Source organism: Moschus berezovskii, chromosome 9 (genome assembly GCF_049115385.1).
Source record: "Moschus berezovskii isolate FMDL1 chromosome 9, NW_MosBer_1.0, whole genome shotgun sequence".
In the NCBI taxonomy this organism is placed as follows: domain Eukaryota; kingdom Metazoa; phylum Chordata; class Mammalia; order Artiodactyla; family Moschidae; genus Moschus; species Moschus berezovskii.
Window position 1 is genome coordinate 109,216,736 of NC_142468.1, and position 72,089 is coordinate 109,288,824.

At 40.6% G+C, this 72,089-nt stretch overlaps 1 protein-coding gene across 2 annotated transcripts; it reads right to left on the reverse strand.

Moving 5' to 3' along the window:
- Window positions 1–22,162: 22,162 nt before the first annotated feature.
- NREP (neuronal regeneration related protein) lies at window positions 22,163–54,894 on the reverse strand. 2 transcript variants are annotated; one of them, XM_088840140.1, is made up of 5 exons: window positions 54,623–54,894; window positions 54,394–54,435; window positions 53,031–53,099; window positions 29,236–29,313; window positions 22,163–23,910 (listed from the first exon to the last, which is right to left on the reverse strand). In XM_088840140.1, the coding sequence occupies exons 3-5, from the start codon at window positions 53,031–53,033 to the stop codon at window positions 23,785–23,787; spliced, it is 207 nt and encodes a 68-aa protein (XP_088696266.1). In that variant the 5' UTR covers window positions 53,034–53,099; window positions 54,394–54,435; window positions 54,623–54,894; the 3' UTR covers window positions 22,163–23,784. The 2 variants fall into 2 exon arrangements, with proteins under 2 accessions (XP_088696266.1, XP_088696267.1); XM_088840141.1 differs by having other exon boundaries at window positions 54,794–54,875.
- Between the last annotated feature and the right edge of the window lie 17,195 nt (window positions 54,895–72,089).

Genomic DNA, 72,089 nt, shown 5'->3' on the forward strand with positions numbered 1-72,089 from the left:
GACTGATTTCCTTTAGGATGGACTGGTTGGATCTCCTTGCAGTCCAAGGGACTCTCAAGAGTCTTCTCCAACACCACAGTTCAAAAGCATCAATTCTTCAGTGCTCAGCTTTCTTTATAGTCCAACTCTCACATCCATACATGACTACTGGGAAAACCGTAGCCCTTGACTAGACAGACTTTATCAGCAAAGTCATGTCTCTGCTTTTTAATATGCTGTCTAGGTTTGAACTTTACTTCTAAGGAGTAAGTGTCTTAATTTCATGGCTGCAGTCACCATCTGCAGTGATTTTGGAGCCCCCAAAAATAAAATCAGCCAGTTTCCACTGTTTCCCCATCTATTTGCCATGAAGTGATGGGACCAGATGTCATGATCTTAGTTTTCTGAATGTTGAGCTTTAAGCCAACTTTTTCACTCTCTTCTTTCACTTTTATCAGGAGGCTCTTTAGTTCCTCTTCACTTTCTGCCATAAGGGTGGTGTCATCTGCATATCTGAGGTTATCAATATTTCTCCTGGCAATCTTGATTCCGGCTTGTGCTTCATCCAGCCCAGCATTTCTCATGATGTACTCTGCATAGAAGTTAAATAAGCAGGGTGACAATATATAGCCTTGACATACTCCTTTTCTTATTTGGAACCAGTCTGTTGTTCCATGTCCAGTTCTAACTTTGTTTCCTGACCTGCATACAGGTTTCTCAAGAGGCAGGTCATGTGGTCTGGTATTCCCATCTCTTTAAGAATTTTCCATGTCGGAATGTTGACGTACTATTTGCTTTACCGTCTACTTCAAAGTTCCTCAGAGTTCTCTGAATTTTACTTTCTAGAACAAATATTCTTGGCATAAGCATAAAGGATGCCCATGCAGATATTTTTAATGGCAGCAGAAAGCAAGTCTGGATGTTCAGGTTGAGAGCAAGCTGTCTTTTAGCAATGAACAATTAATGGCTACGTAGTAATAAGTTTGGTTGGCACAGGCTTATTTCTTCAATTCACTGATACATAACAACCACCACAATGTACTGAAAAATGATCTTGTTTCTATTGAGTGGTCTCCCTTTGCTCTTGTTCTTATGCTACAACTTATCTGGCATTGCCCCAAGTTCACCTGCAGTTTCATTGATTGAGGATGACATCTAAGGAGACCGATTTGATTCACCAAAGCATAAAGCTAGATGGGACCAAAAGAAATGGTTCAGTTTAATCTGCCAGGAAAATTCCAGTGCAACAAAACCATCAACGTTTTCCAGGGCAGAAAGGCAGTGTTTCTGGTATATTTCACTGTCCCAAGGACTTTCCTGTGTCAAATCACTCCCCTGTTGTAGTGTCTGAATTTGAATGAACTCTGTATTACTGAATCCTCTGCCCCATATCTAGTCTAAGGAAGAGGCCTGATATCCCAACAATTTGCAAGCAAATACACAGACTGAATTCTGAATGGTGACCCTGGATTCCCCTTGAAATTTTGATTTCCAGTGTTAGTCACAGCTACAGCTGGAAGACTACTTAGCCTACAGCTGATTCAGGAATTCTTGCCTAATGGATGATGACTCGTATGGTGAGTCCCTTGAAATCTGAAAATTAATTTTGGTCAAAATGCAAATTTCCAGGGGGAACCCTCTGCAACTGTTTGAAACCCGGTTATTTTTCTCATGATATGCTACAATTTTGCTGGTTGCTTATTTTAGGCTATTTGCATATGACTTTGCTATACTTTTGCATAGATGAGCAAAGCATAGAGTGTCCTCATCCTTCTGTGGTCTCCCATTGTGCTTTCTTTCCCTCAGTCTCCAGCAAGGACCCATGTCTTCGAGAAGACCATTCACCCAACAGTGCCCTCTGCCTCTCATCAACAACTTAGCAGCACAACTTAGGTTCCCTGATTTCTAGCTCAGGGTTCTTGATACTATACCAAGTGACTCACAAGGGTTACTCCAGTGTCCCACCCATCCCACAGGGCCACTCAAGCCTCCAGACTACACAAGTCAGCTGTCTGCATGCCAACCAAATAAGGTCTGAGGATGTGAGCTTTGCAGCCAAAAAAACCTGAAGATACTCGCTACTCTTCTTTCCCTGCCTCAAAAATTGTCCATTCCCCTCACCAGCCAGCCCCTGGAGCAGCTAAAGGACGTGACGTGGCTTTGCACAGTCATTCTATAGGGAACAAAGGAATAGAAATTACAGTTCATGTTACTAGTCTCCTCAAATTCTTTCCGTGTTTCCCTGCAGAAGGTCACAATCCTTGGCTTGTTATTAGAGGCATCCTTTAGCCTGCCCTGAACCTCCCTGCTTCCTCTCTACCCAGCAGCTCCTTACCCTGGCTCTTCTTGTCAGTGATGGATTCTTGCTGTTTGCTATCCCATTCCCCTTGGTAGAGCGTCCCTCCCACACCCTTCACTTAACTCTAGCTGAGATGCCAGACACATATTATTTTTCCTAGGCCTTGCCATGGAGGATCCCCTCCACCTCCTCTCTAAGGCCATTTAAGCACTCCCTGCTCACAGATCATGTAAGGTCAGGTATTGTTTTCTGTGTCTCCCAGGCTCTCCTTTCTTAGTGGCTCCCATGCTTTTTAATATCTATCGGACACACCTGATACCGCCTCGCCTCTGTGCCTTTTGCCCATGCTGCTCTCTTGCTGAGAATTCCATTTCTCATTTCTATCAGAATCCTAGCTATACATCAAAGTCAGTTGAAATACTATCTTCCATTTAACTGTCCCTAATCCTCTGCATGAAAGTGTCATGGTGACAAATTACCCCAAACTAAAACAACACCAATTTATACCTTTATAATCCTGGGAGGCAGAAGTCTGAAATGGCTTTCACTGGGCTACCATTAAACAATTGGCAGGCCTGTGTTCCTTCTGCAGGTTCTAGAGGCAGTTTCCTTGGCTATCCCAGCTTCTGGAAGCCACCCACACTCTTTCCATCTTCAAAGGCAGCAGGCATGTATCTTTAAATCTCTCTCCGCTTCTGCCATCACACCACTCCTCACTGTCCCTCTGGTCTGCCTCTTATAAGAATTCTGTGATTACTCTGGGTTCATATGAATATTCCCAAAAACCTCATCTCAAGATCTTTAATCATGTCTGCAAAGTCCTTTATACCATGTAAAGTAACATATTCACAGGTTCTGGAGATTTCCCTAAAAGAGAATCTGTCTTTTTCATTTCTATAACTTTATAACATTGTGTTTGAGTATATATAATTCGGGATTCATCTAAGACTGTATCCTTAGGGCAGGGTAATAGCTTTTATTTAAAATTCAGGTAAAACTTTATTTTTGGATACTGGTATTTGAATTTCATATTATTTTCACATGTCACAAAATATTATTTTTTTCTTTTTCTTTTTGTATTAAAGTACTGTCGATATATTAGTTAAAGGTGTACAATATAGTGATCCAACATTTATATACATTATAATCTGATCACCATGATAAGCTTAGTAAACAGCTTTCACCACACAAAGTTACTCCATCTGTGTTGACTATAGTACATACAGTACATTATGTACATACTGTACATTACCACCTCCATGACGTTGCTGGAAGTTTGTGTGTTTTAATCCCCTTTGCTTATTGTGCACAATCCACAACCCCCTCCTGTCTGGCAATCACTAGCTTGTTCTCTGTATCTGTGAGTCTGCTTCTATTTTAATATGTTTGTTGGTTTATATTCCACATATGAGTGAAATCATACAGTATTTATCTTTCTCTGTCTAACTTATTTCACTTAGCACAATTCCTTCTAGACCCATCCATGTTGTCACAAAAGGCAAGATTTCATTCTTTTGTATGCCTGAGTAATGTTCCATTATGTGTTTCTGCTGACAATTTCATCTCTTTTAACAGTCTAACCTCTCTTCTTCACTGCAGTGTCCACATACAGGCACAAAGATAATTTACATTAATATGATTCTTATGGAAATATCTGTAGCAATGAATAATTGGAAACAACTTAAAAGTGTATCAATATAGTAGTTGAATTATGCTACAGTAAAAAAGAATATTAAGCAGACATTCAAAACAAGAGGGAGATGCATAAACAAGCGTGGAAAATATTCACAATGTGTTGTTTTTTTTTTTTAAAAAAGCAAGTTTTATGCAGTACATTTAAAACAATTTGGATTTTGAAAACAAATTATATGTGTGTAGTAGGTTATATATGCAAACAGAAGGATCTGGAAGATAGGTTATTACTTGCCTATGTGATTTTGGGACATTTTCACCCTCTCTGAACATCTGAACTTGATTTTACAGTTATGTTTTGCTTTCATGATTAGAAGAAAGGAGAGAAACCTGTTCTGAAAATACAGCAACAGATATTATGTGACTTCTGGAAACAAGGGAGGTCAATAATGGGCATTTGCTAAGAGGCCAAAACATAAGACATTCTTCTTTCAGAGGAAACTGAAAGCTAAGGAAATCCTGCCCCATAATTATTGTTTTAGAAACTAACTGCTTTACATTTACTTTCTTTTCCACAAAATGACAGCAGTCACAGAAAAATGTTTCTCAATGATGTTAAGATGTCACGATTCCACAGTTGTCTACATCTGACTCTTCTGCAGTGTGACAGTAAGCTTAAGGAAACCTCCCAGAATTCCCAGGTTGAGAAGTGAGAAAAAAACCCACCTTTTTGTTATTAAATTGGATACAGGCTTACATGCAATATTAACAAACGAATATTTTTAAGTAGGTTTAATCAGACCATTCATGGTGTAAATTTCTATTCATATAGTCCATTTGTTTCCTTAAATCTCTGTGTCTCTCTATATATTTTTCTTCTATACTCCAGAATCTAATCAATTTAGAATTCTTTACACGTGATAATTCTTTGAATTGAGTTTGGCCACCAAAACAGCAGGATACTATCAAACTTATTTTTGTATGTATGATTCCATATGTTTAAAAGTCAGCATGCAAATATATGCAACAATTCTAAAATTAAAAAAAAAAAACCTCCCTGAACTTAATACCAGGCCTTATGGGTGGTTCCAGGTGTCTTGAAATTGGGTGGCTTGTGTGTGGGGGTGGGTGGTAGATGGTGAACACCAACCTCATTCTCTTCCTTAAAGTTGCTGAAAATGAGATCTTACAGGAAACCAAGGAAATACATTCAGTAATGCTCAACAAAGATTTTCTAATTGACAGATTTTGTAGATGCTTTTTAAATGAACATAATTCCACTTGGTTTCATCAACATTACTGCCGCTGTTAACCCTGGAATGAGAACCACAAGATGAGACCTCTATATTCTGTCTAGTACCATGATTCCTCTATTACAGGATAATAAATCCAATTATGTTTATTCAAAATTTCCATTTAACTCCACAGTATTCAAAACACTGCTATTATATTTTCTGAGTCTCATTTCCATTATTGGCAATCTTCTCTGCATACAATGTCTTCTGCTATGATGAGGCTAAAATTTACCTTGCAAAATTCTTTGCTTAGTGTCATAATAAGAGTTACAAATTTACAAAAACTTGGTGCTATTTATTTCTACTTAGAATCACCTGCTTCTCTCTAAAATCAAAGAACTCTAATAAGCAGTCAGTGTACTAAGGAAAATCAGTGTGCTTCCTTGCAAACACAAGGGAAAAAAAGAATGAAGGCAGGAATTCAAGTGGTGGGTTTTAAGGTATAATGGATAAGAGAATTCGAAGAGGTTTGGACTTCACGACCAAGATAGTCACGATAATGTGATCACTGACCTAGAGCCAGACATCTTGGAATGTGAAGTCAAGTGGGCCTTAGAAAGCATCACTACGAACAAAGCTAGTGGTGGTGATGGAATTCCAGTTGAGCTATTTCAAGTCTTGAAAGATGATGCTGTGAAAGTGCTGCACTCAATATGCCAGCAGATTTGGAAAACTCAGCAGTGGCCACAGGACTGGAAGAGGTCAGTCTTCATTCCAATCCCAAAGAAAGGCAATGCCAAAGAATGCTCAAACTACCGCACAATTGCACTCATCTCACACGCTAGTAAAGTCATGCTCAAAATTCTCCAAGCCAGGCTTCAGCAGTATGTAAACCGTGAACTCCCAGATGTTCAAGCAGGTTTTAGAAAAGGCAGAGGCACCAGAGATCAAATTGCCAACATCCGCTGGATCATGGAGAAAGCAAGAGAGTTTCAGAAAAACATCTATTTCTGCTTCATTGACTATGCCAAAGCCTTTGACTGTGTGGATCACAATAAACTGTGGAACATTCTGAAAGAGATGGGAATCCCAGACCACCTGACCTGCCTCTTGAGAAACCTGTATGCAGGTCAGGAAGCAACAGTTAGAACCGGTCATGGAACAACAGACTGGTTCCAAATAGGAAAAGGAGTGCGTCAAGGTTGTATATTGTCACCTTGCTTATTTAACTTATATGCAGAGTACATCATGAGGAATGCTGGGCTGGAAGAAGCACAAGCTGGAATCAAGATTGCTGGGAGAAATATCAATAACCTCAGATATGCAGATGACACTACCCTTATGGCAGAAAGTGAAGAGGAACTCAAAAGCCTCTTGATGAAAGTGAAAGAGGAGAGTGAAAAGGTTGGCTTGAAGCTCAACATTCAGAAAACAAAGATCATGGCATCTGGTCCCATCACTTCATGGGAAATAGATGGAAAAACAGTGGAAACAGTGTCAGACTTTGTTTTTTTGGGCTCCAAAATCACTGCAGATGCTGATTGCAGCCATGAAATTAAAAGACGCTTGCTCCTTGGAAGGAAAGTTATGACCAACCTTGATAGTATATTAAAAAGCAGAGACATTACTTTGCCGACCAAGGTCCGTCTAGTCAAGGTAATGGTTTTTCCCGTGGTCATGTATGGATGTGAGAGTTGGGCTGTGAAGAAAGCTGATCGCCGAAGAATCGATGCTTTTGAACTGTGGTGTTGGAGAAGACTCTTGAGAGTCCCTTATACTGCAAGGAGATCCAACCAGTCCATTCTAAAGGAGATCAATCCTGGATGTTCATTGGAGGGACTGATGCTAAAGCTGAAACTCCAATACTTTGGCCACCTCATGAGACGAGTTGACTCACTGGAAAAGACTCTGATGCTGGGAAAGGTTGGGGGCGGGAGGAGAAGGGGACGACGGAGAATGAGATGGCTGGATGGCATCACCGACTCTGTGGACATGAGTTTGAGTGTACTCCGGGAGTTGGTGATGGACAGGGAGGCCTGGCGTGCTGTGATTCATGGGGTCGCGGAGAGTCGGACACGACTGAGCGACTGAACTGAACTGAACTGAACTGAACTTGGACTGCTGCAGGTATCTTCCCCGCTCTAGGAAGGCTCAAGCTTGCAGAGTACCACCCATACTGCTACTTTCCAATCCCCAGCCTCCCACTGCCTGCCCACACCCTCTCCTCCCCACCATGCCCACTCACCTTCTTACCACCTATCTGCATACTCACCTATAAAGGCGAGCTGACATAAAATTCAGGGCGTGAATAAACATGTTGTGGGGACAAAATCTCACTCATTTTTAATTTCTTGGCACATTCTGAGACGTAAAGTAACCTTCCCCAGGATGGAACACAAATGTGCCCTGTTCATCCCAGGCAGTGGATCAAGTATTATGTTTCTGAGGATGAAAACTGCCTTATTGGGAAAGTAAAGATAGTTTTTTGTAGTTGAAGATGTGGGCTCACGTTTAATTCGTAAGAGTCAAGTCTCTTACTGATTGGGCCATTAAAGCCTTTTGTGAGAGAAAATAAAGAAATTTGAGCTTTTGGATAAAGCAGAAATTGGAGTGAAGTGAGGGAGGTTGAGAAGAAGGGGACGAAGGGAGCATGGAGCCCTGAGCCAGGAGGATGTTCTACTATGGCCAGGATGGACCAGGAAAGGGACCAAGGAAAAGCCCTCCTGAAGAGGTTATCATAGGCATGTTAGCAAATATTTTTCCCAGCTGGAAGAAGAGATTTTCAAGATAGGTGGTTGGCCAGGGAATTTAGAGTCACACATCTCAGAATGGTAGTCACAGATGCCCATACAAACTGGGGATTTGGAAAGGGTTATCATGCATGTTCTGTGACAGTGTTTTCCATAAGATAAAATGCATTTCTATTATGAATGTTATTCTAAACTGGAAAGAATGGATAGTGAGTGTAGACAGTGGCAGGGCAGGGCTTGGGTGTGGAGAGGGGTAGGTAGCAGTTGGGGGAAAGGGTCAGGCTTTTGGGAATCCCAGAAAATAAGAACACAAAGAGAGCGGTAGAAGCAACAAAGTTATTAACAACCTTAAATACACAAAGATCACTTTGCCAAAGTACAATTCAGATAAAAACTGGACAAGTTATTTTTAAGTATTCAAGACAACTAGAGTCATTGACCCAGAGCCTATTTTTCACATCTTTATGCTGGAATTCATTTTGGTATGGTTTTATTTAAAAAAATATATACCTATTTTGTTTATGCTTGTTTTTTCAGACCTGGAAAATTTACATTCGTGGATAAAAGAAAGTTGATGATAAGGTCAGTGATTCATCACAGATAATTATTAAGAAACTAACCTCGGAGACCAAGGACAGAGCTGGAGGATTCAGTGGGGGAGGGGTGATACAGAGGGAGGGAAGGACCTAAGTATTTAAAAGGGAGACTATGGTAAATGCTGAAGATTGGTCCATTTAACGTCTTTCTGAGGGGATTTTTCTGAGCACATGATGAGGCAGGAGGCAAACGTTTAGAGCCAATCTGTGTCATTAGGAAGTCATGCCAAGATATGGTTTCCTTTTACGGCGGTGATTACCCTACAGGTAGATGAGGGTGCTTTAGACCTAGCGAGGCTAGACTTAGGCAAGCCGCTTGACAGAGTCTAAGTTCTGTCCTCGTAGTCAAGTCAGGGAAAAAGCAGCAGCAGTGGCAAAAGCTAATCCTTAGACTAGTGCTGAAACAGTTGCTTAAGAGTAGCCTAGGAAGCTTTAAGGTCTGAGATGCCTGTGCCACTGCCCTTTAGGCCCTGGAGTGGATTCCAGAAGTCAGGTTTTGGTAAGCTCCCCAGATGACACCCATGAGCAGACAGGCATGACGTCTCTGAAGGAACTGACTGACAGACCAAAGACAAGCTGAAGAGGGATGTCCCAAGGTTCCACGCATGTTCCATTCCAGTCAACACTCTCATCAATATCTCCGATAAGAATGAGAAGTTTATCACATTCAAGGATGACATGAAACTGGACAAGATGGCAGAGTTAGCATCCAAAACAATTTCAGCCCAAGTTTGACAAGATAAAAACCTAAGATTAGGTTAAAATAAGATTGTCAGTAAAATTTTCATATCACCTACAACTTCAAGTCACAGGGGAGACCTACAAAATTCATTTTATTATTTGTAATTTTAGAAAGTCGGTGAAAAATAATGCAGGGATCTGTCCTGGTCAGAGGTCTTTCAGCCTGGGCAGAAAGATGATTATGTGTAGATAGATGTTGGGGACAAAGAATCAATCATGTGCTCAATTTGGCACATGAATGGAGAGTTAACAGATTTCTATGAGCAGACTCAGGGAAAAAGACATAATGTGTGTGCCTTGAATCCAAAAATGTAGATACATGGCACATCACTCTTAAAGTTATGGAATCAAGTATTAAAAAGGTGTACTGCATCTCATCAATGCCCTGATTAAACACTCTAGTTATTAGTTAACTAGGATGGTACTTGCCCTCCTTAAAAGCTAAGCGTCTTACAGTCTCAGAATTGAAAACTGAGTAGAGAAATATCTTAGAAAATTAAAACCCAATAATACTAATATTTTTGCATCAAGAAAACTTAAAATTCAATATTTTACATACTTATGTTTGGGAATTGCATTTGAATGACAGCTTTGTAACTTCAATGTAAATTGTCTTAAGTAATAGATTCAGATGTCTGGTTTGCAGTGGAATTCCTACTAACTATATAATACATCTCAACACTTAACTCATGGTTCATGATATTTATAAACTCAATTTATTAGATTTATATGAAATACTTAGTAGTTGGAAAGTCTGCCAATAAGGCAATCAAATTAAATGGAAATAAAATATATTAAATTTATATATGCAATGTAAAATATGTGAAAGTATTTAATTAACTAGTTTTACATGGATCAAATATTGCTCAAAGGTCATTAGAGTAACTGCTAAAACTGCTAGGCACAACTTGAATAACAAGGATTTATAAACTGAATTTAGAATCTGAGGAAGAATGAGATTATTAAAAAGTAGTGACTTTAATAAAGTGAATATCAATCTTTGAAAATAAAATCAACACCTGAATAGTCTTTTATACATAGACAAGCTAGCCTTGTGTGAACCAAAATCTCACATCTGCTTATCCAAAGTCGGGATGGCCCAGCAGCAAGTGTGAAAATGATGAAGGCTGGAGGCTGAGTCCTTGCAGCTCCACTGGTCTCAGGACGCTGAGTGTGCTGAGAGTGGCTGCAGCCTTGGGACTGAGCAGAGAGGTCCGTGTTCAGAGGGGGAGCGCTTCACTTCCCTCCACTCCACACGGGTCAGGTCTCCTGGCACATCCTCCTCACTCTTGGAAACCTATCTCTAGAACCAATTGTTGCTGGCTGTCCCGAGCTGTTTTATCACTCACTGAGGTTCTTTTTAGTTTGTTTTTGTAGATAATGAAGATGCTTTGGCAGATAATAGAAATGGGTGAGATTAGTTGTGTCCCTACAAAGTCACTACTAAGTCATAATGAAAGCAGGTCTCCAAACAAATTCTTCCTCGTGTCTATCAGATGTCTAATAAGCAAATATCTATCAGTAAATAAGCACAAAACAGTTCATACAATCTATCCTTTTATGTCATCTGACCATACTTTTCAAGGAGAAGTTTCTAGAGGCAGATTGAACAACATTTTAGTGGCAGAAATCTATACTTCTTATGGAGGAGCTGGCTTCCAACACTGACAGGCCGTTTATGAAGGCATGGGCTCAGACCCGTGAGGCAGCTTAGCAGAAACTAAAAAAAGCCTGGGCTCAAATATTGGCTGTCCCCATTCACCAACTTGGGAATTTTACATAATCTCTTCTGCCTTCCATTTCTTCATCTATAAGACAGGGATAACTAAAAAAAAAAAACAACTACCTATTTTTAAGGTTGCTGTGGGAACTAAAGGCAATAGTGAATATAACGTACATAGTGTCAAATAGCCAGCACTCATTAAATATCAACTATTATTGTCATTGTTCTGTGTAATTACAGAGAGAGAACTAGAGTTTATGGGTAAGAATAAGAAAATAGTCAATTCAGAAAAAGAATTTTCTGGCAATTATAGTATTATAAAAATAGATGAAGCTATCTTTTGCTGAAATAAATTCCTGTCAAGGTCAGTATTCCAGATGAAACTGTCTGTGGACTTATCAAAGGTTTATCTAAGGTTTCAGAGGCGATTCCTGCTGAGGGTGGAAGGTTAGATACAGAGAGGTCTCTGTCCTTCTCTCCAGCACACAGATTCTGTAACATTGGCCCCTTTTCGTTTCTCGTAGGTGTAATTTAGACCTGATTATCCACGGGTGGTCACAGAAGGGTTCTCTAGCCTTGCAGTTTTACAGATTGAGAAGCTTGGTCTGGAAAAATCACTTTTTCTTCATTTTTAACTCTGTCCTTTAAAGAAACGTGGTGAAACGTTCTTCTGCTGCACCTTTACTCCTGCTGCAAGCAGTGTAATTTCCTGCTTTCACGTTTCTTTCAGGCGCACCGAACAGCCACCAGTCTGACATTTCCCATTCTCCACTTCACAACAGCAGTCACACACACCCTCAAACAACCCTCATTCTCTATTTGTTTTAGAAGATACAATAGGACCTTGTTTCTGGGATTAAAGTTGTGCCCTGGGCCACTTCTCTACCTTTCTGCCATTTGTATTTCTAAGCCATTTGATTCTTGCATGATTTTTGTATATTTACCCACCCCTGGGCCCCTTCTTTCCTCTGAGAAAGACTACAACCAGCTCTTTATTTAGGAAGTTCCTGCTCTAATGCCTCTATCTGTACAGACATCACTTCCTGACTTCTCCCAGGCTTAAATCGTGTATGGTCCCCATCTCTGACCTTGTCAGGTTACATCTGCTCATTCTCCCCATTTCTTGGTTATCAGTTCAGTCACTCAGTAGTGTGGGACTCTTTGCGACCCCATGGACTGCAGCACGCCAGGCCTCTCTGTCCATCACTGACTCCTGGAGTTTACATTTCCCCTCAGAATTCCCCTAACACCCAAATCTGTTACTTTTACTCCACATTTTAAAAAATTACAATAAATTTTTAACCAGCTCATGTTTCCTGTGCCCATTGCTTCATGCATGAAGAGTCAGAGGCATCCCTTGATTCTTGATGAGTAGACTAATCATAAAATAATACAAATGATTTATAAACATTTAAAAATGTTCATCCTCCCTAATATGAAAAAATATATTCCTATCCCTAATATGATCCTAATATGAAAAAATATAGAGGCAATGAAGTACTATTTTACTCTTACAAAATGAGTTGGTAGGAAACCAGGCAAATACTGCAAATCTGGTGAGTATACCCTAGGACAGGCATCTGTGCCTACCCTGTTGATACGAGTGTAACTTGATACCAGCTTTTGAGAAAGCAGTTTGGCAAAATATCATAAGGAAACACAACCATATATACTTTGCGGGGCAAAGAGGTTCATCACAGCATTATTCAGAGTGTGAAAAATAAGGTAATTGATAAGAAAGTTTGCTGTAACTGAATATTTTGCAGCCATTCAATCTTTTTTTTCCTCTATTTTTTAAAGTAAACTTTTTATTTTGAGATCATTGTATACTCACATGCAGTTGTAAGAACTAATGCAGAGGGATTTTATGTTTTCCAGGTGATAATACCTTGCAAAACTGTATCGCAATCAGAATGCTGACACTGAGACAGTTAAGATGCAGAAGGTTTCCATCGCTATAAGGATCCTTCACGTTGTGCTTTTAATCACTTGATCATCCCCATGCCCTCTTTTTAGCCCCTTATCTGTTATCTCTTTGTCCATTTTTTGCCATTTCAAAAAAGTTACATAAATAGAATCATAAGTTTTGGGGATTGGCTTTTTTCCACTCAGCCTAATTCTCTGGAGATTCATCCATGCTGTTGCATTTATCAAAAATTCATTTCTTTTTATTCCATGAGTAGTATTCCATGATATGGGTATACACAGTTTGTTTAACCAGCCCTTTGAAAAGCACCTGGGTTGTTTTCACTTTGAGGGAATAATGAATCAAGCTGCCGTAAACATTCAGGCTTAGGTGTTTACATGAACACAACTTTGCATTTCTCAAGAGATGTGCAATTGCTGGGTCATACGTTAGTTGCATGTTTAATATTTCAGGAAACTGCCAAACTGTTTTCCACGGGGACTAAACCTTTTCACCCTCCAGCAATGTATGAGTGATGCGGTTTTCCTCACCCCCATCAGCATTTGGTGTTGGCACTATCCTTATTTTAGTTATTCTGATAGGTGTATAGTGGTATCCCACTGTGGTGTTCATTTGTATTTCTCTAGTGGCTAATGATGTTAAATAATCTTCAAATCTTATTTGACATTTGTATATTCTCTATGTTGAAATTCTTTTCATGCCTTTTGCCATTTTCTATTTGGATAGCTTGGGTTTTTACTATTGTATTTTTAAAAACTGAGATATAAGTAATATATCATAAAACTCATCCTTTTAAGATGTACAATTTAGTAGTTTTAAGTATATTCAGAAGATTGTATAACCATGTCACTTTATGTAATTCCAGAACATATGTAATCACCCATATTTATTAGCAATCATTTTCCATTCTCTCCTTCCTCACCCCTGGCAACTTCTAATCTACTTTCTATTTCTCTGCATTTGACTAAATAGGCAATAGGGATATTTAATACAAATAAAATCATATAATATATGACTTTATGTGACTGATTTGGGTATTAGGTGTTCAGGGTTCATCCATATTGTAGATATGTTGGTGTTTCATTGCTTTTTTAATCGCTGTACAGTACTAAATTGTATGGATATATCACATTTTGCTTGGCTAGTCATCAACTTATGGACATTTATTTCTATTTTCTGGTGAATATGAATAATGCTGCCATGTACATTTATTTTGTGTACACATATTTTCAATTCTTTGGCTATACACCTAGATGTAGGATTGATGAGTAACATGCAGGTTCTACATTTAACACTGTGTTACATTCCCAACAGCCACTTATGAGCATGTAGGAAATAACAAAGATTAAGGAAGAGGCTCTGCCATCTCAGACAAGCTATTTCACTGTGGGCAACTAATTATCCCTGAGCCGAGCTAATGATTCTGACCTCGCATCGCATCGTTGCAGAGGAGCCACATGTGAAGTGATATAAGTGACAGTCACTCAAGTGTCCTACACAGACAATGAGCAAGCGGCTATTTTTCACACTGTTCCCAGGAGCTGCTGCCACACTTTTTAAATGTCCCTCAGAGCTAGTCCTCCTCCACAAGAACACACATCAAATGCTCTCTCATTATCACATCTGACAAAGCAGATCCTAGCTGTTAATGACAAATTAGAGTATACCAGTTACCCTTTTCTGTAAGAAAGAGGTGCCCCTCAGCTCTGCAGGGAACACTTGTTTTCGGAAGTTAGCTTTGAGATTTGGAGGAGTGAGCTGGGAGGTGGTTTCCACAGAGGCCTGAGGAAGTACCCTTGCTTGCTCCCCTCTCCCACATATCCAGAATCTTTGGCACAAACAGCTCAGGGAGAGGAGGGAACAGGAGGAGGTCTACGGCTTCTGAGAAAAGATGTGATGTCTCCTGTCTTCTCAGGGGCCCTGAGAGAGGCACTGGTGCGGAGCCTAAGGAGACTTGGGAACAGGGCACATGGGGCCCTGCAGCAGTTATTAGGTCAGTACTGGGGCCCCCAGTGCATGAGCTGAGCCACGTCACAGGTCACCCTGATGGCCAGCGTGTACACAGTGTGTCCTGACGGAAGCCTCCACCCTTGAACCTTCCCAGACCATGGCTACCATTTTTCAAAAGGAGCTGGGTCGGCCACAGACAAGGGTCCTTGTAAGAGGGCAATAGGGGTGGTGAAAGCTCCAGAAAACAGATCCCAAGGAAACTGGCTAAAGGAACGGAGGCAGTTCTGCCTGGAAGAGCAAAAAGCAGAGGAACAGGACACAAAAGGCTGTTGTGCAGAAAGAAAAAGCCCACTTAGTCTCTGTAGCGCTGAGAACTCAGCTAGGACCAAAGGGTGGGTGGAAAGTAAAAGTGTTAGGCTCAAGAAGGTTCCAACTAGTAATTAAAGCTGCCCAACTTGAAGGAGTCACAAATTAATGCATTCTTAAAATGCTCTATTCCATGAGGCTTTCACATAGCCACATGGGTCTCTCAGTGAAATAGCTAAGCTGTCTGTTGATGGCACTGTGGACTGTGAGAGGGAATAGATTAATTGCGTATTGCCTCTATGGAGCTATGCTCAGAGGTAAGCCTAATGGACACATTCACAATAAAAGAAAAGAAGACCCTACTTTTCTACTCTAATGTTCTATGGGCTTTTCTCCAGGGCTGCTGGGGTCCCAAGGACTCAAGGGTCGGAAGCCTGCTCTACAATCCCACTTCTCACTGACCCAGGTCCCCCTCTCCTGTGACCACTGACATGGCTGGACAGAGATATACCGAAGTGTTTAAAAGACTCTGGAAGAAAAGGATTATCACTAAAGAGATTTGACCTTGAGAATCAAATGAATGAAGTAAAGGCTCTAAGAATAATTACCGACTTAATGAATTTGCAGCCCAGGAAGACTAATCCCTGAGACCTTCTTCCTGTCTTCCTGTGCAGTCAGGGGCTCGGGGGACCAAGTAGTCTCCATCTTTCTTTCCTTTCCCCATCAAAATTCATTCCTGTTGTGTTCCCTGGGAGTCTTGTTCCCTGAAACGCACTAAGTTCATGGCCAGCAAACTTCAAGGCTTCTCCATGCAGAATAATGGGAGAATTCAGGCATTATGGTTGGGTGAGATGTATTTCTGGCCAAAAGTGAGTTCCTCAAAGCACAGGATACAGGTGGTTATCTAGTTCAGAGATGCTGAAATATTTTCGTTCTGAAAAAAGAGAGACTCTTGGGAGTTCCCTGGTGGCCTAGTTGTTAGGAACTGGTGCTTTCACTGGAGAGGCCTGAGTTCAATCCCCTGTCAGGAAACCATCCCACATGCTGTGCAGGGTGGCCAAAATGCAAAAAAATTAAAATTAAAAATTTGGAAAAGAGAATCTTAATAGAGTATTTCCATCATGCGATTTCTAAGTTAACAATAAAGTTTTTCATCCTAAGTTTAAATACTTTCAAAGGTTATAATTTGAAACATTTCTAACATAAAAGTTGAATTTCTTTCATGAATGTGTGCAATCAAGTCTAAACACTGTGGCAACTGATAATCCATAATTTCATTTTTAAAAACAATTTTTTAACTTGCAGAAATTTGATGTTTTTTTCATGAACTTAGAATTTTATTCCAGTACCAACACTTGTAATTAATAAGATTTTTTATAAGACTTTATTGATCATCCTATCACATTTATCTGCAGTAAAAAAAGTATCTAAATTTAAAAACTTTTATGTTCTGTGACCATAAAACTGTAAGCATTAAAACAAGCTGGTTGCATGAATTAGCACTATTAGTAATTCACTACTAACTAAAACTACATTAATATATTAATTTATTATTAAACACAAAAGTTTAAGTTAGAATGAAAATACACCTTAATAAGATGATGAATTTTTTCAATTAGTTCAAGCATCTGTAGATGAATATTACTTAATGCTAAAATGAGACACAGGTTCTCATCAATTCTATTTCTTTTGTATGTTTTTAAGCTGTAAACTGTAGGAACTGAAAATGTTTTATGATAGTAATGTAATTTAACTCTTTGAACTCCTTCCATGTTATATGCCAAAATTCATATGATGATCTACTATTAAAACATATTTTTAATCTTCTTTCACCTGTCAACTTGATTAGGTCCTTCTGCATTTTTTTAATAAGCAACGAATTGGAAAGCACCCTGACTTGCAAATGGATTTGTTCTCATCATTAAAATCTAATTCACTTTCTCAATTTCTGGGAAGAAAGATCTTGGCTAAGATTTATCAAATGATTGTTAATTATGTTAGTTATCAAATGATTGTTAATTATGTTAGTGTTAATTAGGTAACACTTTGACCTAAACCCACCTTTTAAAATCCCATGTCTTCAGAAATGAAAGGAATAATAGATAGATATTAATTTCATTACACTTTTGCCAAAACAATGCTTTTTTAAAAATATTTTTACCATATTTCTTGGCTTAACCATATTATCAATACCTTAGAGTTGCAGATTTAGCCCATTAACAGAACTTGTCCATCACAAACATCATTGGCAGAGCCAGTCTTCACTGTCAAACCTATTAGTCAAATCAGATACACTCTCTGTAGAAAAAAACTTTGAATTCATTTTTCAATTCAGATAGTTATTTTGAGGATTATTATAAAAAATGAATGAGAATTAAAAGTCTATATTGTGAAACTGACCACTGAAACCAATCATAATTAAAATGATATGAACCCAATTAATTATTCCATGTTTAAATAAGTTATAAAAACCAAATTATCCATACACTTTCTTCAATCAAGTAAGAAGAATGACGAAAGGCATGACATGTCTCTTGTAAAACTTAATGAGGCTATTGAATGCTGCTGACTGACTCTGGAGGACAAATAAGAACTTGTGAAAAAACGGGAAGCGCCACAAATAATAGAAGGGTTTTAGGCTTCTAATCAGTCTAGCAGCACACTAAAATTTTTGATGATGTTATGAAAAAGATATTAAACATTTTTTAAGATAGGATGTGATGAGAATTGAATTGACTATAAGTGAAACAAATTATATATATATATATATATATATATATATAATTGAGACAAGTATTTTATGCTATGGTTTGATACCACAGGTTTTGACAGTTTTATTAACCAATGCACATCAAGTCTGAAAGAGACCATATGAAAATGTTTTAATCCTTGAATTTTATCCATTTTATCTTGTAAAAATTGAGTATTTTCAAAAGGCATCCTGATTACATTTAAAATAAACAGCAATGCAAATTTATACTACTGTAGCTGTTCTAGGCTACTTTCTTCCCAGGTAAGAAATATCCTAGGGATGAGTATGGAGACAAGTGAGGAAAGAATGCTTAGAATCACATGAATTTTGGGTATTCACAAAGCCATTTTGGGTATTCAGTGTTTCCTACTCACTTTCTCTTTGCTTCCCCCTCTTAGGACTCTCCCTTAAGGGCAAGGCATTTTTTGACAAGAGTCAGGAGGAGAAAGCATTAAATAAAAATTGTCATTATTTCCATCACTGCATTTTACCAGTTATCTGAATTCTGAGATCCCATGAATCCAAACACCTCATTTCTGTGTTTTCTAATCTGTCACTTTGAATGTGTGTATAAGAAGGGAAAGCCCGAAGCAAATGGATTTATGATTAATCATTAAAGGAACCTTCCTCTTTGCCGCATCTGCAGTTTTTGTGTCATATTAAGGGCAATGTATTATATTAACAATTGCGATGCATGAGACCTATATCTTTTTTAAAATAATGTAGAGAGGACAATTATAAACATAGGCTCATTCTCAGCAGAACAATCTTAGGAAAGAGTCTTACTCTTGCTTCAGTAAGAGTCCAGAGGATCTAGAAATGAGTTTCCTTAAAACTATCTATGAGCATAGATTCCTGGGAAAGACCTTACATGCCCTGAGGTACACATACCGTGGTTTGAAGAGCAGGCATTTTTCAGACCTATATGTAGTCTAACCTGACCCAGTCCAAGGTGATTTAGCCTGGGACTCTCAGTCACTGGGGGAGGGTAACTCAAAAGTTGAGAAGAGGGCCTGGAGCAGCAGAGGGAACTGCAGCAGCCCTGTCTGGGGATCAGTAACAAGAAGCCTTTGTTTCCAGTCTGTCCTTCACAACTATCAAACAAAGAGCTTAGAAGGTCCTCTGACCATTTTGGGGTGAAAATAAGCACATCAGGATCTCTGAAATGAGAAGACTCCTTTTGCAAACTCACGTGCCAGCAGAGTGGGGCAGGGGAGGAAAATGACCAAAGCAGACAGGATATGAGACGATAAGCAGGGTGAGGATGCACGTGTGAGGGGCCCAGCCTCATCAGAAATGCAGGCTGCTACTCAGCTCTCATTTTTCAAGGGAAGCCCCAAACCTGAATTTTCATGTGAAATCTTCCAATTTGTAAGTGGTGGAAATTAAATCAACATTTTTATAAAACACATTTTGTAGGCAAAACAAGTCTGCAGGTCACATCCAGTCCCTGGTTTTTGGTTAGCAATCTCTGCCCAAAGTCCACAGGGTAATATTTTTACCACTAGAGAGAGAACAAACCACAGTCTTTCATCAGAGTTTGGGTCTCCTGCTCTATGGATAGTGTTCCAGTTTCTTAGCTCCACTTCAGCAGTTTATTCAGCTCGGTTCATTCACTCAGTTGCATCTGACTCTTTGGGACCCCATGGACTGCAGCACGCCAGGCTTCCCTGTCCATCACCAACTCCTGGAGATAATTGAAACTCGTCCATCAAGTCAGTGATGCCATCCAACCATCTCACCCTCTGTCGTTCCCTACTTCTCCTGCCTTCATTCTTTCCCAGCATCAGGGTCTTTTCCAATGAGTCAGTTCTTCCCATCAGGTTGGCCAAAGTATTGGAGTTTCAGTTTCAGCATCAGTCCTTCCAATGAATATTCAGGACTGATTTCCTGTAGGATGGACTGGTTGGATCTCCTTGCAGTCCAAGGGACTCTCAAGAGACTTCTCCAACACAACAGTTCAAAAGCATCAATTCTTCGGTTCTCAGCTTTCTTTTTAGCCCAACTCTCACATCCATATATGACCACTGGAAAAACCATAGCTTTATTAACCCTGAACAAGTTGTAGCTGATTTTCACAACATGGATCCTGCAAATTTACGTTGAAATGCATGGTCAATTAGTGTTTCAAGCTTCATAGGGAACAAGGGAGTTGTCATCATCAAACCCAAGCCATTGAGTTGGATGGAACTTTAAACATCATTTATTCTAGCATCCCTGTTTTGATAGCTTCCGATAACATTTTCTAAATATTCCTTTCAGAGTCAATAGCACTTGGGTTAAGAAACAGTATTATAATTCCTGGATGTTCTCCTCTTCTGCCTTCAGTCTCTGGAGATTCAAGGATTGCAAAACTTCTTCAATCAAAGAAATAACTATGAGTTTACTATCAGCTGTTCTCACTTTCAGCCCCCAGCCTACAATTACCATAAGGCTTTAACTTCAGATGGTGCGCTGGTTTTCAAATGTGTCCACAAATTTTTTTATATGCCTCCCTTCAGGAGGTAGAGCTTAATTCCCTCTCCGTGACTGTGAGCTATACTTAGTGACTTGCTTCTAATGAATAGAGTATAATGGATGATGGTGACTTCTGAGAACAGGTCACAGGCATTATGGCTCGCTCCCAGCTCTCTCTTAAATTACTCACTGTGGGGAAAGCCAGAGGTCATGAGCACACTTGAGTGGCCCTGTGGAGAAGCCCCATGCGTGGGAGAACTGAATTCTCCTGCCAACAACCATGTGAGCAAGCCACACTGGGAGCTGATTCTCCAGCCCTGGTTAAGCCTTCAGATAATTGCAGCCTGCTGACCTCTTGACCGCAAACCCAGAAGAAATGCTATGCCATAGCCACTAGCTCAGCTGCTCCTGACCCGTGACCAACGGAATCCAGGAGACAATAAACTTCTGTTGTTTCAAGGTGTCAAGTGTGGTTGTTAAGTTACGTGGCAAAAGATAAACATAGAGGGGCATAAAGCAACCCAGACTACCATCCCCCTGGCCTGGCCTCGTCACGTTTTCTGTTCTGAGTTTAACAAGAGTAAGAAGGCAAGATGTAACCCCTCACAGCTGTGCTAACACAAGTGATGGGACCCTCCTGAGTGAGGAAAATGGTAACATCACAAGATGAAAGGTAATTGTATTTGAAGAGCATTTCTCTTACATTTAGAAGTACTAACCTCCGGTGGGATTATCAAAACAGTCTACCCCCATTTAAAAATTTTCTTCCAAGTTGAGCAAATTCTGATTATCTGGTAGGCAGTTGAGATTTTCTCTGGTAGGCAATTCTGCCCTAAAGCTCCTTTCTCTTAATAAGATTAAACGTTAAGATAAAATAAGAATCTTAACCAAAATCTGAGATATGCATAAATTTCAAAAGCATTTAAATTCCCCAATTTAAAAGTCCCTCCTGACACAAACAGAGGTGTCAAGGACCAAGATTCCCCAGACAGCATCTGATCCCCTTTCTCCAAAGCCTAAACTCCCAGCTTGGGGCAATGCTACCTTTGGCTCCTCTCCTGTCTCTCTCTGGCTCTTAGAGATCTGCTCCTTAGCCCCTGTTCTGGTGAAACCCAAATTACTAAACCCTACCGGTCAATTTAACAACTTGTATTAATATGTAAACCCAACTGAAGTTTCACTGATAATAGATGAGGAGGGACCAGCTGGCATTTCTCATACACAGGGAGAGAATAAATTCCCTGAATCGTTTGGTTTCAGCATCCCAGGACAGCTCCAGAAGGTTCTGGTGATGTTTATCTAATCATTTGCTAGATTATAGGTAGCTGGGTACATGTGAATTCACGACTTAAAAATTCTATCTCAAAATTCTACCCACTTACAAGACTTTTCTTACACATTTATACACTTTTGTGTGTATGTGCAAATATTCCATGAAGAAGCAAGGTTGGGTATCTTTTGGTACCGGTGAAAAACACCACAGAGTAAGTCTTTATGGCAAGGGCAGAAAAGAATGTTTTGAGGTGTGAGGGAGTGCACTGAAAAACAAAAGTACAGAAATAAAAGGGTCTTGGTTTAATTCTCCTTTGTATCCATAGGCAGCTCTACAAATACCCATCTTAATGAGCTCTTGCCTAGGCCCTCATCTCATAAAACCCTCAGAAGGGAAAATGCATGAAAGGCAGAGCTGATTCTCTCTTTTTATATCTGCCTTTGGATCTGCTTTTGGGTCTCTGAGAGCACATGGCTTAACATGAGACAGTGAAAGTATTCAAAAGTCGGCCTTTCCAATGATGAGCCAAGCCATTTACCGTACAGCTTGCATATTTATTGAACAAATACTACTAAAATAGCTAAAATACATTGGGTACTTGTCGTGAGTGCATCAGTAAAGATCACATTGTTACAAAAAGCCTGCATATTCAGCAGTACACAACTGCAACTCTACGTAAATGCCACAGATGCAGAATACTGTTTTCTTGCTATATTTACACAGCGGATATACCTACTCTAACAAAGGAGGTAGGGGATAAATGCACAGGAAACTCAGGCCAATGGGGAGCGAGAAGAGAAGGAAGAAGTGCGGCGCATGCGTCAGTCGATGTGTAACAGTCAGAAGCAGAACAGTTCAGAACAAAGCCTGCCCTGTCAAAGGAAGAGCTAAAGACAGTTATATAAAAATCAAGGTGGGCTTTCAGACTGGCTAACACAACAACATTCCATGAGTAGATGGTATTGTCTGATTGTATTTTTGTTTATCCATTTCATTGGGAGCAAGGACAAAAATGTAAAATCTACACCTTGCTTATCAGGACTGTTGAAAAAGAGTGCTCTGCCTTAAAAAAAAAATTTTTTTTTTTTTTTGATAAAGACATTTTCTTCAACCTAATTTTTGGGAAAGGTGTAACTTTCATGTTCCTACTGAGATACTAATTTTTTGGATTTCCCTCCCCCCCTGAGGGCATTTATAAAAAAAAGTTTGCCCCTTTTCCCCTGAATATTCTTTTAAATGAAAGAACCAAAAGAGACACCTAAAAACGCCTGTCAAATTATTGCTTTTCGTTCACTAAGTTAGGCAGGCGAGGCTACCGAAAGGAAGAGATTTGGTAAGGAAGTTACAGTTTTGTGATTGCTCCCGCTGCAGTGACTGCGTGCCTGGGAGTGCCAGCCCATGAGACAGGAGTCGCCTGCTCTGCGGGGGCACTCGCTCAGTCTACAACGCTGAAGAAGAAAGCCACAGTGAAGACACAAGGAGGACAAGTCAATCCAGTCTAGAGAACGACATTCAGGGAGACAGAGCACCAACACCTTCTTAGAACATGAAAATAAAAAATAACTCCATCAGAGCTACCTCGCCAAGGAGCATGTTGAAAGTCCAAAATAGCACCATTCATCAGTGTCTCAGGTCCTGTGGCAGCATCTCGGTCACTTACCACAAGGAAACAATGAGTTTCAAACTACTTCTATACATCAAAAGAGTACATGGATAAAATATAGAGATATACAGACAATTGATGAACATAAACTACTAGGCTTGTTACATCTAAATGAAAAAAAAAAAAAAAGGGGGACTCTCAGCCTCTGCAAGAAGCAGTCAGGAGCTGTGTGAGTGAAAAGGGAGAAGTGGACCGGTTGTGTGAGAGCAGAGGGAGTTTGAGTTGTGGAAGACATCGTCGTAGCAAACCAGGCCTGAAGGCCCACCTGTAAGGGTTGTAAACGTGGATTCACAGTGTGAAATTCTGAGCGTTTTCACTTGAGTCAGAATGATTAAAAACTGGTTTGATGATACCTATTTGTCCACTGTACAATCTCTAAAGCAAGGCTCAGAGTCCCATAGTTTCTTCTTATACTTGATGATTTACACAGAAAAAAATCCCATATATGATACCATGACCTCATCAATACCCATACACCATATGTAATACAAATGGAGGTGATTAAAAAGAGTGGAGGTAACTGGTTCCTGGGAAGTGGAGTTCATTGCTGCCAAGTGGAGTCAGGGAGGCAGCCCCGATCTCGCCATCCTTCTTGCGGTTCACTTCCTTGGGGACAGGAAGTCTTCCCTGAAGGGCACACAGACACACACAGAAAGAATCACACTGAGTCATGCTTTTAAAACCATTTGAACATTTTTGCTTCTTCCTCCTGACTTTTATCCTTGAACTCCCAACATTTTGCAGAGTTTACATATTAAACACAGTTCACCTGAATGTAAATATTAGGTCTGTGAGGGCATGAAGTCATTAAACACTAGCTGCCTTGGCTGCAGTAGAATCAAGTGCTTCTCTAAGGGCTGAGCCCAGCCACATGGGAGGCAGCGTTCCCCAAAGTCAGGTTTCTAAAGACAGTTTCTGGGATCAAATATGGCCTGACAGAAGACTGGGTGAGAAGTGTTCCTAGGAGTGTTAACGCTTTGTTTTTTTTTTTAAGAGTTGAATGGGTGTGGTGGAAAGGGATAATTGTTTTATAATACCTAGTAAAAATATTTAAAGCATATCACAACTGCAACAAATATAATTTATGAACATTTTATTCTAGAAGCAAGTGGCCCAGGCCCTACAGGCCTTACAGTGAGGACCAAAAGTAGGCACTAAAGACAGGGGAGTGTTTGGGGGGAAAACCATGTGGGCTGGGGGTGGGGAGGCAGCAGCTGCACAAGAGAGGAGACGAGAGGGAAACCAGGGCCAGAGAGTGGGAGACTCAGCTGCTGGGACTGACTGCGGCTCTTCTAGTCTATCCTCACAATCCTGATGAGTGAGGATTTGTGTATTTGACTAGGAGAATCCAAATACACTGTGACTGAGGACCCACTGAGCACCCACAGGGAGGAGAGCCCCACCACAGTCAAACAGCAGGAGGACAGGACAATGAGGCCCATCTGCCCAAGCAATGATACAAAATAAAGGTCTTATAAAACTAGATGCTATGCCCGACTCAGGAATGAGAACAGTGAACATATGACAAGAGTCTCTTTTAGCCTAACCATTAAGTACAGAAATTTTCTTGAAAAAAAAAAAAAAATCCATTATGGTTTTAAAAGATCTGTCGGGATTTTTTTTTGTTGTTTCCTTTTTGTTAAGGCCACATGTTCTAAAAGGATAGTTATAATAAGCCAATTTGACTGGATAAAGGTACTTGGGTTAAAGTGATAATCATGCTTTGTAATCTACAAATTACCATATTTGAATCGTTTTAAGAAACTCAACATTTAAAAAACTAAGAGCATGGCATTTGGTCCCATCACATCATGGCAAATAGATGAGGAAACAATGGAAACAGTGAGAGTCTTTATTTTGGGGGGCTCCAAAATCACTGCAGATGGTGACTGCAGTCATGACATTAAAAGACACTTGCTCTTTGGAAGAAAAGCTATGACCAATCTAGAGACAGCATATTAAAAAGCAGAGACTTTACTTTGCTGACAAAGTTTTGTCTAGTCAAAGCTATGGTTTTTCCAGTAGTCATGTATGGATGTGAGAGTTGGACCATAAAGAAAGCTGAGCACCAAAGAATTGATGCTTTTGAACTGTGGTGTTGGAAAAGACTCTTGAGAGTCCTTTGGATTGCAAGGAGAGCAAACCAGTCAATCCTAAAGGACATCAGTCCTGAATATTTATTGGAAGGACTGATTCTGAAGCTCCAATACTTTGCCACCTGATGAGAAGAACTGACTCATTGGAAAAGACCCTGATGCTGTGAAAGATTGAAGGCAGGAGAAGAAGGCGACAACAAAGGATGAGATGGTTGGATGGTATCACCAACTCAATGAGTTTGAGAAAGCTCCAGGAGTTGGTGATGGACAGGAAAGCCTGGCAAGGTGCAGTCCATGGGGTTGCAAAGGGTCGGACATGACTGAGCGACTGAACTGAACTGAAGAATCAGAAATCAGAGACATCCAAACAGCTTGAAACCAAATTGTTCAGTTCACTCAGCAACCCCAGAGTAAACTAAATTTAACAGATAAATCAGCTTTAAGAAGTTTTATTTACCATACAGAGTTCTCATATTAAACATGTTTTATCTAAATTTTTGTAAAAAAATCTCAGACTTTTAGAGCATGTAACATTTTCAGAATGTATATAAAATCCACTCAGTAAGTACTTTAATGCTCCCGTCTTAGTCTGTGACTTAGAGATTGTTTGATGCTGGGAGGGATTGGGGGCAGGAGGAGAAGGGGAAGACAGAGAATGAGATGGCTGGATTGCATCACGGACTCGATGGACATGAGTTTGGGTGAACTCCGGGAGTTGGTGATGGACAGGGAGGCCTGGTGTGCTGTGATTCATGGGGTTGCGGAGAGTCGGACACGACTGAGCGACTGAACTGAACTGAATTGGTATCATTAAATGCCAAAAGGGCCAACCAGAAAATTAAATTAAAATTTTATTCATCATTTACATGGCCTGAAGGATCCAGAAAAATATCCAAAAGCATTATATCGAGCAATTCCTTTCTTTTGTGAAAATAATTTCAATTTTGAAATTTTGGCATGCACTCCACTATTTAAAAAAGAAATCCATTGAAACCCGATGTCTTTAATGTTTGTTTCTCCTCTCAAATCAACCAGTTAGCATCACAGTTCAGGATATGACAAACAAGTTTTAGACAAATGAAGAATTAGACAATGCTAACTGTCATAGGCCTAGAAAAGGAAATCAAAAGTTCATAACATACTTCACTTAATATCATGGCTGGCCTGAAAACTGCCTACTCCAGACTTACTCCTAAGTGAATATACAGAACATCAGTTAGTCTTTATATGTCTCAGTCTTACACTCTCATATTTCCATGGGAAAAAAAAAACAAAATGGATGGGAACTGGGTGGGAGCTGTGTGGGATATGGGTAATTTGGAAAGAAGTTCTTCCAGGAAAAGAAAATTCAAAGGAGATCATTTCAGATTTGAATTTACCTTTTTTAGTATTTTTTTCTCTCTTTCAAGACCCCCAAATATTCATATGTGTCCTTCCTTCATTATTCACGTTGTGCATGCCTACTATGGACTGAACAGTCTATTAGATTTTAAGGCAAGAGAGACAAAAGCAGTCCCTCCAGCCTGCCCTAAAATTAACATGCTATATGGGAGCCACCCAAGTAACTGGAGGACAGCAAAGCAGTGGTGATAAACCTTGCAGGGAGTTCTGATATGAGACCCCCTAGGGAGCTTCTAGGGAGCTAAAGTTCTGTACATCCTTCCTTTGGAGGCTGGAATTCACTAGATTTCAGTCCCTACCCCCTATTCATTAAAAAAAAAGAGAGACAGAGAGAGAAAGAAAGAAAAAAGATATCTTTGCCCCCACCTTGAAGGAATTTCAAGCTTCTGCAACAAGAGAAGGAGGTATTTCAGAGAGGAAACAGGAAGATGCCTTATTTCCACAAGTTAGACCTTGGAAGAATTTTATACAAAAATTGTCCTATTTTCCTCCATCATCCCTCATATAATGGTCCCGACAGGACTGAGGAACTTGAATAAACCAAAAGGCTGGAGAAGGAGATACAGATACGTGTCCAGGGGCCCCCGGAGACTGTGCTCCTGGGTGGCTCTCCCTGCTGATGACTGTTAGTACATGAGTCCCCCAGTTACTCAATAATGTGTTTTGGGCTAAGTAAGCCAGGATTGTTTTTCTTATGATTATGCAAAGATGTACTTTTCCAGAAGGCAACAGCTAGAAAAAGGACAAATATATTATGCTTAAAATACTATTCATATATTTAGAGAGAAAGAACTCGAAATAACAGAAGACCTGAATTCCAGGATCCACCAGCCCCTGGAATATACCTCAATGCAGACAAGGCCTAGGACTCAGATGGCCTTTCAAGAGGAAAGGGAGGCACTGCTGACCTCACTGAGGAATTCGGCCAGTCTTGCTTGTCTGGATGATGCTACCAGTATCACAGAGAAGAACTCTGGACTCCTGAGTCGGGCAGGAACTAATGAAAGGGCTACACTCCCCCTCTTCCCTTCCGTGATCACATCTCACCCTCAGCTGCTCAGGGAATTATGCCCTGAGGTGGTCCAGCAAAGAAGGTCTAGACAACAGCAACCCTGGTGGTGCAGTGGTGGGGTGTGAATGTGTTTTAAATAAAGCTCCTGTATTTTAGCTCACTTCCACTCCAACACTGCAAGATCAGAAAAAGTCTAGCCCAGGCAGGGACCAAATCATTTAGTTCTCGTACTTTCTTGCCAATGATTTCTACCTTGACCTTCAGAAATTCTCTGAAAGATTAAAAGTGATTTAGGACTGTTTTCTTTCAGTGCAAACTGCCAGTTGACATAATCTCTTTAGCTAATGTCTGCCTGTCAGTAAAAGGTAGGAAATTGCTGAAACCATTAAGGGCAAGTAGGATAGTTTACCAAAGTTGAAATGACAGTAATAGTTGGGGAGTCCTCTCCATTGGTCAATTACACTTAAGAAATTTTTAAATGGAAATTGTATTTTCATTGGTCTCTATTTTTTTTAACTGCAGAATCAATAGGTCAGTGGTAAAAAATACAATCCTCCCTGCTTAAGGTCAAATTGAAATTTACCCTAAAAAGCAAAATTCAAAGGTATCTATAGTAAAAATTGGTAAATGTTTCTGTTGTTGTTGTTTTGAAATGCTGCTGAAATCTAAAATGTAAATTTTACAAATTTTCTTATGGCAGAGAATTGTCACACTGAAAATGTCTCAGCAATGAAAGCATGTTTATAGAAAATACTTTTGGGCCTAAAACTTAGAAGAAAAAATATAGCAGCTTTTTAATATTCTTTCTGTTTTGTTTTATGGGTAATTTTATCAGATAGTCTGGTATTATTACCGAAAAAATTATCATCATCTATAGTTTTAAGAGATATTTTAGTTAGATATATTCATATTTGGATTTATCTACATTGGAATGGAACAAACAAAAAAACCTGTAAAATGTATATCTGACAAATTGGTTCCACTATTCTCAAATGAAAATTTGCTTTGGACTTTGGGCATCAAGAAAGAAAGATAATATGAACTGTAAGAATCACAGGATATAAGGATATTCTTTTTCTTTTTTGTTCTGTTCTGTTCAGTCGCTCAGTCATATCCGACTCTTTGCGACCCCATGGACTGTAGCCTACCAGGCTTCTCCATCCATGGGATTCTCCAGGCAAGAATACTGGAGTGGGTTACCATTTCCTTCTCCAGGGGATCTTCCTGACCCAGGGATCGAACCCAGGTCTTCCGCATTGGAGGCAGACGCGTTAACCTCTGAGCCACCAGTTATTTCCAAGTGGATAATAGGTTATGGATTATGGTATCAGGTTAATGGATTATTATAGTAATGAGTATTAAAATGAGGAATAGCTGTTTTTGTTTCTATACTGGGAAAAAAAAAACAAAACACCTTAACAAAATGTCAGCTGGAGATCTTACCTTAGGAAGCCTTCCCTCCATTTCCTTGTCTGGAAATGGTTCTTGACAGACCCAGACAGAAAGCTCTGGGTAATAAACCTAGAGAGACATAAAAGCATACACATTCAGATTAAAAAGAGGAGCCACTCTGAAACCTCTTGGGATCATCTTAATGAGCTCAATTGTCCTCAGTGGTCACTTATTTCCCAACTGCAACCTAGAAAGCTGGGGAAGCCCATTCTCTCTTTCAGTCAGTGTGCATATTCTACACTCAGGAGAGTTTTAGGTCAGTGTCTTCCAAGACTAAGTTCAAGAGAGCAGAGATATCAATCAGTGTTATCTTTAGCATGCAAAGTGGTAGCGTCATGGCCTGACTGGCTAAGCAAACTAAGGCACAGGGGAGGCCCAATTTTCAAAGCAACCTGTGAACAGTATCCTTGCAGAACTCCATGTTTATGAGAAAAAAGTGTCATGGACTCGCCCAACACTGTTAAGGGTTATCCTGATTCATTTATTAGAAGGCTCAGTGATGCATAAAACATAGGGAGGAGAGGAAGCAGCAGCCTGCCTCCTCCCCAGAGCCACACGTCTGCCCAGCTGCTTGAAAGTATCAAGGGTCTGAGACAGGGACATGGCGAGGGATGGCAGCATGGTCATGAATGATTCAGAGAAGACTAGCTGATGAACGGGGGAGTGGCGCAGGGGTGGAGGAGATGGAGCGATTGAGTCCAACTTAGTAACTCTTTTTTTTCAATACTGAAAAGGGTTATTATCATAAGAAGGTTGCTGGCCAGCTGTTCTCTATCTCTGGTAAAGATAGGAGGAGGGGGATAAGGAAGGACTTTTACAAGTACAGATTTAGGTCAGCTGTAAGGAAGAACTTGGCATAAGAAATGTTAAATTACTGAAAGAATTTAGAGAGGAAAACTGTGAAATCCTCCTTAAGAAATTTAGAAACTGAATCCAATCACCATCTGTCAGGGCTAATTTACATTTGATACAGCCCTTCTTGAAGGGAGGGGAGAAAATTAGATGAGATCCCCTGCAGATCTGATTCTATAAATGCTGTAAATAAGCTTTACATTTAATAAATGACATTAAGAATCTCACTTCATTAATCAGTTATCAAATAGACTTATGTATCTTTTTTTGGTTTGTTTTTGAAAGCACTAAATGTGGTAGCCTAATCATTGGGCTCACTGCAACGATATCAATGTCCCAATGGCAATCCATCTGGTCTGAGGCATGAAATGTGGATGTGCAGGTTCTGTGGGACAGTCTAACAGAAACTATCTTTGCTCAACTCCAGTAGCATTTATGACACATGCCACTGAACAAAGCAATTTTGTGTACATTACCTAATTTATCCTGATTATAAGTTGTGAATAGGTCTTATCATTACAGAGAAAAGGAAACTGCAACTCAGAACGGTCACACAGTGTACAGGATAAAGCTCAAACTCAAGCCAGATTCCCAGTTCTAAAGCGGGAATTCAGTTATTGGCACCTTAAAGATGCCCTCAAATTATTCCAGAAAGCAAACTGCCTACAACCTCTCTTTCAAAATTACACCAGCCCACAGCCACCATACACATTTAGGTCTTAAATATTGGAAAGCTCATCCTGTAAGAACTGGGCTTGTTATCTGACTTTGGACTGGGCCTGCTTTCTGAGCCATGTGGTTCCCCCAATCTCAAACTCCTTCCTCCTGCTCAGCTTTCCCCTCCTCTGCTCAGCTCCTTCTAGTAAAATTCCACCATCTGCCTCATTTGTGACAAACAGCCACCACAACATTCTCTTTAACCAGGAATGGGTGAAGAAAACAAAACTGCAATCTTAGATACAGACGCTTTGCTTTGAGGCTTAAAAGAGAGTCACAGTACACAAAATCCCACTCTGGGAAATTTTAGGAGATCTCAGATTGGGATCCACTATAAGTTCACTTAATATAAACAGATAAAAGATGATGACATCTCTATATTACTGCTTTTAAAGGCATGCTTTAAGTATAATTAAAAACATGACAGGTATTAGCAAGAAAAAATATTTCACTGTAAACCAAAAATATTGATAAAAATACATATATAAGCTTAGTAGGCACATAGATGCAATGAAAAGCAAAATCAACTAAATGTTATATATGTGTTCTGCTTTTCTGTGATATACTATTTTAATAAAATGACACTACATTAGCATTTAACTTCTAGGTCCAAAGCATTAATGCTAAAGCAACCCAGGCTGGATCTGTAGGGAAAAATAGCTTGCCTCTTAGAAATTCTTATACTTAGTCACAATACTTATTATAATTTTTTCTAAGAACTTTCTTTTTTTAAAGAAAAACAGCCAATGATATTTGCCAATGAACTCAGGAACATGAGTATCTGTTATCAACTCATGAGTAAGGAAACTTCCTTCCATACCTCACATTTGCTCTTGTACAGCGTATCAATTTAGCTATAAAGTGACCAAAGGCATTTCTAATTTGGCATTTTGTTTTAGTGTGTGAATCATAAAGTAATCATCGTAGGTGTTAGGAAAGACAAATGTAATTTTGGCTTTGTGATAAATTCATATAGTCTTCAGAGTCAGAATTTTAACCCCAAAATGGCAGAGACAGAAGAATCTCATTTACATTATTAACACCTGCCTGGCTGGTCTCTTAAGAACTCAGAAAATCCCTGGACACAGAAACCTAAAGGGGAATAAACTTTTATTTTTTGGTTTTGGGAAAGGGTGGTAGATTATTAGAAATCCATGCTACCTACATAACAGCTTCATTCTTTCCTATACTTGTGGTGTTTTGAAGACAATAACATGAATGACTGTTTTGAGCATTCTTTGGCATTTCCTTTCTTTGGGATTGGAATGAAAACTGACATTTTCCAGTCTGGTGGCCACTACTGAGTTTTCCAAATTTGCTAGCATATTGAGTGCAGCACTTCCACAGCAATATCTTTTAGGATTTGAAATAGCTCAACTGGAATTCCATCATCTCCACTAGCTTTGTTCATAATGATGCTTCCTAAGGCCCACTTAATTTCACATTCCAGGATGTCTGGTCCTAGGTGAGTGATCACACCATCATGATTATCTAGGTCGAGAAGACCTTTTCTGTATGCTTCTTCTGTGTATTCTTGCCACCTCTTTGTAATATCTTCTACTTCTGTCAGCTCCATACCATTTTTGTTCATTATTGAGCCCATCTTTGCATGAAATGTTCCCTTGGTATCTCTAATTTTCTTGAAGAGATCTCTAGTCTTTCCCATTCTTTTGTTTCCCTCTATTTCTTTGCATTGATTGCTGAGGAAGGCTTTCTTACCTCTTCTTGCTATTCTATGGAACTCTGTATTCAAATGGGTATATCTTTCCTTTTCTCCTTTGCTCTTCGCTTCTTTTCACAGCTATTTGTAAGGCCTCCTCAGACAGCCATTTTGCTTTTTTGCATTTCTTTATCTCAGGAATGGTCTTGATCCCTGTCTCCTGTACAATGTCATGAAACTCTGTCTATAGTTCATCAGGTACTCTATCAAATCTAGTCCCTTAAATCTGTTTCCCACTTCCACAGTATAATCATAAGGGATTTGATTTAGGTCATACCTGAATGGTTTAGTGGTTTTCCCCACTTTCTTCAAGTTTAGTCTGAATTTGGCAATAAGGAGTTCATGATCTGAGCCACAGTCCACTCCCGGTCTTGTTTTTGCTGACTATATATATCTTTCGCTGCAAAAAATATAATCAATCTGATTTTGGTATTGGCCATCTGGTGATGTCCATGTGTAGAGTCTTATCTTCTGTTGTGGGAAGAAGGTGTTTGCTATGACCAGTGCGTTCTCTTGGCAAAGCTCTATTAGCCTTTGCCCTGCCTCATTCTGTGCTCCAAGGCCAAATTTGCCTGTTACTCCAGGTGTTTCTTGACTTCCTACTTTTGCATTTCAGTCTGCTATAATGAAAAGGACATCTTTTTTGGGTGTTAGTTCTAAAAGGTCTTGTAGGTCTTCATAGAACCGTTTGACTTTGGCTTCTTCAGCGTTACTGGTTGGGGCAATAGGCTTGGATTACTGTGATACCGAATAGTTTGCCTTGAAGATGAACAGAGATCATTCTGTCATTTTTGAGATTCCATCCAAGTACTCCATTTTGGACTCTTTTGTTGACCATGATGGCTACTCCATTTTTTCTATAGGATTCCTGCCCACAGTATTAGATATCATGGTCATCTGAGTTAAATTCACCCATTCCAGTCCATTTTAGTTCGCTGATTCCTAGATTTTCGATGTTCACTCTTGCCATCTCCTGTCTGACCACTTCCGATTTGCCTTGATTCATGGACCTAACATTCCAGGTTCCTATGCAATATTGCTCTTTACAGCATTGGACCTTGCTTCTATCACCAATAATTCCAATACTCTATCACCAATATCGTTCCAATTCCAAAGAAAGGAAATGCCAAAGAATGCTCAAACTACCACACAATTGCACTCATCTTACACGCTAGTAAAGTCATGCTCAAAATTCTGCAAGCCAGGCTTCAGCAATTCGTGAACCGTGAACTTCCAGATGCTCAAGCTGGTTTTAGAAAAGGCAGAGGAACCAGAGATCAAATTGCCAACATCTGCTGAATCATCAAAAAAACAAGAGCATTCAAGAAAAACATCTATTTCTGCTTTATTGACTATGCCAAAGCCTTTGACTGTGTGGATCACAATAAACTGTGGAAAATTCTGAAAGAGATGGGAATCCCAGACCACCTGACCTGCCTCTTGAGAAACCTGTATGCAGGTCAGGAAGCAACAGTTAGAACTGGACATGGAACAACAGACTGGTTCTAAATAGGAAAAGGACTACGTCAAGGCTATATATTGTCACCCTACTTATTTAACTTCTATGCAGAGTACATCATGAGGAACGCTGGGCTGGAAGAAGCACAAGCTGGAATCATTGCCGGGAGAAATATCAATAACCTCAGATATGCAGATGACACCACCCTTATGGCAGACAGTGAAAAAGAACTAAAGAGCCTCTTGATGAAAGTGAAAGAGGAGAGTGAAAAAGTTGCTTTAAAGCTCAACATTCAGAAAACAAAGATCATGGCATCTGGTCCCATCACTTCATTGCAAATAGATGGGGAAACAGTGGAAACAGTGGCTGACTTTATTTTGGGTGTCTCAAAATCACTGCAGATGGTGACTGCAGCCAGGAAATTAAAAGACGCTTGCTCCTTGGAAGGAAAGTTATGAGCAACCTAGACAGCATATTAAAAAGCAGAGACATTACTTTGCCAACAAAGGTCCATCTAGTCAAGGCTATGGTTTTTCCAGTACTCATGTATGGATGTGAGAGTTGGACTATAAAGAAAGCTGAGCACTGAAGAACTGATGCTTTTGAACTGTGGTGTTGGAGAAGACTCTTGAGAGTGCCTTGGACTGCAAGGAGATCCAACCATTCCATCCTAAAGGAGATCAGTCCTGAGTGTTCATTGGAAGGACTGATGCTGAAGCTGAAACTCCAATACTTTGACCACTTGATGCGAAGAGCTGACTCACTGGAAAAGACCCTGATGCTGGGAAAGATTGAGGGCAGGAGGAGAAGGGGACGACAGAGGATGAGATGGTTGGACAGCATCACTGACTCAATGGACATGAGTTTGAGTAAACTCTGGGAGTTGGTGATGGACAGCAAGGCCTGGCCTGCTGCGATTCATGGGATTGCAAAGAGTCGGACACGACTGAGTGACTGAACTGAATATGAATGACTTAAGAGAAAAAATATCAATGACAATCATTATCTTTATTATTAAATAACTCAGAATACCTCTGTCCATGCCGGCATTCACCAAGAGTGTGTGAGATACTTGTAGTGTGATGGACAGTTAGACTCTGGATACCACCAGAAGAGAAACAGAGTTCCTATCACCTAAGGGGTCAAATCGAGGGGCAGGGGAGGGAGACAGTGGGGTGATAGACCACCTAAAAGATTGTTTTAAAGATCATTTAAAGATCTAAAAGATCATTTAAATGTGGTATGGGCTGAATTGTTTTCCCCCTAATGCCCATATGTGAAGTCCTGACCCCTAATACTTCAAGTTGTATATAGAGATATTGTATATAAACAGGTAATTAAGTTAAAATAAGGTCATATGGGTGGACCCTAATCCATATGACTGGTGTATTTATAAGAGGAGGAAATTAGCACACACATACACACAGGGAAGACCACGTGAGGACACTTGGAGAAAGATGGCCATCTACAAGCCAAGGAGAGAGGCCTCAGAAGAAACCAACCCTGACTACAGACTTCAAGACTCCAGAACTGTGAAAAAATAAATTTATGTTGTTTAAGTCATCTAGTCTGTGGTACTTTGACAGCCCTAGGAAATGAATCAGTTTAATTCAGTTGCTCAGTGGTGTCCAATTCTTTGTGACCCCCTGGACTGCAGCATGCCAGACTTCCTGGTCCATCACCAACTCCTGGAGCTTGTTCAAACTCAAGTCCATCAAGTCGGTGATCCCATCCAACCATCTCATTCTCTGTCGTCCCCTTCTCCTTCTGCCTTCAATCTTTCCCAGCAGAAAGATTCAGTCTTTTCCAGTGAGTCAGTTCTTTGCATTAGGTGGCCAAATATCGGAGCTTCAGCTTCAGCATCAGTCCTTCCAATGAATATTCAGGACTGGTTTCCTTTAGGATTAACTGGCTTGATATCCTTGCAGTGCAAAGGACTTTCAAGAGTCTTCTCCAACACCACAGTTCAAAAGCATCAATTCTTCAACACTCAGCTTTCTTGATGGTCCAGCTCTCACATCCATAGTTGACTACTGGAAAAACCATAAGTTTGACTAGAAACGAATACAGTGTGCTTTAGGTGCAATTTTTTTAAAAGTATAGGTTATGTCAAATGTAATAGTTGTTGGAATATCTATCAATAGATTTAAAAACAAACAAAAGCAACATTTAGCCAGACATCCAGTAGTGCTGTCAACAGAGGCACTGAGGGTGGCAGTGAGCAGATCTGCAAGGGTATGCAAAGGCTGCCAGATGCAAGCCCAGGAAGACGGAAGGCTGAGGGGCTTTCAAGTGCTGGTAACAAGTAGGTCAGGAAAAGGGATAAGCTGATCTATCTTTTTGGAGGTCACCTGTTCTTGCTGGACCCCGAAGCTCCTCATTATTCTTGGTATATGTCAGATGATGCTCTGTAGGTGGACACATGGCTTAAATTGTTTCCCATATTCGGTTTTCTGGATTCAAGCTTGTGTTCTTCATAAGACCAATTAAACCAGCTTCCTTTCTTAAGCTTCCCCAAATTCTCTCTTGGCGGTGGTGTGAGCATCACAGACATGCAGGCGCATGGGAATGTCTTGCAAGAAATAAACTGAAGTTTAGGGCTTCCCTGGTGGCTCGTGGTAAAGAATCCACCTGCCAACGCAGGAGATGTGGGTTCAATCCCTGGGTCAGGAAGATCCCCTGGAGAAGGAAATGGAAACCCACTCCAGTATTCTTGTCTCAAATCCCACGGACAGAGGAGCCTGGTGGGCTATAGTCCATGGGGTAGAAAAGAGTTAGACACAACTTAGCAACTAAAGAATAACAACATAGTCCGTATACAGAATCAATCTAATTGACATGCTTCCTATCACTTCTACCATATTGCATGAAAATTTTGAATTATATCTATTTATTACCTGTTTCTAAATTAATATTTCCCTCTACTCACTTACCATCTTTGTTAGTATTTCTTTGGGCAGACTGTTAGATGAGAACAATCTTCAAAGGCAGGATCATGGCTTTATTTGGAGCCTAAATGCACCACAAATATAAATGTTGCTTACTCTACCAGTGAACATACCTTCTCAGAAAACTGTGATGAAGATGCTGCATGGCTTGGTTGTTAGCAACCATAATTATAATATTATTTTCTACCCTTTGTGGGGTTCTATGTGATTAAACAATGGCCCTTTTATGATTTATCAAAGATAGGTGCCCACCCTCCTCAATTAGAAGAGTGAACCAGAGCAGCAGATGTCCAACCAGCATAATTAATCCTTTGAGCAGCAAAGGAGTATACTTTATAATCTCTCTGCCAATTACTGTGTGTGTGAGTGTGTGTGTGTGTGTGTGTGTGTACGCGCGCACACGCACGTGTATACATCTTCTATTCTGCCTAATTGGCTGGGAGGTTGTGAAACTCAGAATTTATGTGCATACATGCACTTCATTTCTGCAAATACCCTTTGAAGTGGCCCTATCAAGAATCTCCCTCCAAAGCTGGTCTGCTCCCAGGTGTGACTGGTCATGTGAGAGGGCAGAAAGTAAACTGAAACCATAAATGAGTGACAAGGATCATTTTCTCTGAACAGTATTACATCAAGGATTAGACGGTGCCACAAGATGATGCGCTGAGCTGTCTCTCTAGAGACCGAGCCTCAGAGCTCTGCCTAACCCTGTGAATGCCGCTTGGAGATGGTGCACACAGTGCGGAAGAGGCACTGCAACTAGAAGACAAAAAGAAGAATATGCAGACCGTTGGGTCATTCCCATATTGGACGTCATCTCTGCACATTCTAGAAAGTAAAATAAATGTGTTAGTTGGCCCCTAAGTTGGCAAACATTCTGGTTCGAGCACTAAGTGAAACATGCAGGGATCTAATTTAAGTGTGCGCGTGTGCGTGCACACACACACACACACACACAAGCTGGCTGTGGTAACCAACGGATAATCGTGGAGAAAGCATTACAAACACTTGACTATTGCACTCAACCACAAATGCCCTGCTACAAAGGAAGGGATGGGCTTTTAGGACACTGCTGCACTACAATACCTGCTGACACTCTTGGTTTTTCCATCGCCTGATAAGTTCTTAACCTGTAGAAATGGGGGTGGGGGAGACAACTGTGGTTCACAGCACACAAGCCGATTAAGCCCATCGAATTAACTTTGCTTTGGGTGCAGATGTTTACTATGGGCACAGAAAATGTCCACATTTTACTCATATCATGCAGCAGATTATGTTACTGCCCATGATGACATGTCAGGCAGGCAAAGGACTCATTTCTTTCCTTTGTGAGCTGGGGTGCTTCAAACAAGCGGTGTTCAGAGTTTAACAGTAGAATCCTCTAGATTCACTCTGCCTGTTGTGAAGCCATCTTGAGAGGCCGCTGATGAATATGTGGGAGCCTGACAGCTGTAGAATTTCATTTCTAGATTTCAACTAGGCAGAGAAAGGAAAAGGAAGTCTCCTCGCTGGCAACAAAATGAAAGTGTTTACAAGTGAAATTAATCGTCAGCACAAAGAGCTTTCGCAGTCACTCTATACCACAGTATAATGTTCTGCCTGTTTGGCTGCTGAGTCTTTTAAAATCTGATTTCTAAGAATAAAAACAAAGACTTAAAGAGGAGCAAGGAATCAAGTCAGAAGCAAGCCACAAAAGGTTAACATTATCCAACTTTGTTTTGTCACCGCTCTTTGAAACCGTTCATGATGTGAGTTGGGGGCTTTGGATGGCGTGTGCTTCAAGGCAGGGTGCAGCAGCAGCTGGTGAACCCAGCATGCTAAACCGGAGGTCAGTTGCAAACATTCTGTGCTGTGCAAACTCCTCTCATCCCAGCCTCATTCCTTTCCAATAGGAAAATGCTTAGCACAAAGCAATCCACCTAAAGGCTCCATAAATCCAAAAAAGGGAGTTAACTGATCGAGGAATTCTCAGATTTCTGCCAAGGCACCCTCCCCTGTGCTGGAGGTCAGCCTGGTACGCTAAGCAGAGCCAAACTGTGGACTGGACTCAAGGAATTAAGTTCAACACTTCAAATCTAGACTTTTAATGGGCGATTTTTCTTTTCAGTGATGAAGACAAAACAAAGTACAAACAGCTGATAACAGCCCAAAGTAAACCAGGAGAAAAAGCACAAGAAGAAAGCTTGGAAACAAATCTCATAAAGGATATCTAAGAAGAGATCTGAACAAAGGGAAAAAATAAAGCAGCTTTTTAAAACTCTGGTTTGAGATTAAGCAGTTTGTGAGTGAACAATAAGAAAGTACAGGCCACAAAAATAAGACATTTGCTCTTTTCAGCAGGATAAAAAATACTGGCCTTTGTTAACTAGCAAGGAAAAAAAAAAGGCCCCTCAGGCATTTAAGCACAGCATAAGCTTTTCCTTGCCCCATGACCTCAATAAATATGTTAATAAAATCTTTTACCTCCCTGGAGTGGAACCAGAGTAAATATTTACTTAACACATCTGAGTTCTAAGTCTGGACCACCTTATTCCTTTATATAAATTGGTTTTCATTTGCAACCAAGAAATTAGAAACACCACATTCTGCAGTGTTTCTCCTACTTTTATGGTAGGAGAAGGAAGGATGAAAGGGAAGGAAGGGAGGGAAGAGAGGAAGAAAGAAAGAGCAAAAGACCGAAGGACAGACTGACAAAGGAACGCCGTAGGAAGAAGAGAAAACCATACTGGGCCTAAGTGCACTGAACTGCACTTGCGAATTTTTGAACTGTATTCTCTGCCACAAATGAGTCATGCTGTTGATACCCTTTCCAATACTAGACATCTGGAATTAGCAGGACCTTTTCCAAGCACATTCCAAGGTTAATAGGAAACATCTAGACTTTCTTTTATTAGCCAGTTTGAGTAATTTTAGGTATACTGCATTTCACCTTCATATAACTATAAGAAGTCTGATTTCTACTCACCAAGAATGCTAATTTTTCTTTACTCTTGTTCTAAAGTTACTGTGCTGTTCACTAAAATCTATGAACGTTTTCACCAACAATGTGAAAGAAAAAGTCCTCGAAACTTTTTCCCCTAAAGCCCTAAATTAAAAGCTAGTGAAATAAATATTTATCTGGGCATATGGATTTGGGGCTTTTCCTGATCTGGGTGAATAATGAGATAGCCAGTTGTTTTTGATGAGCTTATGAACAATTTCAAAGCATTCCTATTGCTGACATATGCGAGACTGACTTTTCCAGAAAGTTTGCATTTTCTCCCAAAGTGCTCATTCCAAAAGAAGTTATTCACTCTTTCCATCAATGCACCCTTTTCTGCTGGCAGCTGCAAACTGCTCAGCATTTAGCAAAAGTCATTTCACAGTTCAGCGCTTGTCGTGTACTGTCTTGGTCATTTAAAGACTAGATAACTCTTCAACAGCAAACAGCATCACAACAGATCACCAAATTTGGGGGGAAAGTGGTTTTTACTATGGAAAGGATGTAATTAAACTTGGTTTAAATCAGACGCTAGTTGATTATCTTTAAGAAGTTTGGCTTTAAGGAGGGAAAACAGCCAGATCTGCACCTGCACGCCGTGAGTGTTCGGGTACTGCACGGCTGCTGGGAAACCGTCCTGTATGGAAACTGGCAAAGACTGAAAGCACAGAGGAGCAGAAGGTTAGGATGGGTGTGCCCCTGTACACCACCTGGACTCTCAGTCCCACTGAGTGCGGTCGGACTCAGAAGGTGGCTTCTCCCTGACAAAGGCCAGTCCAGCAGGGCCACAGGAAGCAGAAATGACCAAATGCGGTGGCCATTGACCCAAATGGACGCGGTGTTTCGGGACCGGGAGTCACCAATAAACACCCGGAGAGTCATGAAGATGACTGCAAAAGGAATGTCAAATTAGGAGGCTAAATTCTCTGGGAAAGGGATCACTTATATTCTAATTAGCATGAAAAAGACAGCACTGGAAACTCAACTTCATTCTAAATCCTGACTGCATTCTGAGACAAGAGAAGACACCTGACACTGGCATCTCTGGGGCTCTCCCTCCGGTTCTTCTTCCATGGCAAACCAATCAGCAAAACTGTACTTCTCCAAAGGAAGAGGGCTGTGAGCAAGACGTGCGAGCTGTTGGAACCCACACTGGCAGAACATTTAAGTTTGGAGAGCCACAGTTTTCTGTGGGAAATGCACACTGGAGTTCATTATAATTTTTATTTTTTAACTTTAAGCACATTTTCTAGGCACATCCCTTTAATCCTCAGGGTGCCGCTGAAATGCATCAGTAGATTTAAGGCCACGGCAACAGGGTCAGCACAGATGGACTAAGTGGGCCTGGGTCAGCTGTCACACCATCAGCCTCACCGTCTGACATAGGACGCTCCGCAGTCAGGGAGCTTGCCCAAGGTCACATCCAAGAAATGGAGAAGACGGGATGCACACCCAGTCTCCCTTCTCAGAGAACATGGTCTGTCCACACCAGTCTTCTGTTTCCCCGGAGCCACCTGCAGTGGCGCCACAAGGCCCCTGAGAGCGGGGCCTGCTTTCCATCCCTAAGGAGGTGTTGAGCACTCGACTCAGTGCCCTTTTGATGACGTTTAGTTGGATTGCGGACACCTACTATCAAGAGCAGTTTTCTCAAAAATATTTGTTTCTCTGCTAGCTGTATTTTCTTCTGTGTGTGTGTGTTTTCTGATAAATAGCTGCCCTTCAAAAATAACAGAGTGAAGTAAGCCAGAAAAAAAAACAATACAGTATATTAATGCATAAATATGGAATTTAGAAAGATGGTAACAATGACCCTATATGCGAGACAGCAAAAGAGACACAGATGTAAAGAACAGACTTTTGGACTCTGGGGGAGAGGGCGAGGGTGGGATGATTTGAGAGAATAGCATTGAAACATGTATATTATCATATGTGAAACAGATCGCCAGTCCAGGTTCGATGCATGAGGCAGGGTGCTCAGGGCTGGTGCACTGGGATGACCCTGAGGGATGGGATGGGGAGGGAGGTGGGAGGGGGGCTCAGGATGAGGAACACATGTACACCCGTGGCTGATTCATGTGAATGTGTGGCAAAAACCACCACAATAGCGTAATTAGCCTCCAATTAAAATAGATTAATTAAAAATAATAACTTGCCTAAAAACTCAGCACTTTTGGAGGGCACAGAGGGTGTGCTTGCCATGTCCGTGTGTTGCTACAGTCACTGAGGAAAGACAACTCGTAGAGCAGCAACTCTCACTTGGCTACCTTACGACTGTGGATCTAATTAAACCCAAGCAACACTGATCACCACAGTTTTATCTTTTTTCAATTTTCCATGGAAGGAAATGTTCAGCACAATACAAATATCTAGCAAACACTGCAGCTAATTACAAAGAGTATTTGCTGAGAAACCAAATTGTTTTAATATGACCCCTAAATAAACTCTCAAACAACTTCTCTGATGACCTGGCAATGGACAATCTAATTCAGAATATCTTTCTTTCTACAAATGCCATTAGAAACCATGTTCACTGTAACTTTGCTTTTCAAAATTTCAATTTCAAAACAAACTGTTTTGTCAAAGGAGAATTAAACTCTTGATCAATGATATGCAGTCATGCAAACCATACACAACATATAAGTATAAAGTGATCCTAGTTGAAGAAGAAAATAAATACTTATAAGAATAGAGAAGCATATATAAACTATTAAGAATGGTAATTCAGAAAGAAAAACAAATATAACCTGATTCCAGTTGGGAACTTTTAATTAACATAGTAAAAATGCAGTCAGTTCTAATGACAAAAATGGAAACACAGAGATGAGGGAACAAGCCAGCCATTAGTTATTACTATCATGAAGGTAACAAATAGCATGCAACAAGAAAAGTGGTTTGTGATCCTCAAACCACATGTAGAGTCAAAGACATGATGAACCTCTGGTTTTGTCTAAACAACATAAGAACATTGATCAATTGGGTAAAAGTTCACATTAATTATCAGATGAGTTGTTTCTATGATGCCAAAAACCAAATTTAATTGAATTTCTGATTTAATTGATTGTGACAGTGTAGACAGTTAATCCTGTATAATAAAATTAAACTTTAAAAAGCAGTCCTCATAAAAAAAAAAAAAAAAGGAATAGGCTTAATGAAGATGAAATGAAAAGTTGTAGAGACTTGACTCCCAGACCTTGATAACAAGATCAGAATAATTTAAGATTCTGTTATCAAGAAGCAAGCAAAACATACAAGGGCCAGAGGCATTCCATGATATATAATTAGACCCAAGTCTCCACAGGGCACTGTGAAATGGAGCTTCAGTTATACAGCTTTTTTATAGGGTGCAGAGCATTCCGGCTTTGGAAACAATCAAATCCAGGTAACAAAGGATCAAAATTACAAAGATAAGGGCTCTGAAATGTGGGCAGAATTTTTGATGCTGTATTAAGTAAATTGGTTGAGTATATATATTAATTATCCAATCAATAAATCAAGAAATATTTACTAAATACCTATTTTCTATGAAGTATTGAATATTTGGTAGGTAGCTTTCAACTCCAGAGAATAAACATCTTAGGAAAGACAATTTCCCATTAGTTTGGGCTGCAAGTGCTAAAGTAGCAAAGAAAACACATTAAAAAAAAAAAAAATAGGTTTCTTTAGAGCTAAGCCACCAAATCTTGGGCTATCTATTCAGGAAAGGTGAGGGTTAATTAACGACTTCATCTTTTCAAATTCTAATTCTCATAACCATGCTACCTCCATGAGAAAGTCCATGAGATTGCATGTTTCAAATAGTAGGTCCATTCTCTGCCGAGTATTCCTTCTTTCAGCCAGTGTTAACCGAGTCTCCACAACACAGCAGGCACTAGGCTAAATGCTCAAACATGTGCTGCCAAACCCACATGGCACCACGGTACACGGAGCTCGGCAACTGCCTGGCAAATGTGCACGATGGCAGACTTTCCCAACATGGTCTCAATAAGCCTTTTGGTAACTTTCACTATGATGACTTAACGAAGGATAAGAAACAGCCCTTCTTGGAAAAGTACTTAATAACAATCCCTTACTTGGGTCATGTTTTTAAGTATCTTAGTCAATAAGTTTTATTCATCTAACCACAGAATCCAGTTTTTCCTTGACAGTTTCGAATGTTGGCTGCCAAACACACAGTATCTTCTCCTAATTTCTACTATATCTGACACTGACTTTATTCAATAAAAGAGACCACAAAATGCCTGGATCCATTTTAAACACAACAACTCTTGTAAATTCCCCGTTTGGTCAGTGGACTGCAGTACTTTTCCCAGCTGGAATTGTATCAAACACAATTCAGACAGGAAGGCTGCTACCTGCCCTAGTAATCAAAGGACAGCGGTGTGTGATGGTGATCTGAGTAAGGGCTGGAGTGGAGAAGGGACAAGAGCTAGAACTGGGCAACCACACCAAAACTCCGTGCACATTATGAATCTCCCTCTTGTTTTAATTACTTATTGGTACAGGTCTCTGGCTCATATTTTCACTGGCAACAACTATTCAGCTTTTCTCCCTTTCTTTCCAATCAATGGCTCTGGTTCCCAATTTCAGCATAAAAGGGGCAAACAGACCTTCCTTTCATTGACCGCATTCTCTTAAATATCTTTCCCTTCTCCTTTTCAAACAGGCATGATGCTTGTATTTTAGTCTATGAGTGTTAGGATGAATACTGAACAAGCACAGTTAAAATCAATGGTTTAAAAATACCTCCAGCTAGATAAATCTAGGGCTTCCCTGGTGGCTCAGACAGTAAACAATCTGCCTGCAATGCAGGAGACCTGGGTTTGATCCCTGGGTTGGGAAGATCTCCCAGAGAAGGGAATGGCAACCCACTCCACTATTCTTGCCTGGAGAATTCCATGGACAGGGAAGCCTGGCAGGCTACAGTCCATGGGGTGGCAAAGAGTTGGACACGACTGAGCAACTTCTTAGGCACAAGGCTTAGATCGGAAACCATTCTGAGGCAAGAACAGGCAATTATTTTATTTGTAAAGAATTCATTACCTTGTGAAACCAGAGCAGATGATGCTCTACTGTCACGACTGACTCGGTCAGATTGCTGCGAGGCAATCTGTGGGCCACTGGCAGTACATCACTGATAACCTGAAGCACGGTGACATCCCCCAGCCAGGATTCTGGGTGGATGTGTGACTCCACCCTAAAGCTGAGAGTCCTCTTCCAGCAGACCACACCAAACTAGATTTCTGGACACTCTGAGGGCCTCTTCTATCTAGAGCGTGGAGAAAGCAGCGCAGAGCTGAGGGGCTGGTTTTGTGCCGTTTACATCTCACTTAGCTCTCCCCTCTTACCTCCCTAACAATGAGCCTTCTTTATTCAGTGAGAGAGGGTTTTCAGCAACAAATTCATCACCTGTGTGTAGTGATTTAATTTCCCGGGTCCTCCATTTTATAATCAGAACTGTCCCGCCCCTGCAAAGTGTTGGGCTACAACGAGTTGTAAATCTCAAGGTGATCCCCCTGCTTCTGCCCAGAAATAATAGATCTCCATGTATTCCCGAGCTCTCACTCATTCATTGATTCCACAGACATTTATTGGTTACTAAGGATGTGCCAGTTCCCACACAGGTATTGGAGCAGCGGTTAGACTGGCTCATGGAGGTGTAATCTATTTCAAGGTCCATGAAGGTTAGGGGTTCCTTTCACTTTGTAGGAAAAGAATGCCAGTCAATTTCACTAGCTGTTCTAGAGTTCCCTCTCAACTGTTCCACAACTGAACTCTCCATCCTGACACAGGAAAAGGGGAAAAAGAGGCATCGCAGCTTCAACTGCACCTTAAGAAGTGGTCCGAGGTTCACTTACTAGTGGTCAGTGTTTGCACTTCAAGTTGACAGTCTTGGAGGGTAGAAATGCATGCAGAAAAAAGCCAGCCGCAAGTAGAACATTGTGTGTGTTTTTAGTATACAAGGGAGCCTGAGATCATTCCTGCTAGATGTCCTGAGGAGAGTTTCATGGAGGTGCTGTCATTTAAATTCAGTCTGGAAGAAGAGCTTTATTTTGTCAGGAGGAGCATTCTTTCTAGGACTGAGTAAGCAAAGGCAGAGCGGAGGGCCTCCTGGGGCATGTTCAGAATAACAACCGGCCTGGTCCTTCTAAGAAAATAAACGCTATAGTAGCTAGAAATAAAACAGGAGTTCACATAGTTACTGGAATGGCTGCTCAGCCACAGAGATTCAGTTTATGAAGGTTTAAAACACAGAAGTTGAGAAAAATATTTAAAAGTATGAGGTGGGAGTAAGCATAAGGAATTTAAGGAAACAGAGTTTATGTATGTCACTTACTGTTTAGGGGATGAGTCCAACCGTACCTGAAGGGTCCAGAAGAACTGGTAAAATCACTTCATACTGAAAACCTTGCAGCTGATGCCTTCTGAGTCTGTCCTGTTTCCAGAAGAGATTCCAGAAAAATCTTTCTTGGTCTTGGCTTTTCCAACTTTTGGGTATCATGTGATGAGATTCCCTTATGATGGTCACTAAACTATTGTCTAAATTAGTAACAGCGCATAGGCCTCAAATTGTAAACAATTTTATTATGATGATGTAAGTTTTGGCTTGAATTCTGAATACGTACGTCTCGCTAATCAGGAAGAAGTACAGAGAAGCAGCTGGGTTTGTGTGGTTGCGACTGATTAGCACACGGCTAGCCGCAAAGAAGGGAAGTATGGGGCCTGCTTTCACAGCTGGCACAGCAGCAACACCCTCTCTGGCCAAGTGGACACTAAGGAATCCTCTGGCATTTACCAGGGGAAGTGCAGCCACTTTCTCCCAAGAAAGAGGTTAAGTGTGCCCCCTTCCCTATTCCTTCCAACTAGGGGCCTTCCTTCCTTTTACCACTCTACCACGGCCCAAGCAGAGTGAGAGGCAGCAATAAATAAGGTGTGTGTGAATGAACATGTGTGCTTTTTTCTGTTGGGCACAATCAAAATGCAAAGAGCCTGAGACAGGCTGGGAGCTGAGTGAGAGCCTGGGGCCACCTCCAAGATGCCTGCGCAGTGGCTGCCTCTAGCTCAGCACGTGGAGTCCTTGACTTCTAGTTCTAGAGTGTGAGGTCCGTCTTTGAGAGCACAGAGGCCTGAAATAGGGAGGAGGACATTCACTAATGCAGTAAACATGTATCATGCTCACTCCTGTAAGCACACCTTTCTGATAAATCTATTTCTTTTATCAGAAATACGCTTTTCTCTCATCTAAATCTACCCATTCTTCATTCACTCAATATTTATTAAGGATAGATGCTAAGTCCTGAAAACGTCAAGAAGGCACAGTACCTGCTCTCAAGGACCTTCTGGTTTCAAATTTTGTGCAGACTCCAATCAGTTGTTAATGTTACAAGACAGTGAAGATTTGGAAATCATATTCAGGATGAATAATACTGTGTGTTAAGACACTGATTAGCAATGTCTGCCACAAGTGGAGGAGGAGGCAGAGATGGCACACAAACCATGTGTCTGTCATCTCTGGGTATAGGTTAATTTCTACCTCCTTAAAAAAAAGCATTCACCTCCAATTCCCAGTCTCCAGTGATACCACTCCTCTGCATCTTACAATTTAGCACTAGATTATATTGGAAGACATTAAGTTCATCATGCATATTAGTCTTCCTGCCACAAGTAAAATATAAATCTACATTCCATAATGCAACGAATTTAGCACAAAGAAAATACTAAAAAAAAAAATGCTTTTTCAGTTGACATAGGAATAGACAGATGCAGAATCCTACTGCTAACTCTTCTCATTTTCTTCAGTACTTCCATACATGGCAACTTTGTTTTCTTGGGATCATTTACATGATATCACAGAATGAGACCATACTGGAAATAAGTAAAGGCTTTAAAGTTCCAGTACTGGGAGCAAAGTTTCTCCTGGATCCCAGAGGGGATTTTTAGGACTGTAGGAAAAAGTTGCTCTCAGGTTTGAGTACCACAGCTGGATCAAACCTAGAGGGCTAGTATCACATCAGGTTGTTCAGAGGATAGCTCTAAATGTTGACAAAAGTGAGCAACTGCAAGACACTTTTTTGACAAGTGGCTTTTTATGGCTTAATCATATTTTTTTTCTTCTGCTAATAAATAATGGAAAATAACTTGCTGTGGAAGCTAACATTACATTCACTTCAACTTCCTAGCTCTTTAGAAGAATAGAAGGATAAAAATTACTTCTAGTCCATCAAAACTAAACAAGATTAAGTCACTAAGGATGAATTTTTTAAAAGTCCAACAGATATTAGCATGTATGGACCAAATATTTACTGAGCTTCTAAGATATATTTAATATTTCATTAAACACTGCATATGAAGTTTTTAAACATTCTGGAAGTCTATAGCTGGTCAGTGAAAGAAATGCATGTGATCCAACTAACAAATAATGCAGGAGAGTATAATCTAGTGTTACACCAGGTTAATACCACGTCATTGCTACTAATAACTGAATTGATATTTAGAATTTAGTTGAGAGCCATGCTAATGTTTAAATCCCAAACCATTAGAGCTGCTAATACTGTCATGCACTAACAGATCAATTTCAGGATCACTGCTGTTTTTAAAAACCACTGAGATGAGAGATTCTTGAAGTTGTCCATAGGTGCAAAACATGTCCAGAAACACTCATTTCAGATAGATTTAGATCCAAGAAACATGATTTTTAGGAACATAATTTCCACAGATGTGGACTGAGACTTATGGTTAATTTTCCAATATAAAGCAAAGGAGTGGTTTAAAGCCAGAATTTTTAAAATATATCTTGATCAACTAAGATGATACAGTCCAGCTACATCCATTACATTTTCCTCTGTTATATTTAAATTGGATTTACTGGTAAGATTTCCTTATTGCTAGTCTTTTTCCTGTATAACAAAGGAATTATTTAGATAATTCAGGCAAATCCTTTCCACTCCAGCCTCACTCCAGCAACATTTTGAATAAACCAAGATGAATCAGACAAAATCAAGTTATTTTGTGTTAAGCATAATTATTCAGATAATTATCTCAACCCTCCATTTCACTTCGGTTGTGAGGATAAGGTACTAAAAGACTTACCAGCCAGAAACAGCACTTTAAAAACATATGTACAAGAGCAGGGAAGCCACAGTACTACACTCTAAGGCTCCCTGTCAGTCTAGTGTAAGTGAACACAATGTATAAGACTCATCATCTGGATGTTATTCATTTGGATTAGTAAAGTGTTCATATTTCAGAAGTATATTTTCCTAAAGTATTCATCTTAGACTGTATGTGTGCTCAGTCATGTCTGACTCTTTGTGACCCCATGGACTCTAGAAAGCCAGGTTCCTCTGTCCATGGAATTTTCCAGGCAAGAATACTGGAGTGGGTTGCCATTTCCTATTTCAGGGGATCTTCTGGCCCAAGGATTGAACCCGTGTCTCCTGCATCTCCTACAATGGCAGGCAGATTCTCTACCACTGTACCACCAGGGAAAACCATTCATCTTAGGGTTTAAAATAAAGAGAATTCTTTCAGTGTATTTATGAAGATCTGATTTACATGCCAGTTTTTAAGAATTGCATCAATTTAAAATAAAACAAATAAAAAAATAGAATGATATTTTAAATACCTGTTTATTCCAAGATTTCTGCTCAAATACCTTCCTCTACCTGACCTATCTATTTAGCTCAGGAGGAAGAGGGACTGGGGCTAAACCCAGATAGACCATCCCTACTGTCCTAATTCCCCAAACAATTCCCAATTCTCCCCTCACAATGCACTAGAAGCACTGGTAAAAGAGAAGACAGTACCATCTAAAATTACTCTCCTAAGTACTTTTCAGCATCCCCACAACCAAAAAATGACTGAGTAACTTGTAAATTTACATTCCAAAACCCAACGGCACAGCTACCAACAGTACCTCACCCCTTTGCAATCTTTCTCTTTTTTTTTAAACAAGAAAACCTTATGTTACTGGAGAGATTATTGAAAGAGTCTCCTTGTAAGTTCATGAATGCCACTTCACAGACTGTACAGAAAGCAAAGCTCTATGAACGGTACAATGGAGTCAACTCATCATTTTGAAAAGCTCAGCATCAGACTTAGAGTCTAAAATTGTTCCAATTCCTAGGTCTCTGTTAAAACATAATGAGCCCAAGCTTTTGCCACTGTGAATTCATGGCACATTCATACTAGGAGGCAAGTTTACAGCACAAAGGGTAGTCATGTTGAAAATCAGGACTTAACTTTGACACTGAATTAAATAATTTATTTTTTCAAACTATTCAGTAAGACCATCTGCTTATTTTTTAAATATTTTCTTCTCAGTGATGTATCCGAAGCAAGTACCTTTAAAATAAAAAAACTAAATCCCAAGGACCAATATTAAATATAATCTTAGAAATTAAACAAATATAAATTAAAGAAATGCTGAAGATTTCTGCAGACTCACAATATCTTGTTAATTGCAAAGACATGTCGTGGGGGGGGGGGCGGTGCTAGAAAAAGTTATGCTTACTAGAAAACTGAAAAAGCTGGGGTATGTTATTAAAAAGAACACTCTAGAAAACTAAGATAAGGCAAACCACACTCAAAATTAAAACTTATAACAGTACTCCTAAAATGCACAACCCCAGATGCACTGTAGCCTATGTAAATGATGCTCCCTGGAGTTGTGCCCAAAGGGTCCCCTATACAGAATACAATGTGATTAGCGCCTCATAGATTAACAACGCAGTTGTATTTTTTGATAAAGCAAAAAGTTATCATTGTGAAACATCATTTTAGGGTATGTCGAATGTCTAAATACTGAACCATTCTGTGTTGGATCCTGGAGTCTACTAGTTAATTTCTTACTCTGGTATGAGTTGATTATAAATTTGTATTTGGAATAAGCCCTTTTCTAAACAAGTCAAAAACACTGAAATTAGAGCCCTTTTAGTGTTTTAAAATATGGAAATCCATGTTTCTATATAAATGGAAAGACACGTTTCACAGAAAATATATAAAAGTTTATATGTTTTCTAGAAGTGACCGGGTGTTAAGTACACTGCTTCCCTAGCACTAGTTTCTATCATATAAGAGATAAGTCTTTAAGTAAGCCAGTTACACAGATCAGCAAAGTAATTCCTGTTTTAATCAAGGAAAGAAAATAACTTCATTTTTCCAAAAAGGAGAAAAGGAGGTATAAGACACTTCTAATATCAGTTTAAAAAAAAAAAGACAATCAAAATTTATTTTTTTTTACATTAGTATGTGAAAAGACTTTGAAGAGCTCAGACCTCCCGAAATAAGAAAATTGCTAGAAAGTGACTTGGAATCACCCACAGACAATAACTGTCGGTGGTTTCATTTCAGGCAATGGGCTTGTGCCAAAAGGGACTGACATCTTGATGAAAGGATCACCAAAAAGTTGTGAGAATTTTTCCATGACTAAAAATTCTTCCAAGAGCAACAAACTGATTTCTCATTCTGCCACCATAAATAGACGACAACTGTAAGAAACTGACAACATGCAACAATAAGTCGAATTTGTTCTTCTGCATTCGAACTGTTCCAACTTTCATTCTTGGCTTTGGCATACAGGCCTTCCTTCCACAAAGCTTACTCTGCTCACTGCTATGGAAACATGACATTTATTCTTTGAGCTTGATCTACAGGACTAATTTTGGCAGAATCAGTGGTCAGACTGATGTTTAACCAAACTGGTCACCTGACATTACAACACACATGAATCTTCACACCCTCTTTATCCCAGGGTAAGGTTCTGGGATAAAGAGCTACAGGACAAGGTGACGTGGCCAATCACAGTAAAAGATAACGAAATAACAAGAACACTTTGCAGTAGGTTATTTTATTACCATCCTAGAACCCTATGACAATGGCTAGTTAGGAATTTAATATCGATTTAGGAACCATTTGCACAAAACCTACTGATTAATTTTCTGTTTATCCCTTTTGCCTTCTACCTTAAGTTCCTTAATTTGATCATTATTAACCTATGCCCAAGCGAGATCTATTTTATTTGATGCTTTGACACCCACCTGTTGAAATGGTAAGTGAGGCATACACAAAAAATTAACAGCTTACTTATTAACAGAATTCAAACAGAATTCATTTAACTGCTTCTGACTCACTTTTCTCCTTGGAAGCTTATACTTGGATTGCTCTCAAAGAAAACATCAAGTATATCAGATTCAATTTTGATTCATTAAATTCCTCCCTCGTTTAAAAGAAAAAACGAAAACTAAATTTGGAAGCCACACACTCTAAGCGGCAAAGTGTTTTAAAGGGCATAAACATCTGCAGTAGGACATGCTGTACTTAACTAAAAAGTTTCATGACATTTCTGTTCTTTTTTTCAGTTCGACTTCATTTCCATAGAGGAAATTTTTCAGAAAAAGATTAATACATGTATTTAACTGTTTTTAATGTGTATTTCATCTATTTCTTTAATCCATCATCGAACACTAAGCTGCCTCCTCTGTGGATCATAATGCTTGTCAGAAATAGTTACACCTTCATTTAGAGGATAACATGCTTATCTTCTAAAACTGAGCAGATGTCTCTCATAAATGAAGTTATAAATCAATGACAACAATAAAACAGTAATTATATTTGGGAGACAATAGAGTGTATTACATAAAAGTCCATGCTCTCCATATATACCGCTTTAGCACATACTATAGCTGTTGGATGAGCTGGACACAGCCTCCTACTTCGGGGATAAGTTCTGGCTCTCTCTACTAGAAGACCCATTGCTTTGTTTGAGCCCCATTGCTTGCCACCTCTTCCACGCATGTCACAATTTATCACTCTTCTTAAAGAACAGAACCGTTTCTGTTGCTCAAGTTAAAAATTTTTCACTTCTGAAAGGAATTTCAGTTTTCTATTCAAAATGATTGAAAATCAAAAGATCTTATCCCTAATTCATCACATCCAATTAATATAAATTGCTGTACTGCAGAAGCTCGCCAGGCTGGATAGGAACCTCTGAAAGGTCACATAGGGTAGAAACAATGAAGGGTTCAGGAGAGATGAAGGTGGGTGGTTGATATTTATAAGGAATAAAGACTGGTGAGAAGCAGCTGAGAATCTCCTCTGATGACCAATTCTTACCATTTTGAGAATCCTTAACAGTCTTGGCCTTGCACCCTCCCTCTCTTCAGTCCAAGGAGACCAACCAACCTGCAAAATATGTTTAAATACAGTAGACAAATTGCCTTACTATAGGCCAGCAAATGAGAAATGCTTGTTTAGAGGTTACAGACAAATAACCATTTTCTGTGGTTAAGCTCAGTTACATGCAAATTATTGTAACCACTGGGGCTTCTGAAAGAGCTTTTCAATCGGTCTGCAGGCTTAAATAGGGGACAAAGGAATCCCTGGTACCTGGCTTTGCAGAGTCCTGGGCTATTCTTAGTGTTGGGTTCATCTTTAAATTGCAGGAGCTCAAAAGGCTTAATAACTTAAAAGTAGAACCAAGTGATAAAAATAGATTGTTTTCTGGCCGCTCTTTGTTCCCAGACATACTACTGGCAGTATATTTGCAATCAAGACAGCAGAATACGAATCAGCCTTTCACCGTGTAGTGTAATGCCTCAGAGTGGATATTTTTGGAAATGGCACTGCATTACATAACCTTCCGTGTTTAAAAAAAAAAAAAAAAAAACTACACTAAGGGGGAAAAGTCAGGAATATACACCATTATGCCCTTCTCCCTAAACCAAATAAACATTAATATACGTGCTGCGGTGATGTTCCTCTCAACCTTTGTGTCAGAATACAGTTCTTTTATTAACATAAGTTATGACAAAAATTAAGATGAATGGAGAAACAAAGTTCTCTAACAGGGTATTATAAGCTCTTCGAGTTTTCCTATAATGGTATTACAGACACACAGAAATGCAAATCAGATTATTATCATCAGCAAGCAAAAAGCAGTCACTTATTTTTAAGCCATCCCTCCCCCAAAGTTCAGCTGCTTTGTAAGAAAATGCAGAAAAAAAGTGTTGCAAGATCGAATGCCTGAAAAGACCCTTGGAGGCGCAGCAGCTTTGAAAGAGTAATAAAGACTAACGATGGAGGAACACAAATCCACTTTATAAAAGGGGAGGGGGTGTGCATGCACCAAAGTGCATTTAATGCAAAGAAACAAAACAGTTCCTAACAATGCTTTATTAGCAAGAACAAAAATTAATCACACCAACAAGCGAAAAACCCCACCCCTTCCCAACGGATTTCTCCCTCTTAACTTGTGCATTAGGGGAAAAAAAAAAAAAACCAAACACCCAAGTCAAATTCCAGCCTTAATGCAGCGGGACCAAAATGCCAGAATTTCTACAGGCTTCCGTTCTTTACAATTTAGAGGGAAGAAGCATGAACTCTGCAGGGTTGGAGTCCAGCAAAAAGCAACGGCAAGAAATCGACACAAAAGAGAAAGCAGCGCTCCCGGCCGGGGATGGGAATGGCATATACTTACAGACAAAAGCCCCGTTCCCTGTTCACTCTCTCCTCTCTACACCTGAAACACAAATGTGGATGAAAAAGGGAATCATGCTAGAAAGCCAGCTGGGGAGGGGGTGGGGGAGGGGCGGGGGGAGGGAAAAGGGGTGGAGGAAAAGGAGGAGGAGGGGGAAGGGAAGCAGAACCCAAACCGGCTTCACTTCCAAGAAGTGCAGCCTAAAGGAGGCGGGGGGAGGTCTCCCTGCCTCGCGCTCTCTCTCCAAGAGTGTGTGTCTTTCTCTAAGAGTCAGTTTCTTTCGTTCGCTCTCTGCCGCTAGGGCGCTCGTGAACAATGAGCTAATTCTGCCGGGCTGGCGCCGCGCCAGCGCCCCAGCCTCGCCGCCACCGTGCGGCCGCGGCGGAGCCAGACTGCTTACTCGGCAGGAATCGGCGACTCGGGGCCCGGTCGGCCGGCGGCCAACGCGCGCGCCCCGGCCCCGCAGCCGGGCGCCCCGCGCGCCGCGCCGCCGCCTGCGCCCGCCGGCCCGGGACAAAGGGGCCGCGGCCCCGCGCCGCCCGGCCCCGCCCCCGGCGCGCGGCGCGCACACCCGGCCCGGCCGCTCCCGCCGGCGGGCTTCTCCGCCTCGGCGCGCGGTCGCTTTGCAGACAAATAAGGAGGCGGAGGAGGCGGTTTGGGGGCGCGCCAGGCGTGAAGGCGGCCAGGGCGCTGCACAGCCCGGCGGCTGGCCAGGCCCCGGGGAGAGGCGGCGTGGCCCGTACTGTAATAATAAACCCGCAGCAGAGGGCATCTGAGGGAAAGAGGACGGCGGCCGGCGGCAGCCGCCTTCCCTTTTATGTGCCTGTCCGGAGCGGCGCAGAAAATGGTGCCCGCGGCGGCGCGGAGCCGCACTGACACACAAAGAACCGGCCTTGCCCGCGTTCGCGCACTGCCCGGGCCGGCCCCGCCGGGTACGCGCGCCCCGCTCCCGGCGGCACAGAAGCCCGCAGCCCGAGCACCCCCGTGGCCCTGTGGCTGCGCGCGCGCGCACACACGGGTACACACACACACACACGCGTGCGTGCACGGTCACACGCGTGCACAGACAGCAAGAGGCTGAGACCTGGTGCGATCAGCACAAGACAACCTCCCAGAGTGCTGCCTTCTCACAGAAGGATTTAGTAGCTTCCCGCTCTCGGCCCCACTGAAATCTTACTTTTGAAAACTGGAGATTGCATTTTAAAAGAGGTTCTTTGCATTTCTGATTTGTTAAAAACCTCATCTTTCTTACTTAAAATATGACTGTCTTTTGTACAGTAATTTAAAAGCTCAAAGTTTTGCTACAAATTCGAACAAACTGATTTTGTTGCCAACCAAAAAGGATATAATTTTATGGTAATTGTCAGATGTTAGAGGGCAGGACTATTTCCTAATTAAATTGCTTTGCCAAGGAAAAAGATATGAAGGATCATAATGTCTTTTAAATTTGCCATCAACATTTTACTTCTGAGCACTAAAAGCAATGTTTTCCATTATAACAATCAAAAGAAAGGGCGGATGGACTTAGAAAAACTGTTTCATTTCACTACAAAAGTAGCAGCAAATACTGATTAGACTGCTAGTGGGTGTAATGTTTAAGGGGCCCACTTGGAGCTTCCCTGAATCAATCTAAAACATCACAGATACTTTCCTAAGGACAACAAGAAAACTTCCCTTGGATCCATAACTAGGAACAAAGGGAAAAAACAAGTCTCAGTGAATGTCCCTAATGCCTTCAGGGCCAGTGTTCACCTGCCCAGAAAACGATGGAAGGCCGGTCTGGGGAGTAAATGGGGCAGTGGGATAGGGCAGAAGCCTGGGGGCTGCCTCTGTAGGTCTGAAGCCCCAGGAAGCTGTTAAAGGGCACCCCAACACTGAGATCTTAGGCATTAACCTCAGTCAGATTTGAAACCCAAGAAGGCACTGCCACGTGGGCCAAAAATCTATCCCAGGAAAATATGTTCAAAAGTTATTTCTACAAGAAAGCATTTCTACAAACACACCCACACACACATTGACTTAATTTTTTTTTAAATTTTAATTGGAGGCTAATTCAGTTCAGTTCAGTCGCTCAGTTGTGTCCGACTCTTTTCGACCCCATGAATCGCATCACTCCAGGCCTCCCTGTCCATCACCAACTCCCAGAGTTCACTCATACTCATGTCCATCGAGTCGGTGATGCCATCCAGCCATCTCATTCTCTGTCATCCCCTTCTCCTCCTGCCCCCAATCCCTCCCAGCATCAGAGTCTTTTCCAATGAGTCAACTCTTCGCATGAGGAGGCCAAAGTATTGGAGTTTCAGCTTTAGCATCAGTCCTTCCAATGAACACCCAGGACTGATCTCCTTTAGAATGGACTGGTTGGATCTCCTTGCAGTCCAAGGGACTCTTAAGAGTCTTAAGTCTTCTCCAGCACCACAGTTCAAAAGCACCAATTCTTCGAGGCTAATTACTTTACACTATTGTGGTGGTTTTTGCCATACATTGACATGAATCAGCCACGGGTATACATGTGTTCCCCATCCTGAACCCCCCTCCCTCTTCCCTCCCCATCCCATCCCTCTGGGTCATCCCAGTGCACCAGCCCCAAGCACCCTGTCTCATGCAACAAACCTGGACTGGCGATCTGTTTCACATATGATAATATACATGTTTCAATGCTATTCTCTCAAATCATCCCACCCTCGCCTTCTCCCACAGAGTCCAAAAGTCTGTTCTTTACATCTGTGTCTCTTTTGCTGTCTCACATATAGGATCATCGTTACCATCTTTATAAATTCCATATATATGCGTTACTGTATTGGTGTTTTCTTTCTGACTTACTTCGCTCTGTATAGGCTCCAGTTTCATCCACCTCATTAGAACTGATTCAAATGCATTCTTTTTAATGTTTGAGTAATATTCCATTGTGTACCACAGTTTTCTTATCCATTTGTCTGCTGATGGACATCTAGGTTGCTTCCATGTCCTGGCCATTGTAAACAGTGCTGCGATGAACACTGGGGTACACGTGTCTCTTTCAATTCTGGTTTCCTCGGACACACACTGATTTTAGTGTTTATGCAAAACTTACCTAAGATGTCCTTTCAAAACACAGGGAAATTTGTAAATTATAATATGTTAATTTTTCTTCATGTGTAATCACAGACATCTAGGTGACACGGATTTTTTGAAGAAATAAGAACAAAGGGTCAGAATCATAATCTACTTACTGTGTTCCAGAAAACCATTGCAAACCAACTATAAGAAACATTCTTGAGTGCTCTGAGTGTAGGAGACTACACTAACCACTAGGGACATGCATAGGGGCACCCACCATGTCACCTAACCCAAGAAATGTAGCAATAGTTGTCTCACTTGCTCCGGCTGTCATGCTCTGTACTGCTCCCATCTATCCTGCGGGTGACATGGCAGATCCGCTCTCCTGAAATACTTTTTAATCCCTGCTCCATTATAGTACAAAGACCATACATACTTACTCTTCTACTTAAAATTCGCCACAATGTGACCACAATCTAACATTCGAGTTTTATCACCCGATTTCTTTCCCAATCACGGTTTATCCGTCCTTTGCTTCTGTATGGTTCATTACTTAGGGCATATATTCATCCCGCCACTATTAACAGATAGGAGACAAACTCATACAAACACTGACAAACCAAAATGCCTCAACTTCAGGGACATTTTGACATCTGGGGTCAGATGACTCTTTGACGGGGCCAAGGGAACCAATGAGGAGTATATAGGGAACCATCCAGTTCATTGCAGGATGTTTAGCAGCACCTCTGGCCTCTATTAATTGGATGCCCATTGCAAACCCTGGTTATGACAACCAAATATGTGTCCATACATTGTCAAATATTCCTCAGAGGGTCAAACTCACCTCTGGGTGAGAATCACTGGTTAAACAATCAGATACATTTCTGAAAGAGATGGCTTCTCTTTAGCTATATGGATTGCATGCACGAGGGACAAAGACCTGAACAAAACTGAAACTTTCTTCGGAAAGAGGAAAAATAAGAAGGCCTTATTTTGGAATTTATCAACTGTGTTAAGAGGATAGGAAAACAATCAAAGCCAAAGTTACGGTGCATTGTGATAAGGACAGTTCTAGAGTTCTACAGAGGGTACACAGTGAACACAAAGGTTTCTTTCTAAAGATTCAGTGCTTCCTAAAGGAAGTGATGCTTAAAATTGAATTGGTGAAGAATGACCAAAAGGCAGTAAATTAAAGAAGGGGGAAGACACATTCCAACAGAGGCGGAGGAAGAGAGCATGACTAAGACATTTGATCTATCAGTTCAGCTCAGTTTATCCTCTCAGTCATGTCCAACTCTGAACCTCATGGACTGCAACACGCCAGGCTTTCCTGTCCAGCACCAACTCCTGGAGCTTACTGAAACTCATGTCCACTGAGTCGGTGATGCCATCCAACCATCTCATCTTCTCCTCCCCTTCTCCTCCCGCCTTCAATTTTTCCCAGCATCAGAGTCTTTTCCAATGAGTCAGTTCTTCACATCAGGTGGCCAAGTATTGGAGTTTCAGCTTCAGCATCAGTCCTTCCAATGAATATTCAGGACTGATTTCCTTTAGGATAGAGTGGTTTGATCTCCTTGAAGTCCAAGGGACTCTCAAGAGTCTTCTCCAACACCACAGTTCAAAAGAATCAATTCTTCGGTACTCAGCTTTCTTTATAGTCCAACTCTCACATCCATACATGAGTACTGGAAAAACCATAGCCTTGACTAGATGGACCTTTGTTGGCAAAGTAATGTCTCTGCTTTTTAATATGCTGTCTAGGTTGGTCATAGTTTTTCTTCCAAGGAGTAAGCATCTTTTAATTTCATGGCTGCAATCAGCATCTGCAGTGATTTTGGAGTCCCCCAAAATAAAGTCTCTCACTGTTTCCATTATTTCCCCATCTATTTGCCATGAAGCAATGGGACCAGATGCCATGATCTTAGCTTTCTGAATGTTGAGATTTAAGCCAATTTTTTCACTCTCCTCTTTCACTTTCATCAAGAGGCTCTTTAGTTCTTCTTCACTTTCTGCCATAAGGGTTGTATCATCTGCATATCTGATGCTATTGATATTTCTCCCAGCAATCTTGATTCCAGCTTGTGCTTCATCCAGCCCAGCATTTTGCATGATGTACTCTGCATATAAGTTAAATAAGCAGGAAGACAACATACAAGTTTGACATACTCCTTTCCTGATTTGGAACCAGTCTGTTGTTCCATGTCCGGTTCTAACTGTTGCTTCTTGACTTGCATACAGATTGCTCAGGAGGCAGGTCAGGTGGTCTGGTATTCCCATCTCTTGAAGAAATTTACACAGTTTATTGTGATCCACACAGTCAAAGGCTTTGGCATAGTCAATAAAGCAGAAGTAGATGCTTTTCTGAAACTGTCTTGCTTTTTCGATGACACAACAAATGTTGGCACTTTGATCTCAAGTTCCTCTGCCTTTTCTAAATCCAGCTTGAAAGTCTGGAAGTTCCCAGTTCACATACTGTTGAAGCCTGGCTTGGAGAATTTTGAGAATTACTATGCTAGTGTGTGAGATGAGTGCAGTTGTGCAGTAATTTGAATATTCTTTGGCATTGCCTTATTTTGGGATTGGAATGAAAACTGGCTTTTTCCAGTCCTGTGGCCACAGCTGAGTTTTCCAAATTTGCTGGCATATTGAATGCAGCGCTTTCACAGCATCATCCTTTAGGATTTGAAATAGCTCAACTGGATTTCTATCACCTCCACTAGCTTTGTTCATAGTGATGCTTCCTAAGGCCCCCTTGACTTCTCATTCTGGGATGTCTGGCTCTAGGTTGAGTGGTCACACTATCGTGGTTATCTGGGTCTTGAAGGTCTTTTTTGTATAATTCTTCTGTGTATTCTTGCTACCTCTTCTTTAAATCTTCTGCTTCTGTTAGGTCCATACCATTTCTGTCCTTTATTGTGCCCATCTTTGCATGAGATGTTTCCTTGGTATATCTAACTTTCTTGAAGAAATATCTAGTCTTTCCCATTCTATTGTTTTCCTCTATTTCTTTTCATTGATCACTGAGGAAGGCTTTCTTATCTCTCCTTGCTGTTCTTTGGAACTCTGCATACAGATGCTTATATCTTTCTTTTTCTCCTTTGCCTTTAGTTTCTCTTCTTTTCTCAGCTATTTGTAAGGCCTCCTCAGACAACTGTTTTGCCTTTTTGCATTTCTTTTTCTTGGGGATGGTCTTGATCATTGCCTCTAGTACAATGCCATGAACCTCCATCCATTGTTCTTCAGGCACTCTATCAGATCTAATCCCTTGAATCTATCTGTCGCTTCCACTATATAATCGTAAGGGATTTGATTTAGGTCATATCTGAATGGTCTAGTGGTTTTCTCCACTTTCTTCAATTTAAGTCTGAATTTGGTAGTAAGGAGTTCATGATTTGAGCCACAGTCAGCTCCCAGTCTTGTTTTTGCTGACAGTATAGAGCTTCTCCATCTTTGGCTGCAAAGAATATAATCAGTCTGATTTCGGTATTGAACGTCTGTGATGTCCGTGTGTAGATCCTCTTGTGTTGTTGGAAGCGAGTGTTTGCTATGACCAGTGCTCTCTCTTGGCAAAGCTCTGTTAGCCTTTGACCTGCTTCATTTTGTACTCCAAGGCCAAATTTGCCTGTTACTCCAGGTGTCTCTTGACTTCCTACTTTTGTGTTCCAATCCCCTATAATGTAAAGGACATCTTTTTTGGATGTTAGTTCTAGAAGTTCTTGTAGGTCTCCATAGAACTGTTCATCCTCAGCTTCTTCAGCATTACTGGTTTGGGCACAGACTTGGATTACCATGATATTGAATGGTCTCCTTTGGAAATGAACAGAGATCATTCTGTCGTTTTTTAGATTGTATCCAAGTACTTCATTTTGGACTCTTTTGTTGACTATGAAGGCTACTCCATTTTTTCTAAGGGATTCCTGCCCACAGTATTAGATATGATGGTCATCTGAGTTAAATTCACCCATTCCAGTCCATTTTAGTTCGCCGATTCCTACAATGTCGATGTTCACTCTTGTAACCTGCTTCACCACTTCCAATTTGCCTTGATTCATGGACCTAACACTCTGGGTTCCTGTTAAATATTGCTCTATACAATATTTGATTGATGACTCTTGACAATCACTGACAGAAGAATCATGCATCAGAACCTGACTGCTGTATTGTATTTCTAACATGCATGCCAAAGAAGAGCCCATCAGAGGACTTAGTCAAAGGAGAAGATGTACTTTAGAGACAGGTTTTCCTTCAATCTCTCTTAGATATATGGTTCTTGAATGTATCTTCATATATTCAAATATATCTCAAATGTATATTCCTGTAAGAAAACTATTTTTAAGCCTGTCATTGCTTTATATAATAAGTTAGGTGAGTTTGAATTCTAAGTGAAAAGTTGTGTATAAAGGTGGTTACAGTCAAGCATATATGACCCTGGATAAATTGTTTAACCGTTTAGTTGGAGTTTCTTCATCTTTAAGTTGGGGTCTACATTCTAAACCCAGTGTGCTGTATTAAGTAGAACTGCATACCATGTTTAGCATTTAGTTAGCATTACATACACAGTAGCTGTATAGAATATAATAGAAGTATAGGTAACTTTATAGAATAAAACTTACACGACATATGGTGATTTGTCCCACCTCTCCTTCTGGCTTCATCTCTAGCTCCTCTCTGGTCAACCCAAATGATGCTCCCCAGTGAGTACTGCATGCCTCTTTAGTCTTTTCACCTGTGGTTCCTGCTGCCACAGTGCCTCTTCCCTCTTCTTTACTGTGTTAATTCTTGCTCATTTTTCACAAATTTGGGTTGTGTATCTCCTACTTTAGGAAATCTTCTTTGAAGCCCTGGTTTAATTTAAAAATGAACCATTGAGCACATGCTCACTGTGCACCCTGTGCAAAACTCTACAATCGTTCTTATCATACTGCCCTGTAACTTTGACTTTATTTTTCTGTCTTCACCACTAGGCTGCAAATTCCATGATGGGACAGACTAAAGACATTGTTGATTACCTGCCTGATACCCATTGTCTCTTTCCTTTTCCACATTCTTATTGAAACTCTGATTTTGTCCTGGTCCCCATCCTTCTCCATACAGCCCATGATTCCAGGGAGTTCAGTCGCTCAGATTCCAGGGAAGGTGACCCTAAGGAGTAGATACTAATTATTTTAACCAATTGGTGTATTGAATTGCCTGGATATAATAATGTTCACCCAGATGTAAGCATGTGACCATCAGACTGAAGGGAAAGAATTATATTGTATGTTAGAACTAAGAAATTTGAATTCCATACTTAAAGCCATATAGAACAACTGAAGAAATTTAATCTGAACTTCACATGACCAGGTTTTTTCCCTTAGTTCAATTCAGTTCAGAAGTGTCCAACTCTTTGCGACCCCATGGACTGCAGCACACCAGGCCTCCCTGTCCATCACCAACTCCCAGAGTTTGCTCAAACTCATGTCCTTCAAGTCGGTGATGCCATTCAACCATCTCATCCTCTGTCGTCCCCTTCTCCTCCTGTCTTCAAGCTTTTCCTGCACCAAGGTCTTTTCCAATAAGTCAGTTCTTACATATGGTGGCCGAAGTATTGGAGCTTCAGCTTCAGCATCAGTCCTTTCAATGAATATTCAGGACTGATTTCCTTTAGGATTGGATCTCCTTGCTGTCCAAGGGACTCTCGGGAGTCTTTTCCAACACCACAGTTCAAAAGCATCAATTTTTCAGTGCTCAGCTTTCTTTATGGGCCAACTCTCACATCCATAGCTTTGACTATATGGACCTTTGTTTGTTTAAAGTATTAGAGCAGTTTGGAGGATAAATTTTAGTAGGAAGAAAGGGCAGAATTGGGGAAATAAGATAAATTAGGAGATTTAGTATTCCAGGTGACTAATTATAAATATCCCCAATTAAGGTAGAGACTATGGGAAAGGCTATGAGGGCGGAAATCAAATCACATTCTAAGGCAGAACTGCACAACTCATGAAGGGTTTAACAGAGTAATGGGGATTAGCTGGAGAAAAGAAGCCAACGTGATTCCAGGTTTCTGGCTCTATGACTGCTTAGACGACGATGGTTCCTCCTGAAATAGAAAATACAAGAAGAGTGGATCTGGGAGGAGAAGGAAGTGAAATGAGCTCATCTCTGTACCTGTTGAGCATAGAACTCACACATTCAATATTCCAACAGCAAGCTTTGAATAATTTCCTTATCACAACCTCCCTTTTCCTCATGCATCCTTCCTAAGATGGGCTGAATTGTGTCCCTTCCAAAATTCAGATATTGAAGTCCTATCTCATAATGTGAGTATATTTGGTGACAGGGTCTTTAAAGGTGAAATGGGGCTTCCCTGGTGGCTCAGTAGTATAGAATCTGCCTGCCAATGCATGAGACACAGGAGATATGGCTTCAATTCCTGGGTCAGGAAGATCCCCTGGAGAAGAAAATGGCAACCCACTCCAGTGTTCTTGCTTGGGAAATCCCATAAACAGAGGAGCCTGGTGGACTACAGTCCAAGGGGTTTCAAAAAGTCAGTCATGACTTAGTGCCTGAGCATGTATGATAAAATGCCTCATGAGAGTAGGCCCTAATCCAGTGTGACCTGCATCCTTATAAGAAGGAAATTAAGAGTGAACCAGCTCAGTCATGTCCGACTCTTTGCGATCCCATCAACTGTGGCCTACCAGGCTCCTCCATCCATGGAATTTTCCAGGCAAGAGTATTAGAGAGGGTTGCCATTTCCTTCTCCTGGGGATCTTCCCGACCCAGGGATCGAACCCAGGTCTCCCGGCATTGCAGGTGGATGCTTTACTGTCTGAGCCACCAGGGAAGCCCTAAGACCCAGGTGCACACACAAAGTAAAGACCGTGTACAGATGCTGTGAGAAGATGCTCCATCTACGAGTCAAGGAGATCATCTTGAAAGAAACCAACTCTGCTGACACCTTGATCACCAGATTTGTGAGGAAATAAACTGCTGTTGTTTAAGCCACCCAGTCTGTGGTATTTTGTTATTGCAGCCCTAACACACTAATACACCCACATGATAACAAGTATCCAAGAGAGTAAAGGATTTGTAAGATTTCTGTTTGTTATCAGTTTCAGGATATTGTAAAATATCAATAGAAAATCCAAGAAGAAGCCTAGGCCTAATGAATAACATGTCTACTAAGGGTAAGGCTTTGTCCAAACCCAGAAAGTTACAATAAATATGTACATGAAAGTTGCAGCAATGAAGGCTCATTTGAAATCGAGGGTTCATGGTTCTCAGAACAGCATTCCAAAACACATAAGGAAGCCAACTTACAATCAACACTGTCCAGTTGCAAGTTTCCAGCTGTATTTACACAGCTGCTGAAGGCAGCACAGATGAGGGTCCGTCACTCCACCACTGACAAAACCACACTGAAAGTAAGTTCAGAAAAGTGCCTTCATATTTGCGGATTCAGTAAGTCTCAGGAAGGAACACAAGATAAGAACTGAGCCATCGATGTTGGGGACATTGGCAGTGAAAGGAAGAAAAACAGATTTACATTTAGGGAAATGTGAAATCTGAATGTAAAAGTGGATATAGGATAACTTCGAATTTACATCACTCTATCAAACATAATGATGAACATAAAATTTGAGAGATAAAAGACAAATGTAAGAGATGAATAACTTTTGAAAATCATGGTTCTCTCAATCTTGTATTTTGTCCAACATCTGGAAATAATTGAAAATCCCTGGAAAAGTTGTTATCCTTTCTGTAGGTGAAGAGCAAGCTGGCTGCTGTAGAAACAAGAGAGATAAATGGAAGGAATGTCTCAAAGGAAGATTTATTCAGATTATCCTACTATGCAAAACAGACCCATATAAAACATATTTTAAAATTAGCCTTCTGCTTGCCTTAAAACTTATCTGAATGGCGGTATAAAACCTTAAAAATAATATGAGTGGTAAATGCGGTTCCAAAACAAGAATAGGCAATTTATTTTAAAAATCCCAGTGTGCGTGTGTGCTCATGTGTACACGCGCACACATGCATGTGTGTGTCTGTGTGTGTGTGTGTGTTAGCTAATTAACTTTAACAAAGAAAGTTTTTTCCCCGTGGGAAATTGTGAATTTTAAAATTGATTAGAGTAATCAATGGATACTCTCTCTAACACTGGGAAAATGCAGAAATGTTCTCTAAAAAGCTGACAGAACATATACTGTCATATGAAGGTAGAGCTCATCTTAAGACATGGAGTAACAAAAAAAGGTCTCCAGACTTAAATATCCCTTGCTATTGTGCCATTGTTAAAACAAAATTCTATACGTACTAAATCTAGTTTTGAAATTGAGTGCCTTGATAGCTAAACCAAGTTCTGTCATTTCATGGTGGGATGGTCACCCTCAGACTTCAGGACTCAACAGCACCAGAGATGCCCAGGGTTGTAGTGGGGGCACCTTCCTCGCCTCATCACCCTTCTCACCTGACCACTCAGGGAGAGTGGAGAGGGAAGGACGAGGCTGACCAAAGAGACGGAGCTGACTGGAAGCCCGAAGACTTTTTGTCTTTAGTATGAGGTTCTTCTTTTTAAAAAATTGGAGTGATTTACTTCCTCTCCTTGTGGAGATACTCAAGAAGGTAAACTCTTGCCACAATTTTCAGACATCAGATGTTGAGGTGCCCTGGAATACATGGGAATGCAAATGCAAAGTATGATGAAAGTGTTTGAATTTAAAAATAACAATTTCACATATTTTGTTGTTCTTTATTATCTTGTGAAAATATTCCAAAATTATATATCTTATTTGATTCAAGAAACAGATTTTATTACTCCTATTTAACATAAGAAAGGAGGCAAAAAAATTGAAAGAAGTCACTTAGTAACACTGGACTATCTAAATCATGACTAGACTGCATTAGTTTTCACCGAAAACCCTCCATTACTCAGAGACTAGCACTTGGAAATAAGCATTCCCCACGGGCAGGGAGTTAGCTTATAGAGACCTGGTGTCAGAGCTGTAACATCAGTATCCTCATTTCTCAGATGAAAAACCGAGGTGGAGAGAAAGTCAGCCAACTACTTAACTGACTGAGTAGAGCTGGGATTTGAACTCAAGACGTCTGACTCTAGAATTCTAACTCTTAATCATCATGCTCTTCCAGACTCAACGGACACTGGTTAGTCCTTCACTTCTTGACTCCCCTTAATTTCTTAGCCCTACTTTCTGGCTTCTTTTGACATTTACACCAACTCATCTTCCTTCTTCTACCCTGTAAATTCTGGCAATTTACAGAAATGAGATGGTTCTACAGGCAGAACAACTTGTAAAAAAGACACATAAACTGGCCCTAAAACAGTCTGAGATTCTCTGAAATGATTAACTTATTTTGCAAATGGTTTTGAATGACATCATGTGCCAGTTACTCCACCAAATACTGGTAATAACATATTGTCAGAAAACAGAACTGAAAAACTAAGGTTCTCTTCCCCAGCGCTCCACCCATACCACACACATATATTCATTTACATACCTATTGTTGTAAAAGTACGCAGATTTCATAACCTCAGGTTCATCTTGGTTTTGGCACTGTGTGTTTTTGTTCTTTCATTCTAAATTAAACACCTTGTTAGAGTCGAAAAACATGTTCTAATCATTTTTAAAAAGTGTAAAGTTATATTTTTCTTGATTCTGGAAAGCATCATAATAAAACAGTGAGAATTTGACTATGTGATTGGGAAGTCCTGTGAGACTTTCCTGAGACTTCTGAGAATGTGCATATAAGGAAGTTGAAATACGAAGAGTCCAAGAAAAACCACCAGGTCTTCATTTGCATCCTTGCCTCATTTTGCACCAAAAGACCAGAGTCTTAAAGCATCCAGCTGTAACCCCTTAACTATGCCCTGAAGGGCTGAAAGTGACACTCAGTAGAGAGAGAATTCCTTTAGACAATCAAGATTACAAGTGCAGAGGGTTGTGCCAAGTGGTTCTCCGTAGTATCTTCAGTTGCCTCCTACACACTGAACCCCCTGGACGGACATCTGAAATCCTCTCTGCTTGGGCCTCCCTCCTTCCCTTGTCTAGGAGGCACTCTCAGCTCTCGGCCTCTCCTGCTCCCCGCCCTCTCGGCCCCCTTGGAGTTCTGGTGCTCCCTCCTCACAACCTCAAGTTCAAACTAGCAGTCTACTGATTTCTCCTCCAGGGAGTCAGGCCTCCTTTCTGGTGGCAGAGAAGAGCAGAAGGTCCAGGAAAGGGGTGGGGAAGGGCTTTTTCCATCGAAGAGCTGGACAAGGGAAGAAAATTTCTTTCTGTCACAAATCATACAAATGGTAATTCTTCATTGGTTGCTAAGTTCAGAAACTTCTTTGTTCCCTCTGTCAACAAATTTACTTTTTATAGTTTTGTAGTTTAAAATGTCCTGAATTCTTTCTGTCAAATTTTCATAAGTTTCAATATACTTTAAACTTCTCCCCTAACCCCAGGGATTCAAGGACACACATGAACAAAGTCTAAATTGATGATATATGAATGGAATCCATGCAGTCAGGAATTTGGATGCTTCAACTTGAGTTCGGCTTAAAGTATATGAATATAAAATAAATGAAAATATATGAATAAACTTTAGTTAGGCTAAAAATATATGAATATATTTTTATAAGACAAGTTAATGAGATAAAAGTTAAGTTTTAAAAACTCTAACTTTATATTTCAAAGTTTGACTTCACCCTATTTTCAGTAATTTTCACAAAATGTGCTGCTAATTATAGAAAAATTATTAAAGCAGTCCCTGAAAGATTTATGCTTAGGAGTAGTTGACTGGCAACTGTCCTAAGTAGCTTTACAAGGTAAAAAAAGTAGCAGAAACCTCTGTCTCCAAGACAGATCTTTTCTCCTTTGTCTAAGTATCCATGGCACATCCCTATCTGAATGACTCATAGGCATCATAAACTCACCTTATCCAAAACTGAAGTCACCATCTTGGAAGTATGGGACCATTTTCTGTTCTGTTTATGCAAATGGTCACACTTCCAGAAATCCCGCTTCTAAACAGTCCCCAGTTTGGGTGTTAATCCCAAATATGGTCTTTCAAGCCTCGAGCTTTACCCTCTGTGTGAAGTTTGCCTGATGGCCCCAGTTACTCCTCATGGCACCCTTCATTTGATTCAATAAATATTTACTGAGTATCTGCTTACTATGAGCAAGGCAAAGGGCTAAGCACTGGAGATAGAGCCATGAACAAGATAGACAAGGAACTGTCTTATGGAATTTAATTCTACAATTACGATTACATATTCAAGATATAAATAAAAAATTAGTAAGCAAGGCATTTTTAGATAAAGAATTAAAAACTGACGTGGCAAAGATTGACTGGGGACAAAGCTGACACCGCAGCTAAGGCCTGAATAACGAGGCAGAGCCAGCGACTGACAGGCATGGGGGCCACACATTCCTGTGGGGCGGGCGGGCAGGCGCCGAGGCACTGAGGCACACATCAGTGGGTGTGTGCAGGAGAGGAAAAGTGTGACTGAGACAGCTAGCAGGCACTGAGGTGGAGGGAAGAGTGACGCAGATGAGACCACAAAGGCAGGAGTTTTCTAATTTAGTACGTGTTATGCTCTATTGTGGGGCTTCCCTGGTGGCTCAGAGGTTAATGTGTCTGTCCCCAATGCGGGAGACTCGGGTTCGATCCCTGGGTCGGGAAGATCCCCTGGAGAAGGAAACGGTAACCCACTCCAGTATTCTTGCCTGGAGAATCCCATGGACGGAGAAGCCTGGTAGGCTACAGTCCACGGGGTCGCATAGAGTCAGACACGACTGAGTGACGTAAAGAAGAAAGATGCTCTATTGTAAGACCACCATGGCTGCTTGTCTTATCACCAGACTTGGGATTATTGCTTTTGATTTTTGGACCCCTGATGTCTGACATAAAACCATAAGAAGTAGGTAAAATATTTGCTTAATGTATAAATACAAAATAGTACATGCTGCTTCATTGACTATGCCAAAGCCTTTGACTGTGTGGATCACAATAAACTGTGGAACATTCTGAAAGAGATGGGAATCCCAGACCACCTGACCTGCCTCTTGAGAAACCTGTATGCAGGTCAGGAAGCAACAGTTAGAACTGGACATGGAACAACAGACTGGTTCCAAATAGGAAAAGGTGTACGTCAAGGTTGTATATTGTCACCTTGCTTATTTAACTTCTATGCAGAGTACATCATGAGGAACGCTGGGCTGGAAGAAGCACAAGCTGGAATCAAGATTGCTGGGAGAAATATCAATAACCTCAGATATGCAGATGATACTACCCTTATGGCAGAAAGTGAAGAGGAACTCAAAAGCCTCTTGATGAAAGTGAAAGAGGAGAGGGAAAAGGTTGGTTTGAAGCTCAACATTCAGAAAACAAAGATCATGGCATCTGGTCCCATCACTTCATGGGAAATAGATGGAAAAACAGTGGAAACAGTGTCAGACTTTGTTTTTTTGGGCTCCAAAATCACTGCAGATGCTGATTGCAGCCATGAAATTAAAAGACGCTTGCTCCTTGGAAGGAAAGTTATGACCAACCTTGATAGTATATTAAAAAGCAGAGACATTACTTTGCCAACCACGGTCCGTCTAGTCAAGGCAATGGTTTTTCCCGTGGTCATGTATGGATGTGAGAGTTGGACTGTGAAGAAGGCTGATCGCCGAAGAATCGATGCTTTTGAACTGTGGTGTTGGAGAAGACTCTTGAGAGTCCCTTATACTGCAAGGAGATCCAACCAGTCCATTCTAAAGGAGATCAATCCTGGATGTTCATTGGAGGGACTGATGCTAAAGCTGAAACTGCAATACTTTGGCCACCTCATGCGACGAGTTGACTCACTGGAAAAGACTCTGATGCTGGGGAAGGTTGGGGGCGGGAGGAGAAGGGGACGACAGAGAATGAGATGGCTGGATGGCATCACCGACTCTGTGGACATGAGTTTGAGTGAGCTCCGGGAGTTGGTGATGGACAGGGAGGCCTGGCGTGCTGTGATTCATGGGGTCGCGGAGAGTCGGACACGACTGAGCGACTGAACTGAACTGAACTGAATGCTCTATTGTAAGACCACCATGGCTGCTTGTCTTATCACCAGACTGGGGATTATTGCTTTTGATTTTTGGACCCCTGATGTCTAACATAAAACCATAAGAAGTAGGTAAAATATTTGCTTAATGTATAAATACAAAATAGTACATGCTTTCTTCAAAAATAGAGTTTTAAGTGGTCAACTGGTTCAAGAAAATGAAGTTTTACTAAATGCTTAATAAATTATCAATATTCAACTTCAAAGATGCACAGAACCTGTGGAGAGTTATAAAAGCAAACTAGTTTCTTTCTTTAGGCTCTAAAGGCAGCTCTTAGCTTTATTTGAGGTGTTAAAATTATTTTTCTTATTTAACCATATCAAGCTCAAGTTTGATTTTGTGCCAAAGTTGAAATGAAGTTGATGCTAATTTGCCTAGACTTCAGGAAGGAAAAATAATGAATGATTCCCAATTATCCCCTCTCCCTGGGCAAACAACAGAAAAAAGTCCTATAGCGTGACTTGAATGAGTACTTTCAAAGTATTCTCCAAAACTCATGCATAGCAACTTTTTCTTCTGCCAGGAAAGAAATATTTAATATAGAAAAATCTGTTTTCACCTAAAGAACAAAAGTATTTAAATTTATTTTTCTTATCCAAGTTAATGTTAAAATTTTTGTTTCCTATAGCTATTAGGGAGCTTCCCTTGTGACTCAGATGGTAAAGAATCCACCTGCAATGTGGAAGACCTGGGTTTGATCCCCGGGATGGGAAAATCTTCTGGAGAAGGGAATGACTACCCACTCCAGTATTCCGGCCTGGAGAATTCCATGGACAGAGGAGCCTGGAAGGCTGCAGTCCATGGGGTTGCAAACAGTTGGACATGACTGAGCATTATAAGGCATAGCTATTAGGAAAATAGGACTAATACATTTAGAAATCACGAAATGATGCAGAATGTGCTTAAGTAGTAGGAAAAGACAGATAAATGATGGTGGAGGGAAGGAATGAAAGAAGCAGCTATTAAGCTATATGTTTTGAAAGGTACTGTGTCAGGTACATTCTCCTGCATAATTCCCCTTAAACTTCACAAAATTCTTTGAGTCAGGCATTTTAAACTCATCTTAACAGATCTGGGACTACTCAGTAAATAATTTGTTGGGATCACACACAGTTACTACATGACAGAGACAGCATTTGAAAGCAGGACTGTCTGACTAGAGGCTTAACACTCTTTTATGTGTATATGTAATATATACATATTTAAAGCAGTTGGACATATTAGAGGCAGGATTTTACTGTGCCATCAATATTTAGTATTTCCCTATCCTTCTTATAGGAATCAAAATTATGTCAAAATATCTAAAAACATTCTTCATGACCAGTTTTAGCTAAAAAATTAAAGCAAAAGAATCATGATTACAGAATGATTTAAAAATAAATTATCAGCTGTTAAAGTAGTTTAATTTATAGGTTGCTATAAACACCACTATAAAATACTGTAATTAGAAAAAGTTTTAGAGGCCTGACAACTCAGTTGGTAAAGAATCCGCCTGCAGGCAGGAGACCCTGGTTCGGTTCCTGGGTCGGGAAGAACCCTAGAGAAGGGATAGGTTACCCACTCCAGTATTCT

Bases quoted from the DNA above. Each gene is read 5' to 3' on its own strand.
- NREP (XM_088840140.1), bottom strand. The intron at 23,911-29,235 runs GTAAGATCTCCA...TGTGCCCTTCAG, and splicing joins TGGAGGGAAGGCTTCCTAAG to GGAAGACTTCCTGTCCCCAA.